We start from the raw sequence: 72,089 nt of genomic DNA, 5'->3' as shown, positions 1-72,089 counted from the left end.
AAACTGGTATCCACTCTGGAGTGACGAACTCGTTAATATCTAATATGGACCCATTCCCCATACTAACCTGTCCCCTCCGAGCTTGGACTTGACCTGACATCCAGCACTAATTCCCAGCCATAACCCAGATCTGCACCATATCAGTGACCATTTTCATCTAACCAGACCCAAACATCCTGAACCCAATACCCATTAACCATTTAGTCTAGCAACCCTACCTCCAATCCATTTCATTTACCAGATCTACTTGAAACCCCCATTCAGATCCTATAGAGATCTGGTGGACCTGTTTAATCTATTACAAACCCATCACTATTTGGATCCCTTACTCCTACTCATGCTCAAATCCAACCTTGTGAGTCCACTATCTTTCCCACCCCTCACCAATCCCCATTTTCTGCCTCAAGACATAACCACTTCTTTACCCTCAATCCGGCACGACCCACCTACTTGATCCAAACCATAACACATGTCCCAGGCTTAATGTCCCTGACCCGTTTGGTCCTATCATTGGACCAGAACCCACCGTTCTCATAATCAGGTCCGTTCATTGGGTTTGAAGCTATGTAGTGCCCCCTGGAGATCCTGGCTTGGCAGATTTGATCCAAAAGGGGCTGCTAACAGGCACTATGACCACATAATTGTCTAGCTTATCTCAGTTTTCATAAATGGAAATCTCGGAAAGAAATGGATTACTTGGAACACATCCTAGCATGTTTCACTCAAAAAGCAACAGATCATAAGTGGTTCTCATATCAACAAAATCTGATTCTGCACAACTTGATACAAAAGGATTGCTTTTAATTTTAAACTTCCCCTAGAGAATATTTGACGTAAACTTATGTTAGCTGTCATACTAATTAGGAAACAGATTGTGTAGTATATTCCTATTTGTCCTATCAGCACTTCTTTTGGCACTAGTTTAAATAGCATACTGTGTGTTGGACGTATCATAAGATTTCTTATTAAACATTTTTGTTAATATTATGTCAACTTTGAGAATAGGGCTAAGGATGACACCTAGACTTGAAATGCTTGCTGCAAGAAGTAACCATTTACTATTTATGCACAATCATCATGACATTGGAGCAAGTGAATAAAGGTGCATCTGTTCGTAAATCTACAGAGAGAATACCTGTAAGGAAGGGTTTATAAAAATTAAACTTGATAAATGTACAAGTACACAAGCAAAAGCACACATACACACTTGCACACACAAAGGTGTTGACCAGTACCACGAGCAAACTTCACCGGTTGGTGCCCAGAGATCTTTGTTGACCTTTTGCCTCCTAGATGGCATTCCCAGCAAAAAAGATGAAGCAAGGAGTGTTTTGTAATTTCTGAGGTGTAACAGTAGCCATTTGCACATTCTTTTCTACTGATGTCAAACATAGTGTTTTCAATGTTAGATTAACACTACAAAGAAATTGAAGAAGGCAAGGCAAGTTTGCTCCTATGCAAAGAAAGCAGTAGTAGCATACACATGATTTTTTTTTCTGCCAACATACATATCATCTCTTTTGTTTTTTTTTTAAAATGACCTACCTGTCATAAATAGGCATATTACTTGAGTTTTGTCCATGGAACATAAGAATTATATTGTCTCTGTAGCTCTTTATTTGACAGTTTGTTGTTACATGTTATGCTTTGTATGGTCTCATGCTTACATTTTGCTACCAAGATTTAGTAGAATGATGTTGTAGATCTATGTTGTATTATGAACCTAAACAAGAGTTCTTTCTGTTTATCTTAGTTACATCTTGATGAATGGTGGAGTTATTGTTCAGACAGTAACAATCACAACCTCAGTTTATTTATACTAGTTGCTTTAAATTTTGAAATACTGCATGTTGATCCCCTTTTTCTCTATATTTATTAGGTTCTCTTGCACTTTAGTGAATTCAAGTGTTTCTGTGAGAGCCTTCATGACATCTCATCAATGTACTATAAACCAGTGCTTATTTATTTTATTTCAAGGTTAGTCTCAAAGGGAGCTGTACGCAAGACATCATGGTGCAGCAGATGGCCGCATTAGAGTCTGGTTTGGGATAAGACAAATCATGAATGCAACTGATCGATTATTACTTGAAACAAGAGATGTAGCAAAAGAACTGAAAACTGGAATTAACATGGTATGAACTTCATCCTTGCTCTTTTTCTCCAAGCTTCATCTGCAGCATTCTCTAGCATAATTTTGCTAATTTAACTGGAAAGAATAATCATAGATTACCACAGGTCCTTGCTAATGTATCATCATTTCAAAGTTTGGTAACTCACTCTGCCCTGTTATCAGCTGTACCCATTAAATTTCATGATGCACAGAGCACATGATTTGAGATTGAAGTTGCAGGTTCATCTGCTGGAAAAGGTTGGTTCATAGCATACAGCCCTTTATCCTATGGAAGGTTAACTCTGTACATGTCATAGAAAAAGTTTGATTCTAGGTGATGGAACCATGCGAGTGTTAGCTCTGAAGTGCACAAACTACAAGATGTAAGCAAAATTGATCAAGAAAACAAGCACAATATGCATCAACTTTTTTCTTTTCCCTTTCCCCTTCTCTTTGTTTTCATATATTTTAATCATGTATATATGTTGTTGCTTTGAGTCTTATCTCTTTGTGGAGATCATAGCCTTGCACTTCATCTCAGATCATTCTACAACGTTGTTTACTTTTTGTCCAGGCTAGTGCAGTCCTCAGCAGTGAATGGATGTCTTATCATTTACTTGAAGCATTTATTCTTTCTGTAATATGATGAAATTTGTTGTTTGAAAAGATACCACTTAAATAGTTACTTTTGTTTATAATGTCTTTGTGCCTTTTGTAGCATGTAGCAGAGATACCACATGAGAATCAACATGTGGCTAGTACAAGAGGACTTAGAGGAGTTAATAGTGGAACAGTTGCATACTTGGAGAAAATCGGGATCTTACAAAACAACTTGTTGGCAGCTCACTCTGTTTGGGTCAATGAAGATGAGGTTGCTGAAATTTCTGATATCTGACTCTTCTTTCTTTATCTTTAGTAGCGGGGTTTTTTTCTATATCTTTCCTTGGTTTGTTATGTTATTGGAAATTGGAAATAATTTTTCTTATGAAGCATAAGGCTTTTGTTATATCTCTGTTTGACTTGTTATGTCGTTGGGCTCAAATTTATCTGGAGCTTTCCATTGTTACAACCAAATTCTTGCTGCAACTCATGACCACTAGACTTGTGCTGCTGAATCTTTGATAAGTCTCCTCTTATATGAAACGGTATCTGTTGTCCCTTGGCTCCCTTTTTCTGACTTCCTTTATCTGAAAGAATATGGTAATAAATTTTACTGATCAAGACAGTGTCTCAGGACATTCACAATATTTCTATGAAAAATATCCAGATCCCTTGAAGAATTAGTTTTAGCAATACCAGATATCTGGTTTGATGAGTGGAGCTGTTAACATTCAACTTCCAGTGTCCACCCGTTCCCTGGAAGCTCGTTGAGTTGTTAGGCACGTATCCTTCCTCTATAATTCCCTGCAAGTCCACCACCAATTTGTGACTGATATAGCAGTGGGACAACCTCACATGGGTAATCTCTTTCAATCTTGTTTGTCATACTCTTGTCTGGTATTCTGTTCCAAGTTCCAACCATAAAAATCCATCCTCACTAAACTCATTTCCTTTGTGAAATTCCATCAGCTCGACTTAAATTATCTTTCCTACTTTCCCATCTTATTTGCTTGGGAACTGGCGGCCTCTCAGTGTCCTTGTACAGTGGCAGCGTCGTTGCTTTTCCATCCTGATCTCCTATCTTGCACTCCCCAAAGGTTTGATACAGATTGAGCAGCTTCTGCCAACTGGTGTACTCTATTATGTGAAACACATAAAATAGTAAATGTGCAGCTTTTTCAAGAACAGAAATAATTTCTACTTTTAAGCAGTAAATAAAATATTGTGGACAACAGCAGGTATTTGAAATTTCTGATTTTGTTAAATTTAGTTTTATTAAATGTTGCTCCTTGTAAAATATATGTTTGGAATCGCTCTTTCTGTCTCAGTTCTTTTCCGGTCTCATCAACAAGGCCCTTTCTAAAAATGAAATTCCAGTTAATTGCCATAAGATTGAAATTAGGTGTTTGGAGAAAAAAGGTTGAGTAGATTTGAAGGGCAATTATGGTAATAATGATATTTCCATGCAGTTACAGTTCAATAGGTCCGACAGTTTTCTCCTGCCATACATAAAGGTGGCCCGTACATAGTTTAGCAACATGCTTATCTTTTTGAATTATCTCTAAAAAACCCTGGCATTGCACATGGCGGTTTCATAGCCATCAGTTTTAGATTTTATTTGCTGTCATCACATATCTAAAATTTTGTATCTATTTTTCCAGCAACATGCTTATCTTTTTGAATTATCTCTAAAAAACCCTGGCATTGCACATGGCGGTTTCATAGCCATCAGTTTTAGATTTTATTTGCTGTCATCACATATCTAAAATTTTGTATCTATTTTTCCAGTGGTAACTGGATTGGGTTGTTTTACTTTTGAGCACATGGTTCTATTATCTTACAATTAGTCTACAAATCAAGGCTTGAGGAATGTTTTTTCCTTTTTTCTTGCCCTCTATAAAATATATTATTGTAAAACACACACACACACACACACACATGTTAGCCAGTGCACCTACATCCATGTAGCTGGAAATCATGGGCATACCCTGAATCTGCTCAATGGGACCCCATAGATATATCCAGCATACTTTATTTACTACGGATCACACTTTGGATCATGTCTTTTTGAAAGAAAAACTTGATTTTTGAGCCATGAAAATTTGACACATTCTGAGCTGTTGATCTTTGAAGCTCTTGAGAAGCCTTCTTGCACATTACATTCCCATGATCTGAAACTTGTTTCTGTTAAACAATGTATATAGATCATATCTGTAAGCCTTAATCAACAAAAGAACTCCAAAAACATGAAACATTGTGGTTTTTATTAGATGGTTGTAGGTGCACCACACACACACACAAAAAAAAAAAAACATGAAACATTATGGGGTTTATATCAGTGTTTTAAAACTCGCCGAGTCAACTCGTTGACTCGGCTCGGCTCGCCCCTCCAGCGAGTCAACCTGGCAAGGCAAACTCGGTTTGCCAAAACTCGGGCTTGACTCGGCCTGACTCGGCTTGACTCGGCCTGACTCGGGCGAGTTTTGGGATGTTTGAAATTTGTTTTTTGAGTTTCAAATTACAGTTTCGAAATATATAAGTACATATATTTTAACAAGGGTTACCCCCAGATTTTGTATAAAAAAGAAAATAAAAATCATTTAAAGATAAAAAAGCATTTAAATCCATAGAATAAAATCACCATGTTGTTCGAACTACTGTTCACCCTGTGTTATCAACTTATTCTAGCAAAATATTTTAAAGAAATGATTCTCACTATATATGGCGGGTCAACTGTGCCTATGGGAAGTCACATTTAGGTTTCATCATCCATTTGTTATGTGAACAAGCATTGTACATATTCAAATATTAGTAGTCTTTTTATAGTTATGCCATTAATATATTTCCTGCATAGTTTTATACATGAGAAAATTGCTTATTTATGTTGATATTGGGCATTATGTAAACTTTCAATATGCACATATATCCCTGTTTTACATTTATGGATTTGTTAGAGAGGGAATTAAAACTTTTAAAACAAGCTAGCATATATGATTGGCCATTTTAGGAACCTTAGGTAGTAGCAGACTGAACTCATGGTGACCAAATCCTCTAATTCAAGTCATGAATTAGTCAAAGTGCTTGTATAAATATCAAATTCAATTATTCAAGCAAACCTCTATAGCTCTTTGCAGTTGTTTTTATATTCTTACAGACATTTGGAGACTATGTTTACTCAAAAACATGGTTTCAGACAAATTATATATTGTTTTTCTTTTAAAATCAAAAGTTAACAAAACCCGGTCCGAGTCACGAGTCAATAAAGAACGAGTCGAGTTCCGAGTCACGGGTTTTAAAACCTTGGTTTATATTTAATACAGTTGATTGTAGGTACAATCTAGTTGGAATCTCACAATGCAAGTTGTTTCCACTCAATCTAACCTTGTAGATGTGTTCAGCATGTATAATTTAGTGGGAAACTACCCTTGGATCATGTTTTTTTTATGAAAAATGTGTTTTTTTAGTCAAGAAAAATTGGTCATTTACAACCAGTGATTTTTGTATCGCCAGAAAAACCTATACACATGTCGGATTCTGTCATTCAAAAGCTGGTTCCCTCTAAAAACATGTAGATCACATCCATTTGGTCACTTAGACAAAAAAAAATGGAAGTTGCTTAGTCATTTGTACATACAAATGATTGTAGCAACTTTTTAACCCATATGTATAGCTTTTGTCTTCCTAAATCTTACAACTGTTTTATATGACTGACAGATAGGGCTGCTGTCAAAGGCAGGGGTGAAGGTTTCACATTGCCCAGCATCTGCCATGCGAATGCTAGGATTTGCCCCTATAAAGGAGATGCTTAATGCCCGCATTTGCGTTTCCTTGGGAACAGATGGTGCTCCATCAAATAATAGAATGAGCATTGGTTTGTTTTTCTCTTTTTCCATATCAGCTGATTGCCCTTTTGGATACAACTGTCTGACTGTTCTTCTAAACATCCGTTTTTAACCCCATTTAGTTGTGGCATGTCCCCATAACATATTTGCAGATGCCATACATTTTTTCATTTGTCTATAGGGGCATCTTGTTAAGTAAATCTGATGGTAGTTGCAGATTATATAGTACAATTTGACTGTTATGTTTAGGGGCAATGCATTTTATCCTTTCCTCATATTGTATGATTGTGTCACGTGAAAGAAACCATCATGTGTTACTAAGCAACTGAAATTTATTTAATAGGTAAGCTTCTTAAATGCCCAAAATATAAACAACTTTTAGAGTATCTTTTGTTTGGAAGAAAATCTATCATTTATGTTTCATTACATTTAAAGTATTATTGAGGCCAATCAATAATTTTTGCTTTTCAATTATCTATATCTGTACAAATGTTTTGGATTAAAAGACATTATTTTGTGTTCATATCCATGTGGGCCAGTATATTCACTTTTGAGGTTTTAAGTAGTACATGTATCTTTCATCTTTGTTGGCTTCATCAGGATAGGATTAACCTTAGGGCTTTACTGGAAAAATGCAACTGCAGATTATATGGCCACATGCATATGAAATGCGCGTAGTTTGGATGATCGAAGCATGAGGTGGATTACCGCTGCACACAAGACCTATGTTGACGACTTGTGCAGGTCATGATAACTTTTATATGTGTATAGATACACACAAACACATGTTTGTATATATGTATGTGGTCTGCCTTCAGACTTCTAAAACATTTTTAGTGACTCGATATTAGGTTGAAACAGCTCTCCTACACTCTGGACCACCTTATTTTCTGTTTCATGCCCATTATTCTCCTTAGGAAACTACCCTTCAGCCCAAGATCTAGGTATATTTTTCATATGATTTGCCTTCTGCATATGTTCGTGGCATGTGTTTGCAAGGCCTGCCTTTTGCAACTGTGATGCACAAAGAACATTGAGTAATGCAAATTGTGATGCAAATAGTTGAAAATTACACAATTCATATTACAAACAGAAAAGTTCTATGTTAAGGCTAACAGGGGATTAATAGGGCATCAACTATGTACAAGTAGAAATGTGAGATGATTACTACAATTGAACAGCATCATGTTGATTATTTTTTTGTATTCCTGTGAGGTTATTATCAAATTCTACTTTTCTTCAGCTGCTGCAGTTAAGTTTCTGGTTTGGCATTCTTGATTGTCATAGCAATCATAACTTTTAAGATATCATCATAAAATTCTTCGTTAGACTAACTGTTCTAGATGAGTCACACTGATAACATTTCCAGGCAAAAATATAATAAAATGAATGGTTCGAAGCTTGAATAGTGAGACTTGCTCTGCTGAGCAGTTTCAAGAGATGAAATATCTTGTTTTACTTCTTTATGTTAATACTAAAGTTTATTCTGTATCATCATTACCTTACAGGGCTATTAACATGGCTAGGAGTTGATGCACTTATCTAACAACTTGATGTGGAAACCTTCCTGGTGCAGTTGATGAGATGTATTTGGCATCGTTAATTAACAAAGGACGGGAAGCTCAAACAAAGGGAACAACAGATCCTACAGCTATACCTGCAGAAGTAGTTCTTAAAATGGTGACCATTAATGGAGCAAAATCAGTTCTATGGGATGATGAGATAGGGTCCTTGGATGTTGGTAAGAAGGTAAGTGCTTCTACTTAATAAGTTTTCCTTGAAACCTTATGGTCGTGAATGCAAAAAAGAAGAGTTTTGGTGACACCTTTTTGGAAGACATCGGAGAAGTACAAATATATCTTTCATCAGTTTCTGTGCTTGATTAAAAACTGGCATGCTAATGGAGTGCACCTTCATTTTAATTAGGGATGGCAGTGGACCGGGGGACAACGGGGCTCCGCCCCGCCTCGCCCCGTTTGGACCGGGGATGAAGGGCATGAAACGGGGATGGAGGCGGGGATGGACTTACGCTTTCCCCCGCCCCGCCCCGTCCCGTCCCCGTCTCAATCCCCGCCTTGCCCCCGTCCCGCCCCGTCCCCAATCCTTCAAAGGATGACTATAGACCAAGGGAAAAAGGGCCCCCGCCCCACCTCGCCCCCGTTTGGATCGGGGATGGAGGACATGAAACGGGGATGGAGGTTTGGATTTGGAAACGGGGCGGGGGTGGAGACCTTGTCCCCCGCACCTGCCCCGGTCCACTGCCATCCCTAATTTTAATATAATATCATACTCCAGTTATAAATTGTGTTCTTTTGGTAGGCTGACATGGTGGTGGTCAAACCTTTTATATGGTCTATGGCTCCTGTACATGATTGGTAAGCTTTCTTTTCTTTATGAATGTAATTCCATCTTGAAAAGTATGTGTCAATTACCTTATAAATTATTCAATAAATGCTCAATATTTTCTTTGATTTTTTTGTTTTTTGAGTAGGTGCCTTTCTTAACCTTCTGGCTAATTGATTCTACTATATGCTTTTATCATTGTTTTTGTGGTTCCAATTAAAAAAGATCTTGTTAGGCTACATTATGTTTGTATGGAAATGGTTGTTTACTTTTTGTACTTAAAAAATGTCGTAGATTAATATTTGTGTCTTGTTGTTTATGGAGATTGTAATTTGGTAATTTTACAACCAGATCTCCACTAATCAAGCATTGTTGTTCTAGCATGTGGCATACTTGCCACTAAACTCTATCTTGTATGTTGATAACGGTTATTTTGCCAGGTACATGTAAGGGTAAAGCACTCAAAAATAAAACATTGGTTAGAGGAATACAAAAGAAGCAAAAGAATGATATGCTACATTTGTATTGCAGATAAAATAAAAGAAAAATATTTTGCAAACTATGTCACAGGGATTCGGCTAGCAGGGTGCCGCACCCGCGTCGACGCGACTCGATGCGGGTGCGGTCAACCCGACCCTGGGTGCGTTGACCGCACCCACGGTCATTTTTGTCCTTTTTTTGGATATTTAAAAAAAAAAAAATTTGCCCTATGAAATGGGCTGCAGAATTTAAAACAATGAATCAGGCTACTCACCTCGGAATGGCATTTGGAATACACCTCGGATCTCTACCAACCAAACCAATCGACACCAGAGCTACAATAAAAAAACCACGAGAGAGAGAGAGAGAGTTGGTTACCAGATGGCTGGCAAGGATGACCTTGGCACCACGATCGACGAGGTACTTGATGGTGGGGACGGAGGCCCTGACCCTGGTGTCGTCGGTGATCTTCTGGTTCTCATCGAGGGGGACGTTGAGATCGACCCTCACAAACACCCTCTTCCCCCTTAGCTCCTCCTCCCTCAGATCGCTCACGCTCCTCTTCGCCATCCCTCAGATCGATCGATCGACTCTTCTCTCTCTCTCTAAAAAGACTAGCTCTCTCTCTCTCTCTCTCTCTTCCCTTCGCCTTTTAAAGGCACAAGGAGCCAACAGACACCGCCTTCCAGAACCCCTTTCGCCCTCGGGATGTAAACCCCAGCAGAAACAGTGGGACGCAGACCATTGGATTGTAGAAACCGACGGTGACGATGGTCTATGCCCCCGACACTCACCTTGGGACTCAAAAAATGTTGACACCTGTGCTCCCAAAAAGGACACAGTGGGCCCCACTTCCTGCATTTCACGTCGTCAAGCTCACGAGTCACGCCCCACTAGCGTTATTCCCGTTTTTGGATGACTCCCCCGAACCCAGCCACGTGGTTCAGCACCTATTACGTGGTGGAGTGTCACCATTTTTTTTTTGAACTCCATGAGACTGGATCTGGATTCAGGATATGCTTATCACTTGGATAGATCCAACACTCGCATGGAAATGCTTTTCTACTCTCTCTTCTTGCATTTGAGAGAGCGTGCGTGTGATATGCAAAAGCTTTGATTAAATGATATCTTTATTGAAATATCATATGCAGGAACTTTTAAATGGATGGGGTTACCGGTTCAAGTTATAGACTATACCATGATATATATATATATATATATATATATATATATATATATATATATATATATATATATATATATATTACATTTTTGCCCCTGCCGCACCCCCGCACCCGGGTTTTTTGGAAGTGCCGAATCCCCGCACCCGCACCCGCACCCGCACCCATGTGACATAGTTTGCAAAGTATTTTGTGAATTGTAAGTTAAAATATTTTGCAAAGCATCTTGTGAATTGTGTGATTGAGTGTGTGTGAGATCTCTATGCTGCAGTTTCTGCATACTTAGTAACCCATGTCTAGTAATTTTGCAATTCATGATATTGATGACCGTTGTTGGGTGTAACCAGAGCCGTACCTGTGTTTTATGGGGCCTGAGGCGGAGGGAAAAAATGGGCCCCCTATTAATAGTAGGAGTTCGGGGCCTCCGATTTTTTTTTTAAAGAATCAAAATAACAATAAAATTTGCATTCACATTAAACAAATATAATATTCCAAATATTTATATTATATTAAATAAAAATATGGGAGCTCGGGCCTTAAAAATGGGCCCCTAAAATTTTTTTGGGCCCAGGGGCCCAAGCCTCATTGGCCTCTTTACAGGTCCGGCTCTGGGTGTAACCACGTTCCCATCCCTCCACCCTTTCCATTAGTGATGATGTACTCAAAATATACATTATTCATCAATGTTTGGCGTTCACATAGGTGCAGTGATGGCTTTTATTGTTGTCTTGTGCAGCATCTCCAGCCTAGTGTATTGTATGCGGACAGAAAACATTGATTCTGTTATGTGTAATGGTAAATGGATTATGTGGGGCCAGAAGATCCTAACTGTGGAAGAGGTAAGACATTGTTACTTGCATTAGACAGCCAAAGCATATACTCATTGCTTTGTAAGAATTTGAGAACCTTACTGATTTAAACTCTTCTCCAGTACCATGAAACCAGCTCCCATCTCCTTAAAACCTCTCTTCTCACTAACCCAACCCCCAAACCCCCTCTGCCCATCTTCCTTTTTCCTTAAGGCAACTGTTATAAAATGAATTTAAAGTCTTTTCTGGCACATTAAGATATTTCCTGGTGGTAGAGACAGCATTTTTGCAGTAAACTAGGATGATTGGGAGCTTCCAGGGTATCTGTTGCCCAAATAGAATATAAATCTGGTAGGGGCTATCATGAACCCCACCAAGTTGAACGGATGTCACAAGTTTGAAGCCCATGGGTGTGCATCCTTTGCCATGAGGATTAACCTGGGTGTACTCCCTGGGGGCGAGGGTGACCTGGGGTTTTATGCCGGTGAGCTCAGTGAGCGAGGCTGTTTTTCCCCAGCTATCTAAAAGAAGAAAAAAAATGAAACAGGATGTTTCAATTTAGTAAAGTTTTTTGTCAACTATAATTGGCATTTTGTATGTGTTCCACAGACAACTGATAAATCTTGTCATTGAGCAGGACCAGATTGTAGCTCAGGCACAACATGCTTCAACTGAACTTCTGAAAAGAGCTGGAATTAGGATTCCGAAGAAAATGAATTTCCTGTAAGACATTTATTGGTGTATTCTGCAATGAATTTACGTCTGTGGCATGTGGTTTCCACTGCAAAATAGATCGTTCAACTGACAAGTGGTTTTGTTGATGTGATATTGTAACCTGAGTAGTTATAGGCAGTCCTATTATCTGAATCAACATGTCAAATTTGGTTATGAATATGCTGCTCAAGTATTGTAAATTATTTGTATTTTTCTGACTGGTGAGTAGATTCTTGTTATGTTACACAAAACAAGGTTAGCAGGTGTTGTGTGTGTGTTTCTGTTGCTTTTGTTTTTGTGAGTCATGTTCTGCTGTTTCATGTATCCTGAGCGCATGATTGTTTTAGACCCACACGTATGCCTGCTAAAAAGGCTGTCAGTGAAACAACTCCTTACAATCTGTACGAGTGTGGGCGTGGGTGTGTGATTGATCATGTGCATGTTCTGAACTTGCTTGTACAACAAGCTGAGAGTTCAGAAAATACAGTGCATAATCATGTGTGTGTTTCGTGGCACTGTAGATGGTCTTGCTGTTGGTGTTCTTGGGTTTCCTCTATCTCGTCTATGTCCTTTTGTGGCCTCCATGCTCATGATTGGTCCATCCCCATCTGTTGAGTCCGCTGCCCTCAGCACCTCTGTCCATCGTGAATAGATTGAATCCACTGCCTCCTGCAACACAATGACCGATCTGATTGCAGCCTTCCTGATATCCCTCATCACCAAGTCGACCCTGCAGATCGAGTCGAGTTGGAGCAGCAGCAACATCAGTGACTTGCTCACCCTCAGCTGCTCTTTGGGGATAGGGACAAGCTTCTCTCCTTCCTCTCCTGAGATCTTTTTCTGCAGCTGGTTTGCCTCTGCCTTTAGACACCCTAATTTTGATTATAATTGTTTATGGTGGGAATCTCTTTTGAAAACCAGGTGTTTCTAATCTTTATAAGGCAGATATTAGATCAAATGCATTTTTTGCCTCCAAAATGATATCCTCAACACTTTTGAGAGTTGAAACTAAAGAGTCTTACTTTTAAACATGACTAAAACCAACATATCCAGGCTACCATGATCTATCTGATCTTCACAAGGAACACTTTGGTACTCCCGAAATACCCTACCATTATATATATATATATATATATATATATATATATATATATATATTGCAAACCTTTGAATATGGTTAATCGAAAAGTTTACATAGGAATGGTAGAAGGTTCGCAATATATTTGTTCAAACACCACGAGGTTCACCATATATTTGTGCCAATGTTAAGAGGTTCACATGGGAACGTGAGGTTTGCCAAATTATATATATATATATATATATATATATATATATATATATATATATATATATATATATATATATATATATGTGTGTGTACGTCAAGAGGAGGTTTACAAAGGATAAAAATGTCTTAAAAATATCATAAATCCTAATTTTGGACAACACGGAGATTTTGGCAAATTGTAAGTACTTTTAAAAAAATGCACCATTTTACATGGACAACAGTACGGTCATTTTTTGTACACTTTCGAATGTCAATTATTAGTAGATGAGAAGGATAGATCAATGGGCCAGGGACCACCCTTAAGTATTGATTGGCTTCGTTGCGTGAGCAAGAAGCCTCTTGCTTTGCAACAACCTGAGAACTTAGAAAATCAGGAAATACTGAGTTTTATTAAGAAGATGGGAAAATTGAGAATTTGTGAATGATTGCATTTGGTTTGAATTAGACAGAGTTCTGCTTATGCTCATATATACAAAGAGAGACAGCTCTGAATCCGATTCGGCTGGGTGATGGGGTTCGGAAGGGCACGTGTCGAAGCGAGAAAGATATAGGAAAAATGATGCAAAATGAAAAAATCCATATTTTCTGACCCTTCCAAATGGGGGAGACTTTTTCATTAAGAGAGCTTTTCTAAAAAGTACACTTTTTGATAAGAAACATTCTTCTATGAGAGAGTGAGGGAATGTTTTTTACTAAGAGAAAATTTATTTTTACACTCTCCACCACCGGTCATCTCACCATCACCACCACCTCTCCTCCTCCTCTCTCTTTCATTTTTTTCACATTTTCCCTTTGTCTCATGCTAAACAAACAAGCGGAAAACTTTCATAGGCAAAACTTTCTTTTGAAAAACTTCTCGTATCAAAAACTCTCATAGGCAAAACTTTATTTTCCTATGAGAGTCTTTTTCTCTTCCAAACATGCCCGAATCATTCTCGAACTAGCGAGTTTTGATGGAACCTTCCAGATCGTCTGTTTCTAATTGCTCATATCTTTCAAAAAAGAAAAGTTTTTAGCTGCCCTTGCTTTTGATGTAAATTACTCAAGTACCACTCTTTGGAAGGTCTCATCATCATTTACTGATGGTGATATTGCATCATCATCGTCCATCACTCCCTAGGTCACTATCTCATCAATTAGAAGGCCAAGGGTGATGACATCACGTCCACAAGTGCTTCGGTTATATGGCAGGAGTGATTTGTGAGCGTCATCAAGTGGAAGGGAGATCATCAGTTCGAAACTTATAAGGGTCGGTCGAAGCTTTCCAATGTGCAGTGGGTGATTGGAGGAATTTCATCCTTGCAATGTTGTCAAAATCATATCGGCTAATGAGTCATTTGGCCAACGATTCAGGTGAGTCGGTCTCAAGTGAATTGGACTAAAAAATATTCCATACCAATCAGAACGTGACACGCCTTAAAACTATTAAAATAATATTATTTTTAAAAAGTATTTTTTATATTTATTAAAAAATAACTGATTCAGGTTAGTATCATATCGATTTTCTGCCAATATGATATGGATCGGCCCCTATTCTCAAGCTCCTTAGCCCCACTCATTGCTGCAACGGACGATGGAATTAGAGTGATACACTTTTATTACCAGAATAAGGTGATAAGGCTTATCACGTGATACGCTCTCACTGGTTATATCGTTAAAGGCACTCTTAGACCCGATCCGTTCTCCATATCTGCAGTTCTGCACCACTGCCTCTCGTGAATGCTTTCCTTTTCGAAGATGCTACTGTGAAATGCCAAGAAAGTGGTCTGCTTTTTGGTGTGCAGAAAGCAACTCTGCCCTCTGAACAAATTACCAAATGCACTGCATTTTGCAAATAAAGGTAGCCACTAATTGGATCGGGCAACCAATCCTCAAGAATTTTGATTACTACCCTTTTATGTTAGGTATGGTTAAGGATCAAGGACCATTAGACATCAGAAGGCAGTGTTTCAGATCCAGATCTAGATCCAAATATGAATTTGAATTTACCTACTTGTTGGTATCCAAATCCATTCCCAACAAAATGGATTGGCTTGTTGGAACAGTCATAAATGTCACCAGTTCTCGTGGTTTTATCATGAGAAATTCATATGCCATCTCCCATCCCCGCCCTGCCCCATCCTCGATCTTTCTTTAGAGATGATAGTGGAGCAAGGGGAAACGGGTCCCCACCCCGTTTGGATTTGAATGCACATTCTGGTCTAAATCCAATCCAAATCCAAAAATAATCTTATTGAACAGATCCAAATCCGATTTGAATGCACATTCTGAATTTACTTAAAAAGATCTAAATCCAAGAATAACATGTCGAACTGACCATATCCGATCCGTTTGCAGCCATACTATAAGACAAAGAATCCAAGTTGAAATAAAAAATGGTTAAAAAGCCGTTTTTCAAAAATTTTGCAGAACATGTTGCGGATTCTGCGAATGGAATAATTTTCACATAATGTAATTGTGGGAACAAAGAATTATGTGAAAATTATGACAAATATTTTCAATTTGGGACGGTAGACAAACATAGTGGTAACTAGTAAAATTGTGGTAAACTCAAAATATCAGTTTATGTTTCTAACGTTGTTTTTACTTTTATTCATTTTATATGTTTTATCTTTTTTAATTTCAAAAATGTTGGTTTTTTCCTATATTTTCCAAATAACAACTTTTTATTAATTTATCACGAGTTTTTCTCATGCCAAGAAAATTTTCACATTGTGATTTGTGACCATGGTTATGCATGGTATTTGGTAATTTTAAAAGTAAAAGATTTGGTCCTAACTGCGACCAAAAGCGCCGGTGCGGCTCGCCGGCTCCAACTGCTTTAACCGAACAGAAAAGACCTCTTCATGATATGACAAAGAGTGTTTTCTTGCTGTACTTACCCTTTAAAAAAAATTCAAGTAATAGTTAGCTACTTCTTTTCAAAAGGGTATTGATTTGGACGTTCCAACGCAGCTAGAGTTGGTGTAAAGGTGGATTATCTAAGGATGGCAGTGGACCGGGGCGGGGTACAAGGTCTCCACCCTCGTCCCATCTCAAAATCCAAAACTCCATCCCCGCACGGGGATGGATTTTAACCTCCACCCCCCGTCTCCATCCCCGGTCCAAGTGGAGGCAGGACGGGGCGGAGCGGGCAAGGTGGGGATTGTAATGGGGATGGGGCGGGGGGAAGCGTAAGTCCATCCCCTCACGGGGATAGATTTTAACCTTCATCCCCCTTTCATTCCAAACGGGGCGAGGCGGGCCCCGTTGTTCCCCGGTCCACTGCCATTTAAGACACTGACTGCTATGTTGCTCGGCTGTAGTACAATTCTCTTTAAGTCCCAAAATATATATATATATATATATATATATATATATAGGTAGGTAGGTAGAATTTAAGAATTAAAATAAAAAAGCCCGAAAAACTCATTTAACATACATAGCTCGTAGTTTTTTCCTATTCTAATATGTAAAATAGGTTTGGCTAGCCAAACAAGAACAATAGCTCGTAAAGTAGTAATAAATATATCCTGAATGTGTTAAGTAATTTGATATAAATTAAATAGTGAAGGTGTTTGGCTTGAACACAGTAGGTGTAGAGTTTCAAACCTTTGTGCAGCCAATTTTAAAACATTGTATTATCCTGAAAACAAGTTAGCTTTAGCTTGGCTCAATAGCTCAAGAGTTCAAATCCAATTTATTCCAACTTTGAAACAAGTTAGCTTTAGCTTGGCTTAATCGCTCAAGAGTTCAAATCCAATTGATTCCAACTTTGAAACAAGTTAGCCTTAGCTTGGCAAATTAGGGTTAGGGTTTGGAGTTCATTGGAGTTTTATTTATTTATTTTCTTTCTTTTTGAAAAAAGAGTTTATTTGGTATGGTTGTGGTTAGGGGTGTCAATGGGTCGGGTTTGGTTCAGACCCAGGTGAAGCCAGATTTGGACCATCAATGGGTCGGGTTTGGTTCAGACCCAAGTGGAACCAGATTTGGACCAGATTTTCAGGTATGATATCGGGTCCGAATCTGGGTCTAATCGGGTTTAGTATAAGAGAAATCATTCCCGAATCCGATAAGAACTACACGAACTATACCCAGTGAAATAATTTTTTTTTTACCAATTTTACATTGAAAAATTGTGGGTCTTAATCAAAACTTGGGTTGGGCCTGAGTCTGGTATAAAATTTCACAAACAATACATGTGTCCATGTATTAATCCGACCTTCGGGTCTGGACCGGAGTCTTAATCGGGTATTCTTATTTATCACCATACTCGGACCCTATAGGGTTTGGTTTGGGTCAGGCCCAGGTAAACCTAACCCATTGACACCCCTACCATAGTGACATGTTTTTTTTGACAAAATCTTGTCTGTCAAAAACTCGTGAGAAATTGAAATTTTTTCATAAATCTTGCATTTTTTTGGAAAAGTCTCAGAAATAAAAAATAAATACAAAAATACAAAAATACAAAAATAATTTTATAAAAAATATTAATAAAAATTATTTAAAAATCAAAATACATGTTTTTTCACGATAAATAGCCATTTAAAACATAAATATCGCGTTTAAAATGCAGTATTTATGTTTTTTTAATAAATCTCACGATATTTTGAAAATCTCGCGATATCTGTTACAACGACCCCCTTACTCATAAGGCTGAGTGATGTGTCCTCAACCCAGGATTTTACCTAGCATGGAGGCGAGCCCATTAAGTGGCCTAGTTTTTGGTGAGGGTTTTTCTTCCTCATAAAAAAAAAAAAACTAGGAAGGTTGCTTTTGATTTGGATTTGACAAAAGCTTTTCTTGTTTTTTTGTTATAAAAGTTGGTGCATTATGGATTAGTAGTTGGGCCAGGTCTGCAAATTGCCCGGGTTCATATTTGGCCGGGTACTTGATGTCCATCCCTAAGTTCCTTAAAACCCAAAACCGACATGGGCCGGTTCTGGGTTAACCCAAAAGTGGATCCAATTTTTCATGATTGGCACTAGTTTCGGATCTGGATCTGGATCTGACTTAAAATACATAGCAGAATTCCATCTTCAGATACGGACTGACACAGGATCCACAGAAAACGAGTCAAGTATATTAGTTTCTTATATAATTAATACAAGTTAGCCCCAGACCTAGGTTTGTCAAAGGGTCGGCTTGTGTCCAGTACCTGACCCGACCAAAACCCAAATTCCCTGGTATGGGCATAAAAAGTTCTGACCTGAATAATATTTGAGTAGACCCAAACCTAACCTGAACAATATGAGGGCCGGGTTTGAGTTATGATTTTTGCTGGGTACACGACCCTACCCAAGTGTTTTATATATATTTTAAGTAAAAATAAACTTCTGAAATTACACGGATCTGGGTTTGAGATTTCATTTTCGTGACAAAATCCAAACCCAACACATTGTTATTTACCTGGGTTCAGGTACACCCTGATGGGTGGGCTACCCGACCCATTGACATCCCTACCCAAAACCATCTGTTTACTACCAATCTCACCCATATCCGATTGGACCTGACAATATTTGTTTTGAATCCAACCCATTTACAAAACCGACATTATATTATGGGCCTTTTCCGCCCGAATTACCTTATGTCGGGTCGGTATCGGATAATGACCCGACCCACTTGATGCAAACTGTGAAATTACCATCTTTTCCAGGGGTAGGGTGGGGGGCAAATGAAAAAGATGAAAAAATTCCTAGGGCCACAGGAGATAAACCTCTATGACAGGGACCCTCCTATAAATAATCCTTACACTACTGCACCCAAGGCAAAACACCAAAAGAAAACAAAATAAAAAAAAGTTAATAAAGAAATAAAGATAGAAAAAAAGGTTTACAAATTTACTTGAACCCTCCCACGCCCTCGCGTCATTTCGATATCACAGAAATCCTCCCTTATTTCCTGCTCGGTCCTTCCCCCGTCCGTACCCTCGCTCGCTTCCCCATCTCTTCCTCTATCGCAAGAAGAAACCCTTCCCAGTTCCCCTTCGCTCGCGACCCCTTCTCTTCCTTCCCCAATTGTCTCTCTGTCGCCTCTCCATCGAGCCCTAAAGCCATCCTTTTCGTCCTTCTTCCTCATCACCATCAACCCCTCCCCTTTCTCGCCCTAATTCCGTCCGTTTCCCCGGTTTCTCCGCCAATTCCGGCCGTCCGTCGCCGGATTCTTCCCCCGTGTGCCATTGCTCTCGGTCGCCCTGCCGCCGATCGCTTTGGTTCCTCTCGATTTCTTCCATCTGCGTAAGGTTTGAGGATGGCCGCCGGAAAGGTCGATCTGCCGGACGATCTCCTTGCTGTGAAAGCCCCTGACGACGCGTGGATTGCGAAAGGTGATTCAGGGTTTCCCGGAACCGGTTTTTCGAGCGTGCTTCGATTTTTTGTTTTTTGGATTCGTTTCAGATGCTTCGCCTAGGGTGAGATTGGGCATGGAAGATTAAAGAATTTCTCTTCTTTTTTGTTTTGTTTTGTTTTCCTTTGGAACCGTTTGATGCGGCTTTGTTGACAGCGTATTTGATCTTTAATGCGGGGGGGGGGGATTCGTGTTTGCATCTGATTTTTAGGGTTTCAGTTGTCCTTCTGCGATCGTTTTTGTTTAGATGTCGACGCTAGATGAACCTTTTTTGTTCCTTTCTTTTTTGTCTGTTTTTTTTCCTTTTGGTTTAGGTTATGGTTCTTTTGCCTATGTTGCTTTCGGGGATTTTGCAGTGTTTAAGGTTCTGATTATTTTTTGTTTTTGTTTTTCTATTTGCCGAAGTTTGTGGAAAATGCCGATCTTCTTGGATGCATTTGTGATGATATCTTGTTCTTTTATTTTGAACTGGGCTCGGATTTTGAGTATTTTACCCCGATAATTACTAAATGATAACTCTTGTGGTGCCTCGTTCAAATGGATCTACTGTTTCACAAACTTTTGCGTGCGAGATGATCATAAAGGTGCAGTGGTGCAAATTGTGTACTAGACTGCGATTGTGTTGTGGGTGTTTGTTCTTTGTCTAATTCCCTTGTGGTAGCTTTCCTTTTGTAGCATTGTCTTTTATAGCTATTTGCATGATTTAAATAATGTACTGCCCCTAATGTGACGGACAAAGATCATTAGGATTAGCATCTCTAGAAATAACTAGGTTCGGCAAGCAGCCGAAAGCTGAGGCGCTCATTTGTATTCAGTTGTATATAGTCCTTACTTACTGTTGATGGTACTGCCTTTCTCTCCATCTAGTGGCACTCCTTTGGTATTCATTTATGTGGTTTTCTGGTGATATAGATCCTGTGCATAGAATGGGTGGAACTCAAGATTTCTCTTTCCTTGTTCATCCTGGTTCAAAGTTATGCATTTCTTCTAGATCTTTTTTCTTTCAAAGTTGATTACAGAGGCTTTCTAACATTAAGTTGCATCTGACCAGAAGGTGGAAGAGTTTTTGATGGTTTTCATCTTAGCTTTAAAGTAGGCGCAGATTGTGGTAGACAAAAATTAGCTTCACAGGAGAGAAGGAAAAATTGCACACACGTATCTATGTATCTTTGTGGTTTTGCAGGTGAAGGGTCAAACGGTCAAACCTGATGGTGCTTTCCTGTTGCCCATATAATGCAGTTTACCTACGTAAAGAATGTTTCATCTGACCATGGCAATGGATTGTGGGATGGTTGACTGAAGCTGTACCGAATATATATGTTCTTTATTTTTTATCTCCTTTTCATTTTATCCATACAGTCCTTGTATTTCTTTAATCTAGTGGAGTACATCCTTTTTCTTTTCTGCACTTACAGTTTTGATTGCCCGTTTTGATCTTTTTATTTTGTTCCAGAATCATCTTTCACGTCATCTTAGAGGTGTAACTTGCAATCTAAAAGTCATCATGATTTCCATATGTCCTCTTTGTGTCATTTTATATTTGTTTAAGCGGTCTATGCTTATTCTATCTATGCAGTCTCTTTCCTAATTGTTATGATTCTCATTTTGATTGGAACTTCAAGACACTGATGTGTTGGCCATTTTTTATTATGATTAATTTGTTCAGAACTTCAGATCATTCTTTTGATGTTGTTTTCTTGGCTTATTAGATGAAGCCTCTGGAGGGCATGAGGAAGACAGGACTTTGCTAGGATTTTTTGATGAATCAAAAGGTAATCCTCTTATTGTGCTGTTCCCTTTTGTATGTTTTCAACTGTTTTATTCAAATATAAAGGCTGCAGATAAAATCTTGTGTATACTGATTTTCTCTGTGTAATTTTACCTATTTAAGGTTATTTTTCTTCCCTTCCCTGTTCGTCATATACTAAAGTTATTATCTTTTATAGATTCACTCTTCTGTCTTTTCCTTGTATGCATTAGCAATTGCAACTTTCAACTTATTTATTCACTTTTGTGGTTGGTGAGTTAATTTGTGTGGAATTGATTCAGATCAACCAGCATCTGAGGGTATACCGCTGTCACCACAGTGGCTCTACTCAAGGCACAGTGAAAGCAAGGCTTTCCTTTCAGCATCATCTGGGGTATGTAAATCACTGTCTTTGCAGCTTCCTTGGTTGAAGTTGCTGATATTTCTCAAACTGCAATCATCTCTCTCCTTTCAGCCGACTGATGTGCACTAAATAGTTGCTAATGTTGGCATTTTCAAGCATCTTTGGAGTTGAAATTTTATTTTTTGTGGTCTTTTCATGTTCATATGAAGTATATATTGATCTAACAAAAGGCTTCATGCTGCGTTTTCCTCTTCAGGGGATATTATTGGTTCAAAATCTGTTTGATGCTGTATTTTCTTTTTTTATCATACAGTTTCTAGTCTCATTGCCTTGGCAAAACTTTGGCCACAGGAGTAGGTGATGCTAAAAGTCATGCAGCAGGTATAGCGATGCAATAAGTTGGATTTGGGGCAGATGCCGATGGACTTGGTCTGTGAATCTGATCCAAGATCCAACTTGAGCTGTTCAAATTTGATCAGATGGATTGGGGCACCACTCTGGGTTAGGTAGTCATTTTTGGTTGGAAGGAGGGTTGATAGGTGTATCAACGGCTGATCATGCTAAAACCACAGCTGATATCACACAAAAACTTAATGATAAATTATTCAAGCTGTTTTGCATTAAATCAATTTGATCTAAACATGTTTTTTAGTAAAAAGCAATGATAAACACATCTACCTGTTCAAATCAAGCACAAACACCTGTACTGTGATTGTGGACCTGATGGAAAGGGGTCCTTACCAACACATTTCTCTCTCTCTCTCACACATATAAACAAGCACAAAACCTTTTTAAAGCATCAAATGATTTAAGAAAAGGAAGCTTTTCCACCCCGTAACCATCCTTTTGAAGGAAAAGCCAATAGTTGCTATTGCAAACATTGGTTTTGTGTAAGGTTTCATAGAAATCATATATTATTATATACGTCCGTGTATTCTTTTTCAACATATTAAACTAAGCTTAATGAGATTTTCGTGAGCATACATGAGCTCACAATTGAGCTCGAGCTTGAATTTTTATCAATTCAACATTCTTGGGCTGTGTTTCTTGTGAGATTAGGGATGTAAATGGTTTGGATTCGGATCGGATGTAGCCAATACCATATCAGACTAATCGGATGTTAGCTAAACATATTCAAATTTCGGTGGTGAAAAGTTCATACCGTATCCATTTTTTTTACATGTAAACAGATTTGGATATCGGTCAAATTCGAATATTTGTTGGATTCAGTAACAAAAAATCAAAACCATATCTGCATCTGATTATCATCGGATATGGGTTTGGCTTACCAAATGCAACTAATCGGAATTGAAGTTGGTCGTATATCGAATAAAATCTGATTCAATGACATCCCTATGTGAGATGAGTGTGGTTTTTGTTAGCAGCTCAGCTTGTTATGTAGTTCCGGGCTATTTGAAGCACCAAATGGGAGTGGAAGTGTAATTTCTGGGAAGGATACCAGAAATGTGAATCTCTCTCTCTTGCTCTCAATTTCTGAGAAGTTACTTGAAATGTAAATCTCGCTTCTGGGAATAACAATTCCCATTACTTCCCATGTGCTTTGTAATTGAGGAATTTCTGTATACCTTTTTATAAATAGTTGAAAAGATCAATCTATTAAACTACTGTAATGGGTCAACAGGTCCATTCCTTTACATTTTAGTTCGGACAGTAAATTACTGTAGGAGCTTAGTAGTTGGGTAAGTGATAAACGAGAGAAAGGGGTAGTTGATATTTCATCAGTCTTGTTTTTTTATTCTTTTGTAATGAAAAGCATGATACGGTATTTGGATTTGGAAAATTGTTTATTATTCATTATAATTTGCAGAACTATAATATATAACTACATAATTAGCTGATGATATAAAACCATACATCTAATACTATTAGCTTGTGGTTGTGCAGAGGGTAGGGGTATCAATCTCTATATGAAACGAGATTTGTAACCCTGATATATCCATAAGATCTTTTAATAACTAGATATTTCTGGGACAAACTCTGATTTCGAATTTGCTTGTGCATGTTTTATTCAAATTCCATTATGAAATTGCTGCATTGAATTGATCGACTGATGATTTGTATTCCTGTGTTATGGGAATCATGATGTATTTTCTGCCTTTTTCACTATTTTGTGGAAAGATAAGGAGATGTAGCTCCCAGATTTTCCTTGCCTTGTTTCGGATACCTTTTCCGGTGCCTTGTTGGTTTTATTATTTCTTTGTTACAATGTTTCTGGGATCAGGGCTTTTAAGAGTCACGTTCCTTGGCCATTGGAGTGCTTATTTCTGTTATGATAAATTTTGATCAACTACTTTCTCTTTTCTGTTGCGTAGGATGTCCGAGCTCCAGAACCTCAGAAAGAGGCTTGGCGTTTGGATAGCTCCCAAGATAAGAAAGATTGGAGAAGAAACACATCTGAGATTGAAAGCGGTCGTCGTTGGCGTGAAGAAGAGAGGGAAACCAGTGTACTTGTCCGGAGAGATCGCCGGAAAGAAGGAGAGAGAGAAAATGAATACCGCAAAAGTGATCGCCGTATAGATAATGCTTTAACAAGAGAAGTTAGTGAGGGAAAGCCCCTTCCTTCATCAGATAGATGGCAGGATGCTAATGCCCGCAATGCTGGACATGAAACACGACGTGACAGCAAATGGTCCTCTAGGTGGGGTCCTGAAGAGAGGGAGGACTCTCGGAGTGAGAAAAGGATAGAGATTGAGATAAAAGAACCTTCTAATGAAAAACAGTCTTTCCCTAGCAGTAACCGTGAACGTGAAACTGACTTCCGTGACAAGTGGAGGCCACGTCATCGTTTGGAAATTCATTCCACAGGTTCAATGGTGCATCGAGCTGCTCCAGGGTTTGGTTTGGAGAAAGCACGGTCTGATGGTACCAATGTTGGATTTGCTTTAGGCCGTGGGAGGTCTCAGTTCAGTGGAAGCCAACAACTTACTGGTCTGTCTTTTTCAACTCCTATTGGTGCCCCACCAATAGGGGCAAATGAATCTAGACACCTGAAGTCTGGTCCGTCTGCTAAGAGTTTTTGCTACCCAAGAGGCAAACTCCTTGACATTTACAGAAAACATAATGTCTTTGCTTCTGCTGATATTGTATCAAATGGATTTCGTGAAGAAGTTCCTCAAATCACAGAGGTTAATCCTATAGAACCTTTAGCATTTGTGTCCCCTGATGCAGATGAGGGGGTAAGTTGTTTGATACTTAATATTGATGCGTTAGTTGAACAAAATCATAAAAATGGTCTATGTTCTTTGTGTGATTTATCTTATTCCTATATTTTCTTTATTGGGATAAAGACTTGGCTCAGCCTTTTGAAATGTATTCCAATCTTGTTGTTTAGTTGATATCTCTTTTGTTTAATTGATGCTTTATTGTTGAACTTTTTTTTAAGTTGTGGAATAAATTTCATTGGAATGAAAATTTGGTATGTGTTGCCTTCAGGATAAATCTGAACTATAGTGCATGATGTCAAGGTTGTGGGTCCCTTAGCAATCGGAGATCTGAATATTCTGAGGGAGGATCATATGTCAATATACACTAGCAAAGCTGGAGGAAAGTTATCAGAATTTTCAAAATGGAAATTGTTACAGAATTCTGGAGTTCAAATTTTCAATTAACTTAAAGTCTAGGAAAAATGAAGACTTTTACTATTTTGCATTTGCTAAACCTAGGAAATTTGGGGTCAAATGAGATAGCTGGGTGGTTAGGTCTATCATAACTGAGGGATCTTGGGTTTGAATCCTACAGGGCTATCCCCAGTTTGCCTATAAAAAAAGGAGGATACATATTAGCTTTTGCTCAAACCTCTGTGACAGATATCGGTGATATTTCAAAATATCTCAATATTATTGCCTTATTTTCAGCAAACAATATTATAGGTAAAATATCATGATATTTTAAATGTGTTTTTCTTCTTTATTTTGCATTTACTTATTTATTTTATTATCTAAATGTGATGTTTTCTTATTTTTATTTTTATTATATATCCATCTATATATATTTAAAATTTTTAAGCCCTGAGATTTATCATCAAACCTGTAATATCATGAGAAATAGCTTCACTGAGATATAGGCAATAGCCGCAATACTGATATTTGTGACTGGGTCAAACGTGATCTATCATTGTATGTTTTTTTTTTCGCCTAGAAAAACCTTCTTTCCTAATCTACAGCACAAAAGAGATTGGACAAACTTGTGAAAAAGGGAGAGAGTACTAGGGTAGAAAGAGTTGGATCATTTTCTTTTCTCATTTGTGTGATATCTTAAATAGTACCTATAAACACCATATTTTGAAGGGAAAAGAATGACACTATAAATCAAAAGGGTTCGTTGTGATTTTTTAAATTTCTCACAGGCAAATGAAGCTTGCACCAAACTACCATGCTGCACTATGGGTTCTTGGTTTCAGGTTGCATCCTAAAGTAGAGAGCCTTGTGCTCGTGATTTGGAGTTATATCCAGTCTATTTCATCTAAAGTATCTATTTATATATCTGTTATCCTGTCCTGCATCTATGTTCCTTTGATTGTCACCTCATATATCTGCATGGCTATAACCTATATTAAATAGGTTTTGGGAATACGGAAACATATGATTCCTTCTATTTTTCAGCGTTGCTGCTCTAAAATCAATCATTATAAACCACGCTTCTCATTTTTAGGTGTCTATGCACCAATAGCCATCTTATTGTGGTTCTGTTTTTTTTCTTCTGTATAAGTCTACCTTTTAAAAGTTTTGAGGAGAAATTACTTGTCGAACATGAAAATTTTAAACAAACGACAGTGCTTTCTCCAGTCACCAAAGAACTCTTTTTCTTGTTGTTTCTTTTCTTGGTTTACAATTACATTGTTTATCTGGTTTTTTCTTGGTTTACGTTGTTATTCTGTGTTCAGGCTGTCTTAGAAGATATATGGAAGGGAAAAGTTACTAGCAGTGGTGTGCCACGTGTTCCGAATAGAGATAAAGTGGGGAAGTACGAACCTGAAGCAGGTAGACATAATTATCTACTTGGTGCCTAATAAGGGTTTTCCTCTTTTGTGTTATTATTTTTTGTTTCTTTCTTTTTTGGTGAGGGTGTTTACAAATAGTTATACTTTAGGAATTCAAGATCCTAGCAACACTGATGGAAATGCCTTGCAAGGGAGCCTGCTTGTTGGTAAATAATTTATTGTTTTTCTGTCAGTCAGTCTGATATTATCATGTCTTCTTTTTCTTATCTGACTACATCTTGGGGTTTCAGAACAACGTTACTCTCTTAACTTGAGTGAAGAGAAAGTTGCCACCTCCAAGGATGGGGCCAGCTCTGGCGACTTGAGTTTGACAGCTTCTAATTTTAATAGCAATTCCAATACAGATGAAAGTTTCGCTAAATACAGTGGTTTAGGTGGTACAATTGGTGATAAAGGTTCTCTGAGCAATGGCGCACAAGTTGCTGATCCTGTTTCTCTGAAACCCTTAAAATATAGTGCTTCTGGTCCCCCTCTGTCATCGGATATTCATTCCAAACTGCCAAGTGATGCAAATTTCATTTTTGATCTACCGGGTTTCCAGGAAGCTTCCATTCATGTACAACAGCAGATAGCAAACAATAGTGATACAAAGTTTTCAGATGGGAGCTATAATCCTGAAGATCTGAGCCTAGTTTACAGGGATCCCCAGGGGGATATACAAGGGCCTTTCCTTGGTGTTGACATCATTTCTTGGTTTGAACAGGGTTTTTTTGGCACTGACTTGCCTGTATGCCTTTCAGATGCCCCGGAAGGGACACCTTTTCAGGAGCTTGGTGACGTCATGCCTCATTTAAAATTTAAAAGGTTGTCTGGTATAGACACTGGAAATAAAGCAGACATAACAGATGCTGTAGTAGAAAAAGATGTACAGAGCCAAGGTCTTGGGTTCCCTTTGTCTCTTCCTGAAGACATCCAGACAAGGTCACTTTCTGAACTGGAAGGTCATCATCTGCAGCCAGAATTGTCCAAGCATGAAGCGTCAGTGGGATCTCTTTATGGTAGACTTCATGATGTTCATTCAGAAGCAGCACAAAACGTTCTCAATACTGACAAACAAGGCAGTCACAATGTTGCTCAAAGCATTGATGGTTTGTGTTTCAATCTCTCTCTATGTTTTTAGAAAATCTGAATTTTCCATGATTGTTTGCTTTTTACTCCATTTGTGCTGCTTTGGATGCAGAAGCATTGTTCCCAAAGTGGCCAGTGAGTGGTAGCGGACATCTGAGAAAACCAACTGGAAGCCTTGTTGATCCTTTAGAAGATCTTTCAACAAAACATTTTCCTTCAAATGAATTGGGGGAAACTAGTGGCCTGAATCCAATGGTTTCTGCTTCTAAAGGCAATGTATTGCATCCACTTGGTTTTCCATGGTCTGAGTTTGAAGGGACAAATCCACAGCTTTTTGAGTCATCAAACATGTCATCTGCTGCTGGAAATCCTGGGTACCTTGCAAATCAGGAGATGGGAAGAGATGTAGTCCATTTTTTACACAGGCAGAATCCTGTTGGGAGGGTAACTGATTCTGCTATTGGAGAAACATGGTCTGATGTTGCCAAAAGAGATCCGGGTGCAGGTCTTAATGCTGTTCATGAAAACATGGATGGTCGCCGGTTGTTACAGCTAGATGCAAGTACAGGTCTTAGTTCTGTTGATGAGAACATGGATGCTCGTCGCTTGTTACAGCTTGAACAAGAGGCACATCAGTTGGACCTAATGGATCACTTGTTTTCACAACAATTACAGAAGCAGCATCTCCAGCAACAGAACAGCTTGTCTCATCTAGATATGCCTTTTGGAGTGCCAAATATAGAGTTGCCAGGTTCTGTTGGTCACATAATTAATCCTTCTCGAAGATCTCATGCTCACTTTTTGTCTGATATTGAACATCAACTAGTTAAACTTCAGCTTCAACAGCAGCAACAATTGGAGCTCCAACAACAACAGCAACAATTGGAGCTCCAACAACAGCAGCACCACTTGAAGCAGCAACAGCTTCAACACCAAATGCAGTTACGGCAGCAGAACTTTCATCAGCAGCAGCAGTCCCACCTACTTGAGCAGTTGCTTCAGCAACGTATGCATGACCCTAGATTTGGGCAGCATCAGATGGATCCACTGAGAACCAACAATGCATTTGATCAGTTGCTGTCTCGGCAACATGGTAATCTTCTTTCTGGTGTTCAACCTACTTTGGAAACTTCTATGCGACTCAACGACCGGGCAGAGCTTCTTCAAGCAAAATTTAGTCAGGGTCCCCATCGGGGACAACACAACAATATACTTCAACTATTGTCACAGGCAAAGCATGAGCCAAGGCTTTCTCCTGAAGAGCAATTTCTTTTGGGAATGCATCATGAGCAACTGCATGCCCAGCAGTTTCCTCCGCAATCCCGGCACCGTCAGCAGGCTATAGAAGAAGAGAGGCATATTGGAGGTGCTTGGTCAGTTGATGAATCAGGTCATTTCATCAGGACAATGCCAAATCATCATCAGTCCCTGTCAGCAGGGTTAAGTCCCTTGGATCTTTATCAGCAGCAGCAAAGATCTATGCAGCCACCACAATTTGTGGGGTCTGGTTCTTTTGAGCAACCAAACCAGCTTGAGCGGAGCCTCCTACTACAGGAGCATCTGCAGCATGGACTGTATGATCATAATTCACTGCCATTTGAGAGACTGGCCTCTGTACCACATGCAGCTTCAGGAGGGAATGCTGATTTGGTGAACACTCTTGCTCATCTTCAAAATCTAGATTTACAGGAACGGCATTCTCAGGCACACCTTGCAGGTCAACTGGGTTTATTCAACCAAGAAATTCACCCACCAATCTCTCGGTCCAATCCCAGTTCATTTCATGGTGTGAAGAGGGATGCATTGGATGGTCGTTGGCCAGAACAGCACTTGCCATTCAACAATCTTCTACATCCTGGACAGCAGTCAGATAACTGGATGGAAGCACATCTCCACCAGTTGCATCTTGAAAGAGAACTGCAACAAAGAAATAGTGAAGTTAATCATGTTGCTGAGGAACCGAGATCAAGTCATTTGCTAATGGACTTGCTGCATCAAAAGCAGCATCTTCATCCTGACCATTCTTTGGATATTGGTGATGGTGTGTTTTCTTCTTCCTTGGAAAGAAGAGAGCCTTCCTGGCTTTTCCATGAGGCCTCTTCAGCCCATCCAGCGAAGCTTCTTCAAGACCAGGAGGGACTGGGAAATTCTTTTGCAGAAGGCGGCCCATCTGATCGTGGGCTGGCAATGCAAGATAATTTGGTTAATGGAGATATTGAAGAGCAATCAGATGGTGTTAAATTTGGTGAAAGAACAGGATTCAGCTCCCATCCTTTGGTAGAAGAAAAGGTCTTGTCTGCTGTTGAAGATGCATCACAGAATTTTAACACCGATCAAGATCTGATCATTGAGCCGCTGACAGATAGCGTTGAACTTTTAGAGGCAAAGGAGGGGAAGAAGGGAAAGAAACGTGGATCTAAAGTCAAGCCTGCCAACAAGTTGGAGAACCAACAAAATGCTCTTGATCAGGGACCAGCAGTGATGGATCATGGGGAATTGATAATTCATACTCCTGTTCGGCCTGCTTCTCTGGGCAGATCGGGTGAGTAAGATCTTCATGTTTTAGCTGTATATTTCTTGGTAGGCTGACATGCCCAATGGCCTTCTAGGTTTTCTCTTGATCCAATGTTTATGGGCTTTTGGCAATACTGCAGGTGTGCAACGCCAGGAGCTGGGTGTAGATGAAGGCTTCAATGATGGAAGGTATGTCATTAAAAAAGTGAACTGATTCAGAGCACAGATTAGACTTGAGTGATGTCTTAAGTCGTAACCATCTTGTTGTATCGCTGGACTACAGCTCATCCTTCGATTAGCCAAGTCCTTGCAAATATGGAACCGGCTATCACTGGATCTATGTAACCTTTTGAAAATATAGGTTACATTCCCCAATCCGCACAGTCCACCCCATGATGATGGTGGTGGTGATGCGCAACATATTCCTATCTTAAAAATTTTACACCTTGTCTAGATTTAATGATTGTCCTAAAAAAATTACCAATGGGGTATCTGCTTGTCTGGCAGGAGCGGTTAGTGCACGTCACCTTGTGTTGGGACATTGCAAATTCGAAACCCAATGGTATGGTTGTATAGCTGGTAGGGGTCTGCCTAACCCCTGCTTTCTGTAAAAAAAAATGATTATAAATCTCCCATACCACATGTTTGGTGTTCGATTGGTGCCACAAACTTTGACAGTTTTTAAATCTGATGACATGGTAGAACATGAAGAAATTAATAAGTGCAACCCAATGTTGTGTGATTCATATTTTTTTGCGCATCTAAATAATAGAGCCTTTTCATTGGTTCAGGTTGTCGACCTCTTTTTTAAGAGGTCTTCGCGATCCCATGCTCAAACTTCAACCTGCCTCACAATCTTTGCCATCAAACGAGGTGTTGCCTGACTTATCTTCCTTGGCTACATCTAAAGGGAAAATTTCCTGTGTCAACCCTTCATCCTCGGCTGGTAAGTTGCTCCTTAGTTGAGTTTTAAGCTGCATTCATGTTTATATCAAATTTCTCTGAGGCCTTCTTATTACTTCCAGATGGAAGGGAGGCTGCTGGAAGCCCACCAAAGGCACAGCCATCCGAAATTCCAGCAGTGAACAAGAAAGACATGCATACTGGTTTCAGGCGGGCCTCCAGTGATCCAGATGGTTCTCATGCATCCTTCATTGACATGCTGAAGAAACCAGTGGCAGAAGCTGACACCACTGAGGCTCCTGAAACGGCCTCTCAGGTGACCCGGAGCAACAAGAAGAAAGGGAAGAAAGGGAGGCAGATTGACCCAGCATTGCTTGGCTTCAAGGTATCAAGCAACCGGATCATGATGGGCGAGATTCATCGCCTAGAGGATTAGAGTTTGTTTGCGCCTCTCTCTCTCTGTTTTCCCTATTGTGCAAATTGTACAGGCATTCAGTATCTTCCACCACTGCAGCACACACCCGCACACATGTAAAGCTTTTTTGTAGGCATTAGAAATGATCAAAAGCGAATTCAAATTTGTATGAAATGCGAGCCAGTGAATATGAAATGATTAGCCTCTACTGTATAATTTGTAATCTTGTGTAGATTTTTTATTAAAAGAAATTTATCAATTGAATGTCTGAAGAAATTGATCATGTCTTAGTCTTTTGGGGGCGTCCATCTTGTGATATCTATACTGGGCTCACAAATTTTGATAATTCAACAAGAGTGGACTTTCTGCATCTGCTGCTGAAACATGGAAAGCTATGGAGGATGAAGGTATCATCCCAAGTTGGAGTTTCCTGATTGAATGGTGATGCACTACACAGGTTCGTTGCCTACTCAAAGACGCGGTGGGTGGGTGGGTGGGGGGGGGGGGGTTGGGTGGGTGGAGGAAAGCCACATATATCTGACCATGCGAATTGTCTCATGGAATGTACGTGGCCTGCGTATGCCAGAGCACAGGAATTTTGTGGCCAATTGGTTACAACAAAAGGACCTGGATGTGCTTGGTCTTGTAGAGACCAAGCTCGAAGCTTTAGATTTGGACGTCATCATTGCCAGGGGTCTTCAATTCATAGGCAAGCCCTCAGTTGAATATTCTCGAGGTATCATCATTGTTTGTTAAAGGAAATGGACGGGTCACTGCTTTTATCGTGAGGAATTCTCTCTTTCCCTTTGGCTTGATAGGGGTTTTGAATAGCACCCTTTCATCATCAGTCTTGTATATGGGCCGACTACCTCAACCCAACAATGCAGTTTTTGGGAGGAGCTCTAACATGTGAAGCATCGTCAAAGAAACATGGGTTATCGGAGGAGACTTCAACACAATCCCTCGAATGGAAGATACTATAAACCTGTTCGGAGGATCATCTGCATGCGTCTTTTCAAAGAATTTGTTGATCATTCGGAGATGTATGTGTTGGGTCTGGACGGTATTCATTTCTTGTGGTCGAACAACCAAGAACAACAAACCCTTAGAAAACTGGATAGATTCTACGCATAACTGCAACTCCCTGCTTTGTTGGACAGAGCCCCGCACCCTGTCAGACCATGGGCCTATCATGTTGGAATGGGATATGAATCCGATTTGAAAAATGGTGGATGCACACTCCTTCATTCTGCCCCCTTGTTAACCACTGGTGGAAGCAACCAGTGCAGCTTACAGATTATGGAGAAAGCTAACCAATCTACGTTCGAGGGAGGAAGGTCGAACAAGATTTAAGGAAATCCAAAATTGGGAGAATAATCTTGCTGACTTGCAGGCCAATGCAGGTGACGTCCAAGAATGCTGAAATATCACCAATAACATTAATTAGAGATGAACTATATTGGAGGCAACGCTCTCGAGTACAATAAATGCGTGAAGGGGATTCCAACACGAGAATTTTTCATGCTCGAGCATCTACGAGACATAACATGGACATCAAGTTGCACAAAGTGGAAGACCAGTTTTATGAAGGTGATGAGATCATGAGAGCCGCTACAACATTCTTTTCAAATCTCTATGGGGCTCAGAGAACAGAAACTTGCCTATGCTTAAGCACCTTCAACAGCATTTCAGATGATCAGGCAAAGAGACTCGAGCTCCCATTCTCTATGGAAGAAATTAGACAAGCAGTATGGGAATCAACTCGAGACAAGGCACCAGGTCCGGATGGGTTCACATTAGACTTTTATAGATATTTTTGGGAAGGCTGCAAAAAAAATCTATTTAAGTTCTTTCAGGAGGTTTCAGCTCTCGTTGGATGTTGTGGATGAGAGAAATCGCATCATCTGCTTGAATTTCATTGCGCATCAACGGTCAAGAGGGGTGGCTTTCAAAACCTCTAGAGGGCTTCTCAAGGCTGTTCATTATCTCCCATGCTATTTAACTTGGCATGTGAGGTGTTAGCAGCTCCTTTTGGTAAGGCACAACAAGAGGAATTCATTGATGGTGTCAAACTACCAAACTCCCGACCAATCCTGATGCAACAATTTGCAGATGAAGTACTCATTATTGGCTTTGCAACCGCTGGTCAAATTGCAAAAACGTGGTTGTTGCTCCAAACCCTTTCAACCCTATCGGGACTGCAAATCAATGATCAAAAGAGCTCACTGTTTATGTTGAACTGTGATAGCCAAGTCACAACTATAGCAGAGACAGTGTTTGGTTGTCAATACAACTCATTGCCGACACCTTACTTGGGCATGTACCTAACTGGGGGCTGTGTTGCAAACTATGTATGGAAGACTATTGAGGATTCCAGACTACTATCATTTTCAGGTAAGGTAGTTCTTATCTGTGCTTTCTTCAATTCCTCTTTACTTGCTTTCTGTTTTTAAACTCTAAAAAAAAAAATGGGCCAAGAAAATCATGAAAATCTAAAGGGACTTTCTATAGTCGGGCAAAAAGATTCACAATGTGAGTTGGGAGCTCATTACCCGACCTAAAGACCTTGGTGGCTTGGGTGTGCGTGATCTGATATTAACCAATAGGGGTCTGCTTACCAAATGGTGGTGGAGTTTGTTGCATGAAGACTCACCATGATGTCACCTTCTGTGGAGTAAATATGACATGCATCCTAACCTCGAGCGATGTGAGTCATGCAATAAGTTGAAACAAGGATCAATGATATGGCGTGGATGGATGTGGGTGCTTCATGAATTCAAGGAGTTGCTTACATTCAAACTAGGCCAAGGGGATAAAACCCTATTTTGGTTGGACAACTTGATAAAGAATTGTTGGTCTGAAAACGTGAGATGAGATACAGTTTAGTCATCCATTGCGACAACATGAGATAAATCAATTGCAGGCATTGCTTCAAATCTGGTGTTTACACGTTGGCCTTCTTCATCTCAGCCATTGGAGTAGAGGGTCCCAATCCTTTCCCAAAGATGGTAATTTGGGGTCTAGGGTCATCACCGAGGGCCAAAAAGTTTCTGTGACTACTATCAATCAATCAAGTAACCACACAAAGCCACCTGAAAAATAGATGTTTTCAGCTCGCTAGCATGTGTCCTGTGCAATGCTGCAGAAGAATCATCCGAACATCTATTTGGTCATTGTTTGGCATTTGGTAGCCTCCTACAAATGACCTGGCCACATCTACAATGGATGCCCCCAAAGGATAATTGTATAAGAAGCCTCATCTTCGGACCTCCTTGTATCCATTGAAAGCGACGGTGGACGGTATGAAGATGGTGGATCACCTCTGTGTGGTGGTACCTTTGGAAGGAACGCAACTCAAGGATCTTTAGAGATACGTCATCTACATTGTTGGCATTTCATTTCAAAGCCATGAATGACATTCGGGCCTTTGCTTCTATCAAGTGTCCTAACAACGACCTTGCTTGGATCAACAATGCCATCTCTAGGTCAACAAGATTAACCAGGTCGAACGAATGAATCTATGCTTCTCTTTGATACATTTTGATGTATGGTTGACGTCTCATCAACCTCATTCCACTCAATGTGGTAAGCGGTGGAGAAACAGGAAGGGGATGTCGACCTCAACTAGCAGATGATGGTGGTTCCTGGCGAACAAAAGGAAACGGCTGGTCCCGGCGTGGGTGTCGTCGTGACAAAGAAGCAACAAGAGAGAGTGGGGAAAACAGGCGGAAGTGGGTGGACCGACGATAGCTGGGGGTGGCCGGTCTCCGGCGGAACGTGGCCAGCGTCGGCAGGGAGTGGCAAGAAGAAACAGAAGGGAAGGAGAGGGTTCTGTTGGAGAAAAAGGGGAAAAGAAGAATGATAAGAGAGATGGGGCGTGAAGGTGAGCGTGTTTCGGCTGAGTGAAATTAGGGGAAAGGAGATGGGTTAAAGGGGTTTTCTCTCCCTTGCACGAGCAAACCAAACCGGGTCTCGAATCGGGTCTGGTTTGGTCCCAATCCAAACGACATATAAAAAAAATAAAATTAAAAACCTAAACCTAGTTAACTAATGAAAAATTATTTTTAAAATAACCTTTGTTTTAAAACAATCCATGATAAAAAATACAATATAATATTTATTTTATTGCATAAAATTCTTAAAATTTTATATTCGGATCGATCTATTTGGGTTCAACCCGTATAAAATTGGAGTTCATAATAAAATCTCTATTTTTTTTCAAAATAGTGTCTTATATTTTATTGGTATTAATTAATCATACTAATTTTAAATAGTCCATGGTTTTGGTACTTTCTAAAATCATAATTTATTGAGTAGGATATTTACCGAAGTTTGTTTTATGAGTGTTAAGCTGAAGGCCCAGGATTGAATCCCTCTCCTACATGGGGTGGCTGTTGTTCTGGTAAGGATCTGCCTAACCCCAGCTTGCTTATAAAAAAAATAAAAAAAGTTGGTTCGTTCTGAGGAAGATAGCTTTTGAACCCACAAGGGAGATTAAGATAAAGATGGTTTGGTGGTTAGGTTGTGAGGCTGCAAACAGATCATATATGGTAGGGTATCCGATCCGAGTCAGATGTTTTTTCAGATATGGATCCTTCAACTAAAATCTGAATGTGAATTCAGATAGGTTCAATCGGATCACTTTCAGATTTGGGTCGGATTCCGGTAAGCATTTTAAGTCAAATATGGAGATGATTCGAATCAAATTTGACCCGAATGCATTTTTACATGTAAATAGCTTATTTTGTTCTATTTTTTCTGGATCAAGATTACCACCTGTATTTCAAATTTGGATTCAATCTAACCTCCTCGGATCTGATTTGGATTCAGATCTACTGTTTGAATATTAGATTCGGATTCGGATCTGAAAGGATCCATCCTGAATCCAACCTGTTTGTACCCTTAGTTGTGCTATCATAGTCTTGTTTTAGAAACATGATTACCCAATTTCTTTAGTCACATTATCCAATTTGTTTAAAATGCTGTCATTTACTGATTTGTTTAATGAAAAATAGCAAAAGGTCGGCATAAAACGTGTTGTTTATAAAAAAAAAGAAAGTGTCATTTTACACCTCAAGTGGGTATTTGAAATAAAGTAGGCAGTTAAATGTAATAACCCAAAATTTTCACGCCTTTTAAGTAATAACTTAAGGGGCTTTTCTGTTAATCACATTTTTATCACAAAAAAACCACCTCATTCACTCGTGAGCTCATTAGTGTAAAAACCCTAGGTCTCCCTTGGCCAGTAGGGAGTACACCCAGCTTTGGCCTCGCCAGGTGTCAACGGGTGAGGTTTGGTTAAGACCCAGGTGAAACCAGGACCAGATTTTTGAGTATGGTATTGGGTCCAGACCCGGGTCTACTACAAGAGAAACCATACCTGGACCCGATAAGAATTACATGAACCATACCTGGTAAAATAATATTTTTTATCATTTTTACATTAAAAATTTATGGGTCTTAATCAGAACTCAGGTCGGGCCCGGGTTTGGTATAAAATTTCACAAATTTTACCTGGGTCCATGTATTAATCGGACCTTCGGGTCCGGACCTGAGTCTTAATCGGGTCTTCTTATTTGTCACCATACCTGGACCCTATAGTGTTTGGTCCAGGTTGGGTCCGATAAACCCGACCGGTTGACACCCCTACTCGCGGTAAGAGACGTGTATATGTTGGTTCTAACTTCTGATGTCCCTTCAGCTTAGTGATATTCACAGGACCGAGATACCAGATGAGGTTGTGGGCTCTATTGTGTTTGTCTATACTGGTGTAGCACTTCTTGGGATTTAGAACGAAGGCCTCTCAACTAATATGGAGGAACACAGACCATATAAAATGATGCAGTATCAGCAAATGAATCATGCTGCCAGTCGGATACATTTGACCATCAAAAGCCAACTTTTATCTACCATATTTAAGAGTGATGATTGATGGAAAGGGTCAGTGGGTTTTGCATCAGTATAGCATGAATAACATAGGGAATCCTTTTCTCAAGCTCAGATATTATGAATAAAGTTTCTGCCAACGTCACAAATCTCATTATTTGAGAATACAGGTGATGAAAATCTCATGATATTTTGAAAATTTTGGTCCTTATGGGTCAAATTCTTAAAAAATATTAGCATACATATAAATATACAATTCTGTGTATAAACAAAAATGACCCTACTGTCATTGCAAAATGGTGCACTTCCTGAAATGCTTATTAATTTGAGGAAATTGCCTGCATGTCAAAAATTCTGATTCTCAAAATTGTTAGACATTTTGCTCTTTAGCAAATATAGTATGACCTTTGCAAATCATATTTGTGAATGTCCCCAAAATGTGCAAACCTCCTTTACTAAAAAAAAAAATTAATGTTTAAGGACATTAACAAATCACGTTTGCCAATGTCCCTAAAATGTGTGACCCTCCTTTACTAAAAAAAATCATGTTTGATGACGTTCGCAAATGTGTGAGGACATTCACATGCATGATTTGCGAACATCCTCAAGTTTCACACATTTTGAGGACATTCACAAATATGATTTGCAAAGGTCGTACGTGAGTATTTAGTTAAGTAAATACAGTACGACCTTTGCAAATTTCTTGGTAAATCTGACTATTCCTGTGTGTATCATCATGCTGGATGCCTATGTCAGTTGCCATCTGTTTCCTATGTGCAATAAAAATGTAATGTTCTCAAAATAGGAAATATTGGGAAAATATCATGCTCTTTTCAGTATTACCTCGGCCTTTGAAAAACACTACTGTTGTGGCAAAACTTTATTATCAGCAACATTGGTAACAGAAGAACATAAACTGTTTCATCAAGGAGCGGCATCTAACAGATGATATGTATATCTATCCCACTCCTTCAATGATGCTCTCCAACTTGGTGATATGGTGGTTTAACCATCAAAATGGAAACATAACATTATTGAGGCGTAATAAAGAGGAAAACAACAGTACATTGAATGAAAAAAGATAGTTCATCATGATTTGGAATAGCATCATCAATCATAGGAAAAGGAAACAAATGAAAAAGATGCAACACTCTGCCCTGTTCATGATGGCTTATGAATAAAGTCTTCAGAGTGTATATATATAAGCAACATACAGAGTTGAAGAAAGGCACTGGACAAAAAGCATAAACCTCTTCAAAGCACAAGCATTACAGACCACTGCTCAACATGATAAAGATTTGCTAAGATCCATCCCTTTCTGGTTATCAACCTTGCCAAGCATTCTTAAAGAGAGTCAGTGCCGTTTTCCCCATTATCCATTCCAAATCTGTTGATGTTAAGGATAAAAGTTTTGAAATGTGCAGCGCTGATCCTTTTGCTTCCTTGTAACCACACTCAGGAATGACGTAAGGGAAATCACTGCAGTAACACAATTAATGGAAGATCACCATTCTATCGGAATGCCACATACTACATTAATCTACACCAGTCCAGGTGAAGTCAAAGAGTTCCAGAGCCAAAAGCCACTTACGTGCCCCACATTATGCGGTTGATGCCATAGCTGGAGATGACTTGGGAGAGAAGAGGACTTGTATCCTCATAAGGAAAAGGCTTCCTTGATATGCGAAACAATGCACTGAACTTCACATAAACCTGTCCACATCAATGTTAAAGTTCAAAAACATTGACGAAGCATTCAGCTGTTTTAGAAAAATGTGGTAATTTACTTTCTAGAGCAGGGCTTTGACCTGTAGAATGCAGGAATTAATGATACCCAGAATGAACAAGCAAGGAATACTAATAAAAGAACAGAATTCCAGTGATTTTGATCATAAATTCTGCCCCGTTTTTTCTCTTTAAATGAGAAATAATTCCTATGGTATTATCTTAGGCAATTCATGTTGAATATTGGGAAATCTATAATTGAACAAATCAAGCAGTACCTGGGGAAATCGAGATAGGTTCAGAAGGCCAGCAAAAGTGTCTCTTTCAACATCATTTCTGTTCAGCTGATAACCATCAGGACTGCAAGGATTGACTTCTTCAGGTATAAAAGGAATTATCATGATACACTTAAAAGCTTACGTTGGTGGCTTGCAGAATGCCAGATGATCAAGTATAACTGATGTGTAAGGGAATTCAGAGCACAGTTCCTCAATTTCTGAAAGATGAAGATGGAGTCCCTGAAAGAGTTTTGATCTTCTGAGAAATGCCCAAATGCCAGATCAAAGAAATTTTAAATTTTAAATACTGGTAAGATTACCATTTCAATTTGTTTTGGTGAAAAAAATAAATATGCATTGGTATAAAGAAAGAAAGCTTCAAACCAAAATATGAAACAAATCAGTACAATGCACGAATCTTGGCCATTTTCATAATAGCACAATATACTGATCATTTAAAGGTTGGATGGTGGCAACAAAGGCACAGCTGGCAATTTCTTCACAAGCACAGATGTGCACATACACTTATGAATTCTATTATATTTATATACAGAATATTTTGTAGCCATCATGGATGCAATCATCATTATTACCATCAAGCCTTTCCCCATCTACATTGGGTTGACTTCATGGGCTCTGCTACTGCTATCTAGAATTACAGTTGAGAATTCAAAAGTAATAATAGCCACACCTCCCTTAGTACTGCTGCTCTTTCTTTTCCAGTTCCTTAGCCTAAGTCAGATCACCCTTACTGTAAGTGTTCTTTCAATTCTTACCAAAAGCAATTACATGTTTAAAAAATATACCCATTAAAAATTATTTATGCCATATACATAAAGGTACTTTCTTGTTTCTCCTACACCATAACAGTTTCAGCAACTACAACAAAAAGATAAAAATAGCAACATTCAACTCAGACTTGTACTTTCTCTAATTATAACCCGTTGTTCATATATTCGACATTTCAGCATCTTTATGAACAAATCTCTCTCTCTCTCTCTCTCTCTTTACTTATTTTTCTGCTATTCTTGGGCATTCCTTTGTGTTCTACAGCTTGTCTTCTCCATGCAAACCATGATTATGCATTCACCACATGCTCCCTTCTTGATAGCCTTATTCATCAGTATCATACATTAATGACTAAAGAAAACTATTCATCTCCATCTCATACTTTTCAAAGGATCAAAAGATTTATCAAGAATTGATTTCAATCAGCATACCAAATATAAATTTGTTGTTCAATAGTAAAAGAATTGAGAAGTTTTAAATTTGATTGCCAAGGTTAAGAGAAAAGTCATAAAAAGATTAAATAGAAGAGTCACAGGCTCTACCTTGAAGCACATAATACCCACAGGCACACCAAGTTCACCAGCTTTACGGAACAGTGACCTTCCGATTTTGTTTGTCATCTGCCAAGCCAGAAATACTTTCGTCACAAACTATTGGCCACTCAGCCACTAAATTCTACTATGAATTTCAAGCATTTAGGATTATCAGCTGAAAACATTTCAGGCTTTAGATTGTCTTATTTCTGTTTGTTAATCAATGGCCACGGTGTAAGTGTGTAACTAACTATTATAATTAGATAATTATCACATTGCAAGTGTAATATCTAAAACAAAACATTGGCGAAATCCAAAAGGAACAGTTGATACCTTTTGACCAGAAGGCCATAAATATGGGTTGAAGCGAACAGCTCGATAACCCTCCTAAGGAGGAAAAGGAAGAGTTCCCTAGTTATTCTTGAAAGTCTTTGCCACTTCAAATCACATAATAAAGTATACACTAAAGTGCATATCACACAAACACAAACACAAACACAAACACAAACACAAACACAAACACAAACACATCACACATGCACACACATATATGTCAAGTGTTACCTCCACAACAAGATGCTCAAGTTGCTGAAGTCCAATTCCATCATCAGCAGGGTTTGCAAGGCAGCAACCGATGAATTTGGCAGGATATTTCCTCAATGCACTGTTTAAGGTTAGCACATAACTGTAGCAGTTGATTTAAGAAAAGACTTGCATGTTTGCATTACTCCATGAGAATGCCTTGGAGAGGAACACAAAAGTATGGACTCATAAAGTCAGACCATGTAGATACGATAAGGATTGACCATGAGGATGCTATTCTTATGAACATATGTGCAAATCTTCAACTGCATATACACCAAGTGAACTAGGTCACATACCAAGGGGGCAACTGATTGGTAAATATTCTTTATACTTCTATATTAATCCGTTGACATAATTTAGGTAGAAACAAATGCAAGATATATTACTCATAAAGACAAACAATCAAGATGGGACAACACCTGCTAATAACGCCATTACTCTTATTGAACCAGATGGAAAATCTTCAGATTCAGATATTAAATGAATTACATCAAGGAAATGAATCAACTAACTTCAATTTGATGATATCATGAATCATGCACTACTAATGAGTTGCGGATACGAAATCTTTAAGAAACAACAATCGCTTACATTGAGCGCTAGGCAAGAGTCTCTTGTGCCACTCCAAAAAATGTGTTTTCATACTTGAAATAACTAATATGTCAAGTTTAATCATAATCAGATATCTTTAAAGACCAGAGATGGAACTGAAAAGTGCGAGGATCTTTTATCACAAACCTTGTCACCAGAGAATGATCAAACATGTGATTTATAGGTTGTACGATAAGAGCCCCGTCAACACCAGCATCTTCCATACACTGCATAAAGGAAGAAGAGGGCCATGTCAATACTAAAATTGCAAATCCACTTCTAGAGGGTTCACTTCTGCATAAAGGAAGAAGAGGGTCCAGTTTGAATAGTTGATGCAGATTGAAGAACACCTAGAAGAAGAATGAGAGAGAGATTTGATAGCTTGCTCTATGATATAATCAACTACACTACAACTCATAATCCTTGGGCATTTATCATTTACACATCCTGGTGTTGCCATCATGCCCCACTACCCAATAACCACCTCTAATAACTGCACATTTCAGGGCCTACTCACATTGTTCTGGACTACCATATTTTCACCTTTTCGTTCCTGATTATATACCTCTTTGGTACTCTTCAGTGTTCGTATATGGCCTTTTGACTTAAGTACCTCGTGTATTGGGGCCCACTCTCCCCCTCTTTATGTACTTAAATTACAAGTTGCTATAAAGAAGTTTTATGCATCCTTGCAAGTTGCTCTCTCTGTGCTTGTGCATGCGCGTAATCTTGCTTTCGCTCCTGTGCGTGTGTTATGAGTTCGCTTGTGAACTTAAAAGACCTGCTTTCGGTGTTTGTGATTACCCGAAGCTACGTAGCGGGGGATTTCGCTTCTAAGCCTATGACAAGTTGGTACCAAAGCCTTGTCGACGTTGGGATTGACAATGATGCCGAAGAAAAATATCATGACTCCTTCAAGTAGTATGATTCCTCCTGAAGAAAAGTTCATGACCGATGATCGTGTGTTAGCTATTGTGCGTAATGTCGTCGAGCTGACGAAGACAATGATCAATATAGAGAAGTTGGTTAATGAGACTTGTACTGCTTTTACGGGTCTTAACCTGGAAATCAATACTGCAGTAGAGGGGGTGGGAGACTCTGTGGAAAGTCTTGCCACTATATTTGAGGATTCGGTGGATGACCTTGCTACCAAGTTTGATGATCTGCTAGGATGGTTCAACACCATGGCTCAGAAATGGATGTTGTCCGACGAAAGAATGATTAGTTGGAGCGATAGTTGAGGACTGCCCCAGTTGGTGGAGTTGCGGTGCATGTGGATAGGCCGCGTATCAAGCTACCTGAGCCTACAAAGTACATGGGCAATCAGAACTCGAGAGACCTCGAGAACTTTATTTACCAGTTGGAGCAGTATCTTGATGCTGCTAGGGTGGAGGAAGACAAAGATAGGTTGCGCATTGCAACGATACACTTTGCAGATGAAGTGACTCTTTGGTGGAGATGCCGTTTAGGCGATGTTGGGCATGGCCTTGTTGTGATATACTCATGGGAGGACCTTAAGAGAGAGCTACGCGACTTCTTTTTGCCCAAAAATGAAGAAAGATTGGTCTGCAATAGGTTGCTGGCATTGAAACAGACAGGGTCCGTCCATGATTATGTCAAGGCGTCCACCTCGGTGATGTTGGACATCGAGGACATGGGCCATGCATCTCGGTTGTTCTACTGCAGTCATGGATTGGAGGGGTGGGCAATCACAGAACTCATTCGGCATGATCCTCCAACTCTCGCTACGACGCTTGCTGTTACGGAAAAGCTGCTGAGCTCGATAGGCAAAACACAACATTTCAAGGTAGACAACATGGAAATGACCGTAACAATAATAATCGAAAGAATGATAATGGGTAGAATGCTGGCCATACGAACCAGTATAATTAGAGCCGACATAATGGCCAGAATAATAATAACAATAATCAGAACATGAATAACTTTCAGGAGGCAACTATCGTCGTCGTGATTGTCGTATCTACCATGGTGATCACTAGGTTGATACATGTCCCAACAGGAATCAGGGTCAAGGAAATGGAATGCAGTTTAGGGTGAGGAAGTTCATCAAACTGCAGAAGCGCCAACTCTTGGGGCAATGCAGATGATGAATGCAGTGAAGGTGATAGCTACCGCAAAATCACCTGTATGCAAAAAACTGATGTACTTGAAACTTCTGTTCAACAAAAGACTCACCAAGGCATTGGTAGACACAGGTGCTACGCACAACTTCATCTCTCATAAAGAAGCAGAACATTTGGGGTTACAGTAGGAAAAGAAAGAGAGCCGCATGAAAGCGGTTAACTCCGAAGCAAGAGTCATTTATGGTGTTATCCGTAATGCACTTGTGCAAATTCATAACTGGTCAAGAAGGACCATACTTTCAGTCGCACCGATAGATGATTTCAAAGTCATCATTGAGATGTAATTTTTGAGAACAAGGCAGTGCCTGTCACGGGTTGGGAAGCGAAGGCCCCCGTGACGTAGCTGCGGGCAATCACACACACCGAAAGCAGGCCTTTTAAGCGCACAAGCAACGCACAACACACGCGCACGAGCGGAAGCAAGAGTACGCGTATGCACAAGCACAAAGAGAGAGAGGGATGCAAAAAGCTTCTTTATAGATACTTGAAAGCAAAGTACATCAAGAGGGGAAGAGAGGGTCCGAATACACGGGGTTCTTAGGCCGTAAGGCCTTGTGGGGCACTCTAGAGTGCCAAAGAGGTGTATACATTAGAGCAAAAGGTGAAAAACATGGCGGTCCGAAACACGCTCCCCCGCCTAAGTTGGCGCCGTCCTCGACGCCAATTGTTCATGGTAGCCTTCTACAAGCTGTCGATGCTGAAACATGTTGCTGGCTTTCTCCCAGGTGGCTTCACATTCTGGCAATCCTTTCCACTGCACTAAGTACTTTTTAACTTCCCCTAGATAGTTGTTGGAATGGTTGAGGATGATATCTGGATCTCTGCCTGGTACACTAACTGTTGAAGGGGCTCGCTGCGGGATCGGAGCACGTTGAGGCATGCTCCGTTGAGGATCTCCTTCATCTTCGTGGAATGGCTTCAGGTTGCATATATGGAATACCGGGTGCACTTGAAAGTTTGCTGGCAAGTCCAGCCGGTACGCCAAGTTTCCCACACGTTTGATGATGGTGAAGGGACCATCATACTTGCGAATAAGGCCTCGGTGGTGGCCTCGAAAGATAGTTGTGCGGTCAGGAAAGAGCTTTGCCAACACTTTGTCTCTAACTCAAAATTCTGTTGGGCGACGCTTCTCATCTGCCCATTTCTTCATGCGCTTGGTTGCCTTGTTTAGATATGCCTTCGCCAACTCTGTCTGATCTTGCCAGTTCCTGACAAACTAGTATGCATAAGGTGCTTTACCACGTCCTCGCGCAGCAAGGGAGTGCGGAGTATGCGGCTGTTGTCCAGTTGCGACTTCAAATGGACTATGGCCGAAAGACTCACTCTTTTGAAGGTTGTAGCAGAATTGAGCCGCATCAAGTAAATCAACCCAATCCCTTTGGTTGGCACTGACAAAGTGCCGCAGGTATTCCTCCAGCATGCCATTTATTCTCTCTGTCTGTCCGTCGGTTTGGGGGTGGAAACTTGTGCTGAAATGCAAGTTCGTCCCCATTAAGCGAAACACTTCTCGCCAAAACTTGCCAGTGAAGCGTGCATCACGATCACTGACGATGCTCTCTGGAATTCCCCAATGCTTAATTACGTTCCGCACGAATAACTTTGCAGTATCCGCGGCTGAGCAGGTGACAGGGGCAGGCACGAAGATAGCATACTTCGAGAACCTATCCACAACCACATAAATCGAACTGCAACCTTGTGCTTTCGGCAAGCTTACAATGAAGTCCATGGTTATGCACTCCCACGGGCGACTAGGCACAGGAAGGGGCTCCAGTAGTCCACCGGGTCTCTGATTGATGGGCTTGTCTTGTTGGCAAATCAAGCAAGTTCGCACATAGGCATCTACGTCATCGCGCATCTGCGGCCAGTAGAATGCACATTCCAACAATGCCAAGGTCATCTGTTGTCCTGGGTGACCCGCCCAAGTAGTATCATGGCACTTGTGCATCAAGCGTCTCCTCAAGGTATCCTGTCGCGGAATATATAGACGATCGCCCGCGGTGCGGAACAAACCATCCTCTAGCCAGAATCTCCGCGTCTTTCCTTCCTTCACCAATGTGATCAATTGTTGAGCTATTGGGTCACTTTTCGAAGCTTCACGCACTTGTTCAAGAAGATCGCTCGTTGGTTGGCTCACACTGTCATCCCAGGTGAGCAAAGCTGCAAGTTCCGCCTTTCGACTCAAGGCGTCAGCCACAACATTGGTCCTGCCTAGTTTATACTCAAGGACCATATCGAATTCTGCCAAGAAATCCTGCCAACGTGCTTGTCTTGGACTCAGCTTCCTCTGAGTTTGGAAGTAGCTTGTCACAACATTGTCAGTGCGCCCAAGAGATAGTGTCTCCATGTGCGGAGACAATGCACGATCGCCAACATCTCGCGCTCGTGCACCGTGTATCGACGTTCAGCGTCGTTCAACTTCCTGCTTTCAAATGCGATGGGATGTCCTTGTTGGAGCAACACTCCACCAATAGCAAAGTCAGACGCATCGGTCTGCACTTCAAAGGGTTGCCGACAGTCAGGCAACTTCAGCACTGGCTCCTCTATCAAGGCATGTTTTAACCCATCAAAAGCCTTCTGGCATGCATCAGACCATAGCCATGGTCTGTCTTTCTTCAACAGATCTGTGAGCGCAGCCGCAATCTGCGAGTATCCCTTGATGAAGCGTCGGTAATAATTTGCAAGCCCCAAGAAAGAGCGCAACTCGGGAACCTTAGAGGGCGACTCCCATGCTTTAATAACTTCAATCTTCTTGTGGTCCATTTTGAGAGTGCCGCCTCCCACAATATGCCCCAGAAAATGGACTTCCTTCTGGCCGAATAGGCACTTCTCTCGCTTGACATACAATTCGTGGTCCTTTAAAGTCTTAAACATAATCTGAAGGTGCTGAACATGCTGCTCCATTGAGTCGCTATACACCACTATGTCATCCAAATAGACGACGACAAACTTGTCGAGGTGCGGGTAGAAGATCTTATTCATTAAGGTCGAAAAGGTAGCGGGCGCGTTCGTCAAGCCAAAGGGCATGACAAGGAATTTGAACGCCCCATATCGCGTTACACAAGTAGTCTTTGCCTCATCCCCTTCTGCAACTCTCACTTGCCAGTAGCCCGATCTCAGATCCAACTTAGAGAAGACCTTCGCCTTTCCAAGTTGATCAAACAAGTCTGCGATCAAAGGAAGCAGGTACTTGTTCTTCACCGTCATTTTGTTCAGTGCCCTATAGTCGACGCACAACCGCTTCGACCCATCGTGCTTTGCTTGAAAGAGCACGAGCGCTCCAAAAGGAGCTTTGGATGGTTGGATGATTCCTGCTTCGAGCATATCATCCAATTGTCTGTGTAATTCCTGCAGCTCAGGAATTGTCATGCGATAAGGAGCCATTGCGGGTGGCCGTGCACCCGGTATTAATTCAATCTGATGATCTACCTCGCGCCTCGGAGGTAGCTTCTTTGGCATTTCGGCGGGCATAACATCACCGAACTCCTTTAATACTGGCGCTAAGGCCTTTGGGACATCCGTGACTTTTTCTACCTCATCTGTAGCACGGATTGTGACAAGAAAAGTCTCGTCACCACTTTTCATGCCTCTCTTCAACTGGAGCGCAGACACCAAATGCTCACAAGGCTTTTCTGTCATCGCAGTAACCATGCAGGGCTGACTCTCACTCTTAAAGCTGACAACGTTGAGGTGGGGCATCCGCACTGCCTTGTTGCTTCTCAAGAATTCCATCCCGATGATGACTTTAAAATCATCCATGGGTGCAACTGATAGCGCGATCCTTCCTGACCAGTTGTGGATCCACACTGGTACATCCCGAGCAACGCCATAGATGGCTTTAGCCTCTGAATTAACTGCTTTCATGCGGCTCTCTTTTTGTTCCCACTATAATCCCAACCGTTCTGCTTCTTCACGCGAGATGAAATTGTGCGTGGCACCCGTGTCTACCAATGCCTTGGTAAGTCTTCCGTTGAGCAAAAGTTCCAAATACATCAATTCTTTGCATACCATCGGTTCCACACTGGTTGCGACCTTTACTGCATCCATCATCCGCATTGCGCCAACTGTTGGCGCTTCTGCAAGTTGATCCTCTTCCTCACCCTGAACAGCATTCGCAACTCGGGGTGCGCGGTTATCTCCATTCCCTTGAGCGCAGTTTCTATTGGGACATGTATCCTGCCAATGATCCCCATGGCAGATGCGGCAGTCACGGCGACGATAATTACCCCCTTGAACGTTATTCCAATTCTGATTATTATTTTGGCCATCTTGACGGCCGTGATTCTTCTGGTTTCCCCGACCAACATTTTGTCCTTGGTCGTTTCTTCGATTGTCCCTTCGGTTGTTGCGATCATTTCCCTACTGTCTGCCTTGAAATGCAGGGTCATTCCTATCCAGCTCGGCAAGTTTCTCTGCAACCGCAAGCGCCTCAGCTAGTGTTGCGGGGTCATGCCGGATAAGTTCTTGGTTTGCCCATCCTTGCAACCCGTTGCTAAAGTAAAACAATCGATCCTCATCGTCCATTCTCTCCACTTCCAACATTATCGAAGATAATGCCTTGACATAGTCATGTACTGACCCTGTCTGTTTCAATGTCAATAACCTTTTGCGGGCCATTTTCTCTTGATTTTTAGGTAGAAAGTAGTCTCGCATTTCCTTCTGAAGGTCTTCCCATGAGGCTATAGCAACCAATCCCCGTCGAACATCACCTAAGCGACGTCTCCACCAAAGGGTCGCTTCATCCGCAAAGTATATTGTTGCGGTGCGCAGTCTATCTGCGTCATCTTCTATCCTCGTAGCTTCTAGAAATTGGTCCATCTCGTAGATAAAATTCTTGAGATCCTTTGAGTCCCGCGTGCCTTTATACTTTGCGGGCTCAGGTAGCCTGTACCGTGGTCTCTCCACATATGTCGCAACACCGCCAACCGGGGCAGTTCTCAACTGCCGCTCTAACTGTTCATTCTTTCGTCGAACAACATCCAATTTAGCAGCCATGATGTTGAACCGACCCAACAAATCATCAAATCTGGTGGAAAAGTCCTCCACCGAGTAGTTAAGTTTAGTGGCAAGACTTTCCACCGAGTCTTTCACTCCCTCTACTGCTGTCTTGATCTCTGCATTGAGATCTCTGAAAGCAACACAAGTTTCATTAACCAACTTCTCCATTTTGGTCACTGACCCAGTCAACTCCGCCACATCGCGCGAGATGGCTGACACCCGATCATCGGCTATGAAGTCCTCTTCAGCATGAACCACACTGCTTGAAGGAGTCATGGCAATCTTCTTCGGCGCCATTGTCACTCCCAATGTCGACAAGGCTCTGGTACCAACTTGTCACGGGTTGGGAAGCGAAGGCCCCCGTGACGTAGCTTCGGGCAATCACACACACCAAAAGCAGGTCTTTTAAGCGCACAAGCAACGCACAACACACGCGCACGAGCGGAAGCAAGAGTACGCGTATGCACAAGCACAAAGAGAGAGAGGGATGCAAAAAGCTTCTTTATAGATACTTGAAAGCAAAGTACATCAAGAGGGGAAGAGAGGGTCCGAATACACGGGGTTCTTAGGCCGTAAGGCCTTGTGGGGCACTCTAGAGTGCCAAAGAGGTGTATACATTAGAGCAAAAAGGTGAAAAACATGGCGGTCCGGAACAGTGCCGATGCCTCACCTTAATATTGTCAGCTTTAAGGGTCAGAATCAGTCTTGTATGATTACCAAGCTACCTGCAGAGAAGCCTCGTGAGCGCTTGATACCCGCGCTCCAATTGAAGAGAGGCATAAAAAGTGGGGATGAGACTTTTTTCATCAAATTTGAGCAACGGATGAAGCAGGAGAAGCCACTGATGTCCTAGGGGCCCTGGTGCCTGTATTGAAAGAGTTCGGCGATATTATGCTCGTCGAACTGCCGAAGAAGCTACCTCCAAGGCATGAGGTAGATCATCAGATTGAGTTAGTGCCGGGTGCACGGCCACCTGCCATGACTGCATATTGTATGGCAATTTCTGAGCTGCGGGAATTACGCAAGCAATTGGATGACATGCACAAAACATGGATCATCCAACCATCCAAAGCTCCTTTTGGAGCGTTCGTGCTATTTCATGCAAAACATGATGGGTCACAGCGTCTGTGCGTCGATTACAGGGCATTGAATAAATTGACGGTGAAGAACAAGTATCCGCTTTCTTTGATCGCAGACTTATTTGATCAGCTTAGAAAGACTAAGGTTTTCTCTAAGTTGGACCTGAGATCAGGTTATTGGCAAGTAAGAGTTGCTGAAGGGGATGAAACAAAGACTACTTGTGTAACACGTTATGGGGTGTTCGAATTTCTTGTCATGTCATTCAGCTTGAGGAATGCACCCACAACCTTCTTAACCTTGATGAATAAGAATTTTCACCCGCACCTTGATAAGTTTGTCGTTGTTTACTTGGACGACATAGTGGTGTACAACGATTCCATGGAGGAGCATATTCAACACCTTTAGATTGTGTTTCAAACTCTGAAAGATCGCGAGTTGTACGTTAAGCGAAAAAAGTGCCTATTTGGTCAGGAGGAAGTTCACTTCCTTGGCCATATTATGGGAAAAAGCAAATTGAAAATGAACCACAAGAAGGTTGAAGCTATTCAAGCGTGGGAGCCGCCTGCAAAGGTTCCTAAATTATGTTCTTTTTTGGGACTTGTCAATTACTATCGGCGATTCATCAAAGGGTATTCTCAGATAGCCGTCCTGCTCACTGATCTGTTAAAGAAAGACAAGCTATAGTTATGGTCTGATGCATGTTAGGAAGCTTTTGAGAAGTTAAAATGCGCTCTAACAGAAGAACCTGTGTTAAGGTTGTCAGATTGTCAACAATCATTTGAAGTGCAAAACGACGTGCCTGACTTCGCGATTGGAGGGGTGTTGCTTCAAGAAGGACATCCCATTGCATTTAAGAAACACAAGCTGAATGATGTCGAGCGTCGATATACTATGCACAAGCGTGAGATGTTAGCAGTCGTGCATTGTCTTCGCAGATGGAGACACTATGTTTTGGGGTCACAATTCGTTGTGCGCACTGACAACACTGTGATGAGCTACTTTCAGACTCAGAAGAAGTTGACTCCAAGACAAGCTCGCTGACAAGATTTTCTGGTGAAATTTGATATGGTTCTTGAGTACAAGCCTGGTAGGACCAATGTCGTTGCAGATGCCTTGAGTCGGAAGGCAAAACTTGCAACACTGCTTGCTTGAGATGGTAGCGTTAGCCAACCAACAAGCGATCTTTTCGAGCAGGTTCGGGAAGCTTTGAGGAATGATCCAACGACCCAACAACTAATCGCATTGGTAAAAGAAGGAAAGATGCAGAGATTTTGGTTGGAGGACGATTTGCTCCGCTACACAGAAGATCGTCTGTATATTCTATGGTAGGATACTCTACGAAGGTGCTCAATGCACGAGTGTCATGATACAATCTGGGCGGGTCACCCAGGGCAACAAAAGACTTTGGCATTGTTGGAACGTGTGTTCTATTGGTTGCAAATGCGCGATGATGTGGACGCTTATGTGTGGACTTGCTTGATCTGCCAACAAACCAAGCCTATAAACCAGAGACCTGGAGGATTATTGGACCCTCTACCAGTGCCAAGCCGTTTATGGGAGTGCATCACTATGGACATTATCATGAGCTTGCCAAAAGCTCAAGGTCGCAGTTCAATTTATGTGGATGTAGACAGGTTTTCGAAGTATGCTATCTGTCAGAAAAGGGCCTTCACGCAGTCTTCTGCAAAAGAGAGAAAAGAAGAGACGGGAGAAGAGTCTGGAGAAAGAAAAGACGTCAATGTATATGCGTCTCTCATTCAATAATATATATTTAGTGTATAATTCTAGGGTACGAAAATACCCTTTAATAAGCCTTTTAAAATACATTATACAAAGTTTGGATCTTGACCCGATCCGATACATGAATCGGGTCGGGTTTGGGTCCAAGACCCAACGATGGCTTCTTTTCAGCCTCCCTCAAGTTGTGCATGGTCCTGGACCATGAACAACTTGTCTTTCAGAAACCAAAATTTGTCCTTTGTCAACCCTTTGGTGAAAAAATCAGCAACTTGTTCTTCAGTTCGCACAAACATGGGCTCAATCTCCTTTTCTTCAACCTTTTTCCTAATAAAGTGTTGATCTATCTCAATATGCTTTGCTCGACTATGATGGATAGGATTGAAAGACATATTGATGGCACTTTGATTGTCACACAGTAATAGTGATCGAGCAATCGATTCTCCCATTTCTGTTAGAAGATGTCTTATCCATGTAGCCTCAGCAGTGGCAGCAGCCATCGATCTGTATTCAGCCTCAGTGCTTGATCTAGCAATCGCCTTTTGTTTTCTACTGCTCCAAGATATCAGGTTCGGTCCAATGAAGCTACAATAACCAGATACTGATCGTCGTTCATCTGGATCACCCGCCCAATCTGCATTAGCATAAATGATGATATCATGCCCCCCGCCTGGATCTAATTCTCTTTTTTTATATACCAGGCCATCACCAATTGTACCTTTCAGATAACGAAGTATCCTTTTGACTGCCTCCATATGCGACGTATGAGGTTCATGCATAAATTGAGACACCTGATTAACCGAATACACTATGCATAAAAGTCAGATATTGCAGCATGCCAACTATGCTACGATACTTAGTGGGATCTCCATATATATCCCCTTCTCTAGAACTCAGTTTCTGATGAATGACACTTGGAGTTGCTAATGGCTTACAATCTGTCATGCCTGCCCTGCTGAGAATGTCCAACGTGTATTTGTGTTGAGTAAGCGTAAGTGTATCACATCTTTTATCAACTTCCACCCCAAGGAAATACCGCAGCTCTCCCAAATCTTTCATTTTGAATCTCTGATTTAGTAACTTCTTCACCTTCTCAATGTGATCTTTGCAGTTTCCTGTGATGATAATGTCATCTACATATATTAATAAAAGAGTAGTGACGCTTTGTTCACTGTGAATGAATAACGAGTGATCGAGAAAAGATCGAGAGAAGCCATGCTTTTGTATCTCTAGGGAAAAACTGTCGAACCAGGAACGAGAAGCTTGTTTTAATCCATATAGTGCCCTCTTCAACTTGCATACATACTGCTTGGCGTCTCGTTCTGCATACCCAGTGGGTTGTTCTATGTAGACTTCCTCTTTTAAGTCCTCGTGTAAAAAGACATTTTTAACATCCAACAGGCTCAATGTCCATCCATGTTCATTGGCTAGACTCAACACAATGCGAATAGTTCCCATCTTAACTACAGGACTGAAGGTTTCATCAAAGTATTGTCCTTGTTCTTGTGTGAATCCCTTGGCTACTAATCTGGCTTTGTATCTTTCAATGCTCCCATCTGGTTTATATTTTATCTTGTATACCCATTTTGACCCAACGATATTTTTGTTTGGTGGTCTAGGCACAATCTCCCATGTCCCACATTCATGTAAGGCTTCCATTTCTTCATTCATTGCTTCAACCCATCTTTTAGAACTTGCAGCTTGATAGAACATGAGAGGCCCATCCTCTTTACTTATGGATGTAAAAAATAACTGAAAATCCAATGAAATTTTTTTATAACTTACCCACCTGTCGAGCGGATGTCGCATCCGTGAGGATCTTCTGATATCCATCATCTGAGAAGCAGGATCAGGGGGATCCGAACCTGTACGAGGGATGGATGAGAGCTCTTTCTCTCGCCGGGTATATACAACGCCCTTATACCTTGTTGGCTCCAAGTCTTGAGTAACAATCTCTTCCGTTTGAACTTCACTTGTTGATTCTTCATGTATCTCCTTCCGACTGCAGTTTACTGGGCAGTCTTCTTTATCACTGGAGAAGAGTTCTGAATTTAACCATGGATGATATACCTCAATATTAGGACTGGAATGAGCAACGTGGAGGTTTAAATTAGGCGGCTGATCATCAAAATTCATTTCATCAAAAACTACATTTCTCGATATTTTGACCCTCTTAGTCAATGGATCATAGCACCTATATCCTTTGTAGTCTTCAGCATATCCCACAAACCTGCACTTTAAGGCTTTATCTTGAAACTTATGTCTCAGTGAGCTGTCAATGTGAACATAGCAAATAGATCCAAATACACGTAATTCATGATAATCAGGTTGTATGCCAAATAGAGAGAGATATGATGACTTATTTTCTAAAATGGTCATTGGTAGTCGATTTATCACATGAATTGTGGAATGAAAAGCTTCAGTCCATAATGCTACAGGAAGATTGCTCCCGTGCATCATGCTCACTTGCACTCTCAACAATATGTCGATGCTTCCTCTCAGCAATCCCATTTTGTTGAGGTGTATGTGGGCAAGACACTATTATCTTTATCCCATTATGTTGAAGAAAATTAACAAAGTCACTCGAAGAGAATTCACCTCCTCCATCACACTGGAAATTGAGAATGTTGGTAGAGAAATGATTCTGAACAAATGAATGAAATTTCCTAAACAATCCAAAAACTTCTGATTTGTGTTTCATGAAAAATATCCAAGTATAGCGAGAATAACTGTCAATGAAAATAAAATAATATTTACTGCCAAAAAGAGAAATAATTGGGGCAGGACCCCAGACATCAGAACAGATGACCTCAAAGGGCCTTGAAGCTCTCTTATTAATAGAATTGAATGACAAAACATGACTCTTACATAAATGGCAACTAGAACACTTCATATCAATGACTTCCAAACTCAAACTGGACTTAGGAATGAGATTATTCGAGACAAGTTTTTCAATAAAATGACGACCACAATGGCCGAGACGACTATGCCAAAGTCTTGGCTTATTACATTCAGAAATGGCAAACACAGACTCAGAAGAAACAAGAAGTTGATGTTGGTGAAGCTTCAAGGATGAATAGTCAGACCGAACAGAGGAAGGATCTTCTTGAAAAATGTACATGTTGCCCCATCTTTTTCCTTCAGCGAATGTCCTCCTCGTGCGAAGATCCTTAACATAGACAGAAGAGGGAGTAAATTCAACTGAAGCATTAACATCATCAACAAGTTTTGAGACAGAAACAATGTTCTTCTGAATATTAGGAGCATGAATAACATTTGGAAGATTAAGAGGAGATTTTGACATGGATATAATGGCATTTCCAATATGTGAGATAGAATGATGAGAGCCATCTCCCGTGACTATGCTATTCTTACCAACATAAGGAGTAAGAGTCAAGAGTTCACCCGCATCACCCGTGACATGGGTAGCTGCTCTGGAGTCGACGTACCAAATGCCTTTATCATTTTGCTTCATATTCAAGTCTGCCAATGTTGCCAACAACAACTCTTTTACTTCTCCATCCTTTCTAGCTTCTGCTTGTAGACCTTTTCCTTTGTTTTGAGGGTTGAACCAGTAGTTTGCCTTAATATGCCCTTTCTTATTGCATAGAAAACAGGTGGGAATAGGCCTTTGTCCTTGTACATTGGGTGTTGGAAGTATACCACGTCCTCCAAAAGTATTTCTCGCTTGGCCTCCCTTTCCTCGAAAGGAAATTCCTCGACCTCTACCATAAGTCATTCCCGTGGCGAGCACATCTTGGGTTCCTGCATGTCCATGAAGATCTTCAGAAGATCCTTTCAGAGTCATTTCATATTGCAGCAATTTCGCGCGAAGATCTTCAAACTTCGGAAGTTCTGGTAAACATAATAAAGTCGTCGTCATGACATGATATTCTGGTCCCAGCCCACTCAAGGTTTGTTGCACCTTATCCTTTTCACTGACGAGACACCCCACAATAGCCAGTTGATCCGTGATACTTTTCATTTTGTTCAGATATTCCATAATAGACATGGAGTCTTTCTTCAGCATTTGAAATTCTCGCTTGAGAAACATGATTCTCGCCTCAGATATCTGCGAATATGTTTGAACTAGCTTATCCCACAGCTCTTTGGCCGAACAGTCATCAGGAATGGCTACAAGAACCTCCCTTGAGAGAGTTGAAGTGATATATGCCACTAAGGATTGATCCCTTTTCATCCAAGTGACATATTCGGGATTCTTCAGAAGAACAATAGATTGCACCCTTTTATCGTCCGTTCTTTCTTGCGAAGTGAATTCTGGAGGAGGTGTGACAGATCCATCCAGATGACCAGAGAGATCCTGACTCTTTATAAATGGTATAAGCTGTCGCTTCCAGGTTAAAAAATTGGTATTATTCAGTTTTTCAAAGACTAATTAGCCAAGGAAATTGGAAGAAAGTCCGGACTGTGGATGATGTGAATCCATTTGAATGCTTGGGAGTGGATTTGGGCAGAAATAGGAATGAAATCAAGAGATTAAAGTTATGACTTCAGGACTGTGTATAGGAGAGGGAAAGGAAGAAAAAAATATATATAACAGAACTCGGTTCAGCTTTAGCGTGAAAACACAAAATGTATAAACTAACAACAGTAATTTAATCAGAAACAAAACAAGAAATTAAAGATGACAAGACTGAGTTTCAGATTCATGTTAGAGTGTCTTGATAGAAATAAGAGACTGTGTCGACAAATGGCTAAGATGGGAGGAATTAGGGTAACTTGTAAGAGTCAAAAGGAGTAGAGGGACCTGTTAGAGTAGAGGGACCTGTCGCCGAAGATGAGTCCTGCAAACTTCACGCTGTCGACGAGGAGAGGAGTTCACGTCCACGCTGTCACAATGGCTGAGCACTTCACACAGATAAAGCAGCCTGTCGACGAGGGCTGGAAACGAGGAATAGAAGAGGGGTTCTGGAGCAGCCTGTCGACGAGGGCTGAAAACGAGGAATAGAAGAGGGGTTCTGGAGCAGCCTATCGACGTGGGCTGGAAACGAGGAATAGAATACGAGATTTCACACCCAGAAATCTACTGCTCTGATACCATGTCAGAAAAGGGCCTTCACGCAGTCTTCTGCAAAAGAGAGAAAAAAAGAGACGGGAGAAGAGTCTGGAGAAAGAAAAGACGTCAATGTATCTGCGTCTCTCATTCAATAATATATATATTTAGTGTACAATTCTAGGGTACGAAAATACCCTTTAATAAGCCTTTTAAAATACATTATACAAAGTTTGGATCTTGACCCGATCCGATACATGAATCGGGTCGGGTTTGGGTCCAAGACCCAACGATGGCTTCTTTTCACTATCGTCGTGCCTGCCCCTGCCACCTGCTAAGCTGCCGATACCGCAAAGTTGTTTGTGCGGAATGCGATTATCGTGATGCCCGCTTCACTGGCAAATTTTGGCGAAAAATATTTCGCTTAATGGGAACAAACTTGCATTTCAGTACAAGTTTTCACCCCCAAACTGATGGGCAAACAGAGAGGATCAATGGCATGCTTGAGGAATACCTGCGATATTTTGTTAGTGTCAATCAAAGATATTGAGTTGATTTACTTGATGTTGCTCAATTCTGCTACAATTTCCAAAAGAGTGAATCATCCGACCATATTCCATTTGAAGTTGCAACAGGACAACATTTGCATACTCTACACTCTCTTACCATGCGAGGACGTAGCAAAGCGCCTTATGTATACCAGTTCGTTAGGAACTGGCAGGATTAGATAGAGTTGGCAAAGGTGTATATGAAAAAAGCGACCAAAGCACATGAAGAAATGGGCAGATGAGAAGCGTCTACCAGCAGAATTTCGTGTTGGAGATAAGGTGTTGGCGAAGCTTTTCCTCGACGGCACAACTATCTTTTGAGGCCACCACCGAGGCCTCATTCGCAAGTATGACTGCCCCTTCACCATCACCAAGCACGTTGGAAACTTGGCGTACAGGTGCCATCGAATTTTCAAGTGCATCTGGTCTATGTGTGCAATATGAAGCTATTCCACAAAGATGAAGGAGATCCTTAACGGAGCATGCCTCAACGTGTTTCCATTCTGCAGCGTATGCCGTCAACAACCAGCATCCCAGGCAGAAAACCGAAAGTCGTTCTCAATGACTCCAATAACTACCTCGACGAAGTCAAGAAGGACCTTGTGCAATGGAAATGTCTACCAGAATGTGAAGCCACTTGGGAGAAAGCGACCCATATGTTTCAGTATCGTCAACTTGTTGAGGACTACCATGAACAATTGGCGTCGAGGACAACACCAACTTAGGCAGGGGAGTATGTTTCGGACGACCATGTTTTCACCTTTTTATTCCTGATGTATATACCTCTTTGGCACTCTTCGGTGTCAATATATAGCCTTTTGGCTTAAGTACCCCATCTATTGGGCCCCTCTCCCCTGCTTTATGTACTTTGCTTACAAGTTGCTATAAAAAAGTTTTATTCATCTTTGCCTTTTTACTCTATATGCTTGTGTATACTCGTACTTTTGCTTTAGCTCCTGTGTATTTTGTGAGTTTGCTTGTGCAATTAAAAGGCCTGTTTTTGGAGTTTGTGATTACCTGAAGCTACGCCTTCGCTTCTAAAGGCCGTGACACTCGTAGTGGTTCATTGGATTCTTGTGAGACCCAATTTCCATAGTTTGGATCCATTACTTGGATCCATTTTTGGGATCCAATACTTTGATCCAACATTGTGCTCCACAAGACAGTAAGGTGTTTCCTTAATTGGGATATTGCGTTGTGCCTCAAAATGCACCATCCCAATTCTTCTGGATAATTGAGCGTATCCAAAAAAAAAAAAAACACACTAAATCCAAATTTATATTCCACTCAAGAAAAGGGGAAAAGGAAAAAGCTCACGATTGGTAGCGAGAATCTGATATTTCAGAAGGTGAGCATCGACAAAAAGTCAGAAAACCGAGCAAGAGTGCATTATATCCTCAATTCCGTCACAAAACCCACAAGAAAAACCTCAAATTGTGGACACCACTGAGATCAATGCGCTTACCTCAAGCAAGAAATCCAAACTCCCCTTCAGAGTAGCCTCATGACCGGGGCTATACGGGAACCTATCTGCTGCCTAGCACCAAAAAAGAATCAGCAACAGAAGAGAGATGTGTGTGTTAAAGTGAGGATGAAAGTAACGATGAAGAAATTGTAGGAATTGGGGAATAGTCTTTTCATACTTTACCTCTTCGGGAAAAGCCCAGATGTGCAAATGGGAGTCGATGATCTTCGATGAGGAAAGGATGGTGGGAGCCGAAACCGAAGAGGAAGAAGTCGCCATGCTCCTACCAGAGAGAAATAGCCGTTGCCTCGGAGAGCTCAACTGGTGAAAACGTCGGTGCTGCTTCCAATTTGAAATTAGAGGCTTAAGCGCGGACGCCATTTGGAAAACTGAAGAGAGATCGCTTCCTTTTCATTCCTTCTCCGATCCATGAAACGTCAAAATACCAAAGGCTCCTTCCTATTTTTTTCTGTTAATATCCTTCATTTTGCAAATTTTTTTTTTTACGACCAAGGAAAACCATCACCGAGAACCCGGTGGGCCCGCACGACCACCAAGTAGGGATGGCAGTGGACCGGGGGAAAGCGGGGCCCGGCCCCGCCTCGCCCCCTTTGGACCGGGGATGAAGGGTATGAAACGGGGATGGAGGCGGGGACGAAGGTTAAAATCCATCCCCGTCCGGGGGTGGAGGCGGGGATGGACTGGGACTGGCACGTTCCCCCGCCCCGCCCCCGCCCCGGCCCATCCCCACCCCGGCCCCGGCCCATCCCCGTCCCAGCCCCGCCCCGCCCCATCCCCGTCTCGGCCCCGCCCCATCCCCACCCCCAACCCTTTATATTTTTACTGTTTACTAACCCTAACTCTCTTCCCTAATTTCCTAACCCTGGAGCCGCCGAGCCGGGCCGTCGCCTCTTCCCCTTCCCCATCCGCATTATCATTGTAGCCGGGCCATCACCGATCACCGTTGGTCGTCGCAGGGGGAGGCCTCCACCGTTGGCCGTCGCAGGGCCGTCGCCGATCTCTGACTCGTCCTCGGCGACGCTTGGGTGCAAATGCACACCAAGAAGCTTCGGCAGTACGTCGCTAACTACGAGAGCATGGCATGGAGCGAGGTCGTGGCAGCCATGGTGGAGATGCCGGTGGTGATCGATGCCGAAAGCGCGAGGCAGGCTTTCAGGCGATTCAACTCCGCCTTCGAGGAGGCATACCGAGCGCAGACTGCGTCGATCGTGGTGGAGGACATGAAACGAGGATAAAGGCGGAAACGGGGACGGGGACGGGGCAAGGGTGGAGGACATGAAACGGGGATGAAGGCGGGGGTGGAGGATAAAATCCATCCCCGCCGCGGAGGCGGGGCGGGGGTGGAGGATAAAATTTTGAGGCGGGGCGGGGGTGGAAACCTTGTCCCCCGCCCCGCCCCGCCCCACTGCCATCCCTACCACCAAGCCCCAACCGTGATAAAGCAACGACATCCCGGATTCGATCCTAGGCCTTGTGCTTGACATAGGAGTCTGCTGACCAGATGGGTAACCATCTCGGTAGTTTCATTTTGTAAACTTTAATTTTTTTCAAAGAAACCTAGGGTTAGGCAGGGATTACCAGTAGGGATGCACACCGAACTGAGCCGGCTTGGGCTAGGCTCGGTTAAAGCTTGGCTCAGACTCGTTCGCTTTGTAAATGAGCCGAGCTTGAACCAGTGTATGAAGCTTGGACGAGTTATCGAGCCAAGCTTAACAACCTGTCGAGTTCGATTAAGCTCGGTTCGTTGCGAACCCAATATATATAATGTCTTTGCAAATAAATTTAAAAGTGCATTGTTGCTGTAATAGGTCGGACGTTGATCTTTCTTCAGAAAATCTCATCCTGTGTTTATTTTTTTCCCTGAGAATTTGAAGTATGTATATAATTTGTTGAGTGATACTAGTCAAAAGATGTTCTTAGGCTTAATGGTGGGTCACTTGGTCAATGTTAAAAATGTTGGGGGATCAAAAACCTCCTTTACAAAATTCTTTTTACCATTATCTTGTTCAAGCTAGGCTTGAGCTCGGAACTAAGCCGAATTCAACAATGCCTTACAAGCTTGGCTCTAAAGCTCAAGCTGTGCTTGGACAAAGTTATTTTGAACCTAGTTGAGTTCTTAGGCTTGGCTCAAACTCAGCTCGTGTGCATCCCTACCTACCAGTTATACAACCACCCCCATTTGAGGTTCGAACTTGCAATGTCCAACACAAGGTGACATTTTTATTTTGTAAACTTGACAATAAGATATTGTTGGCTTCATTTTAAGATATAATTCATGTGGTCTTTTTTTTTTTTAATGATGAACCCTCACCGAGAACCGGGTTACTTAAATGAGCTCACCTCTTTGCGAGGTAAAACTCTGTCTTGAGGATTCGACCACCCAACCTTACCTGCCCCATCAGTGTTAAAACAACGACAGCCCTCATGTGCCAGTGGGATTCGCCCTATTACTGCTGATATATGCTACCAACCACCCCGGTAAGCAGCATGCCTCCTCTAGTAATGGCCAAAACTGCTTCCAAGCGCTTGTCCAGGAGGACGATCTAGGTGAATTCAAGGCAGACTCAACGCACCACAAGGATGAAGAAGAAACTCCTTATGAAGCTATGGAAGAGGAGGCTGTAAGCAAGACAAGTCCAGTAATGCAGAGAAGGGTGTTTGTAGTGATAAATCAGGCAATTCGGGTGGTGCCCTCCAAGTGTTTGATGAATTGTCTCTGCAAGGGAATGAGAAGTGGGGGGGGGGGGGGGGTCATCAAATGAATATCTGTTGGCTAAAGTGAGGTTAGAGAGCAAACGATGGGTGAGAAGTTGACTGATCATACTACTTTCTACATGGGGACAGAATCGAAGAGGACTTCATCAAAAGGAGGCAAAACTACTAGCATGGATTCGGTCAAGCGAATCGGCAGGAAAATATCCATGACTGCTTCCCCACCTACCCCTGGTGATGGAGGATAAGAGGTCTGTGGAGGATGAGCAGATATACATCTTGCAAGGAGGCTACTCGGAATCCTGCAATCAGTTTATCCCTCGCATTGAGCAAAGTTCTATCGCTCCCATGATTGCAAAACCTTCAAACAATCCTTTTGCAACCTAGGGAGTAGATAAACCGCCTAATGAAATGGTCGCGGAATTGGAAGCTCCTCCAAGGTTTTCGTTCTCCTCAGGAATTAACTCAGAGGAGATTGACAGACGACAGCTAACATATCCAATCAATCCACCTAGGCAGACTAAGGGTCATGTCTATGCTAGTGGAGGGGAGAAGGTTAGAGGTAGCCAGGGGAAGCACAGGGCTCAACTCAGCACGAGGGACCAACTTAAAGTCAGACGTGCTGCATTAAGGGAGCTCTCTAGGAATTCCTCTAACCCTGTGCGTGAAGGTACTTCCGAGAACCACCTCTGATCAAAACTGTTGATATTTTCTGCTTCTCTCTCTTCAGGCATTCTCTCCAGCTACAACCCTTTTCGTTTTTTCTCTGTGGTTCAACCATCCGGACTGCGAGACCATTATTGTCTCTGCTTGAAATATCATAACCCAAGGATGTACTATGATTAGAGTCTTACAGAAATGATACGAAGTTAGCCTCAACCTAAAGTTGTGGACCAAGAATCACTTTGGTAATGTGTCCGATCGGGGTCAGGATGCTGAGGGAGACCGTGTAAACTTTGAAGCTTTTAAAGAGGAACGAAACCTCAAGATTCTCTTAAGCCAAGCATTGGAGAATGTGGAAATGTTTTAGAATCAGAAGTCCCAGATTCGATGGTTCCAGCTAGGCATTGCTGACATGTTAATGGAAGGCAAAGTAAGAATACCATTATAATCATCAATTTCTATGGCATGAAATTAGACAAGTTTGAGGAAATCCTGGGGGCTTGTTAAGAGTTCTTCAGGCATCTTCTTTCTAAGGATTGATCGGACGGCAACATGTTTGACTCTAGAGTGAGCGACCCCTTCTTGATGAAGATTTTAATGAATCTCTCTTAAGCTTACAAATGGTGACTGTTTTCTATCGCCAAAGCTATTTCAAATACCTTCTCTTGTTTAAAATGTTGTTTGGCAAAAAAACTCTTATTTGCACAAAACCGCTTTTACGTAAATATCTAAGTTATGAGCGTAAACCTAACTAAGGCTTGAGTTTTTAATAAATCATAGAAGATGCAAAGTACGGGTACATATCTATCTTAGAACAAACATAACATTTTTTTGGTTAAACATGAAACATTCTGTCAAAATTTCTGACAAGATTTTTACCGAGCTTAAAAGCGCGTAGCATTTTTTTCGTCAAATAGAGGAGTTGTTAAAATTTATGACAAGATACCCTTCATAGCAAAACATAATGTCGTGCTTTCTCCGCCAAACAGAGGAGGTGTTATCAAAATTTCTGGTAAATTAACTACCTGAGATAGTATGAATGACACGATGATGCCCCCGTTGTCGAAACCCTTCTTAGATAACTCATTCCACTTTCGCCTTCAAGGCACTGTACTCGTAAGAACTGATACACCAAAGTAATCATTGCGCCTTGTTAGGTCAGTGCTTGATACGGCTAAACACGTTAAGCAATCGATAAAAAATGATTATTATTTATGCATGCTCATGTGAAACATTATACTACAACACTCATAAGGATCATTGTGTTGGAGTTAGTTGTCCACCCGCAAGGGGTGAAGCGAGGTCGTAGATGCCAAGAATGAGGTTCCGCATGCATGTGAACAAAATATGACAGTAATCCCTGATAACGTGGAAACCAACTCGTGTTTCGAAAAACTGAGTGGGGTCTGTGTACATATTCCTTTCGTGCATAATGCACTGGATTGATTATGTGACACTCAACGCCCTAATAAGAACGATTATGTTGTCGAACCCCTTTAGAACTTATGTTCATCATGGCATGACGATGATGATAACACCTCGAGTGACCTGTACGATGTTATGGACCAATAAGTTAAGATGACCTCCCGTCACTCGGAGGTTAGAAGGGCGGGTTATTCTTAAGATCTAGGGATTGAACCCGGCTAATGCAGTAGAAAGATGCATCCAAACCGGCTTGGTAGGGGTCTTTCGACATGAAAACTGTTGTTCCACTATGGACAGGGTCACTCAAGCATCTGGGGTATACGAAATACATAACATAATAAACCATAATATGACTTTGTTTGATGTCAAAGTTAAGTTCTCTCGCGTACCAGGGGTGAACGAGTAATTATCAAAATAATGCATTAGCTTTAGGTACAATGATGAATCAATGGATGAATGTATGCGTTAGTGTTACTCATGCATCACCTTATGCAATGTATTGATATCGGTACACTTTTGAACCGTTCGAACAAAAAACCCAAATTGTATCCGCATGACTAAGCTAAGCTCGATGAGCTCTTGCTTTGATTCGTGAGATACCGATGCGTTAAGTCATGGAGACTTAAGCTACGTAGTTTTCAATTGCTTCTCTAAAGAAGCATCTCATGTTTACACTTTAAGTCGTGAAGACTTTAGTTACGTTGTTTTCAACTGTGGTCCTAAAGAGGCTTCTCATATTTATACGCTAAGTTGTGGAGACTTGAGCTACGATGTTTCAACTATGGTTCTGAAGAGGCTTCTCATGTTTTCAAGTTTTATGCTTGTTAAATTTTGAATGATTTTATACCAAACCAATGATGGTTCTGACTTCATTTTATTGAGAATACATGTACTGAACCTGCTGTGTGATATGCGGAGCAAGGCGACATCGAGATCCAGGGTTTCTCTAGATTGTGTTGGATATTTCGTTTACGAACCCAAATTAATTTAGTATTATTTTACCAAGTAGTGTTGTTTGTAATAAACAACTTATTTTAGTTTGATTAAATAAAATACTTTAGTATTCATGAGTGTTTGGCTACATACTTATGACTTGCCCGACACCTTTTAAAATTGACGATTAACTATTATCTATTTTTTGTGCTAAAAACTTTTTTTAAATTTCACTGAAAAAAAAAATTCATGAATTTGTAATTGTTTTGAAAATTCGAAGTGTTACATTATATATAGGGTTAGATTTACTGAAAAAATAAAAGAGTAGAAAATAAAAAATGCTATGTTGACAAGAGAGAGAGTACCATGAATACAAAGGGGGCAGCCATTCTTGAAATTTAACTCTTAATAAGGTTGAAAAGTCATTAATCTCTCCCAATTTTGCACTTGTTATATATAGGCTAGGCCAAGATACATGTCCTCATCACCGACGTGAGCAGAGCTGATCGGGGACGAACAGGTTATAAGTATTTGGCCCCCAACCACTGGCTGCCGCGTGTGACCTGCCCCCCGCTTCTTTAAGAGGGCCATGCCTCCCCCTCCCCTATTCAAAAGGAACGAACACCTTATAGGTGAGGTGTTTGTCCCGATCATATAACCAACGGGTGCCAATGTATCGGGTTTGATCGAGACCCGACCAATACCAAACCTTATAGGGTCTGAAGGATCCGATTAGTATATGGAGCAGGGTATGGCTTGTGAAATTTCATACCAGACCTAAGTACGATCTAGTTCAGTTCTGATTAAGATGCATGTTTTTTCAATGTAAAATAGTTTAAAAAATATTATTTTACCGAGTCTACACAGATTCTAGTTTATGTAATCTTTATAGGACATGGGTATGGTTTTTATTGAACCTGGGTCAGGGATCTGGTACCAGAGCATCAAAGTCAGTCCCAGGTTTGGACTTACCTAGGTTCGAACCGGATCCAACCTGTTGACACCCATGCTTCATTACCTATTGTATATTCGCTGGTTTTAGGTTGGTAAAACCAATGTTGTCAGTATTGGTATCGGCCCTGTATCATTTGGACAATGATTCTAGTGAATCAGCCGATACTGACACTCAAGTAAATCATTTTGTATTGGCCAAAAAATAATAAAAAATATTACGGGTCAAGCAGAACATGGCACATATTAAATTTATTAAAATAATAATAAATAATAATTTTAAGTGTTTTTTTACATTTATTAAAAAATAACCAATTCAGGAGTGAATCATATTGATTTTCTGCCAATGATACTATAAGTATCAGCCAATATAGGTAGATACCCACCGACACTGACAACATTGGGTAAAACAATAATTAATTGCATTAATTTTATAAAAACTAAAAAGATAATCAGCTGAGTACATGAAAACCATGAGCAAGAAACAACCAAAAGAAAACAAAGAACAATAACGATCAAACAAAACACAAAAAGAACACAAATTTACGTGGAAAAAACTCTCCTCAAATCTGAGAGAGAGTAAAAAACCACGGCCGCCGAGAGAGAAATCTTATTACTCTTATCCAACAGTTACAAGATGGAAAAAAAAAAGCGAGAATATAGATAAGGCAAGGGCGGCAACCCTAACCTTAACCAAATCGGGTCTGATCCACTAGAAATCGGGTTTCAAACATAAGTCCAAAAAAAAATCTTGGGGGGGGGGGGGGGAGGGGAGGGGCGTCCCCCCTGGACCCCCGCCCGTTGACCGCGCAGTGGGACCCGCGCCGAGGGGAGCCCCCGGAGCCCCCCCCCCCCTTCCTGCAAGGGCAAAAATAATGAATCAGGCTCCACAACTCACCATTCCTCTGCCCACTAGGAAGTACATCTATCTTGAACTTTGCGACAAGAGACACTTCCCGTACAGTTCTGTTCCATTCATCCCCCGTATCATCTCTCATCTTCATATCCCTCTTAAATCTTATGATGCAATTCAAGGGTTGATTCATATTAAATCAACCATGCTGAATCTGACCTTATAGACAGATTCAGCATGGTTGATTTAATATGAATCAACCCTTGGATCAAAATTTTTAATGAAAAATATGATTTTTAAATTACAAAATTATGTGTTTTGTCAACTGTAGATTTTTTGAATTGCTCCAAAAATCCTGCACAAATGTCGGATTTTGGCAATTTAAATATTGATCTTGAATAAATGAATTATATATATCACATCCGTGGAGTCCGATTTGATCAAAACAACTTGCATCAATGAACTTAGGGGTACGAAGATAAGGATGATATAGGGGATGAGTGAAACCAACTTGCTTCTCATAGATTCCCAACTTGTGACGCCCCCATTGGCTTGATGAAAATGCAATATCTGCATGAAAGTTTAGAAAATGACGATTAAATCACCATACGGATATATAAATATTAAAAACACTATGTTTTAATATTTAAGATCAATATGACATGAAAATGATATATTTTGGTTTTTATTGGCAATTTCATGAGAAAAGTAATGTCATGGGAACGAGGACATGGTACTCAATTTTTTTTTGAGGGAAGAGGACATGGTACTCAATTGATAGGCTAACGAGTTTGAAGAGCAGCCCATGACCCGGCCATGGATTCATATGAAGTGGGCCGGACCCAACCTGGCCAAAACCTAACTAATTAGGTAAATAATAAATAATTAACAAGTTTTCATGTACTCAGCTGATTATCTTTTTAGTTTTTATAAAATTAATGCAATTAATTAGGTAAATAATAATAGTTACCAAGTTACTATGCAATTAATTATTGTTTTAACTTTTATATTATTAAAAAATAATAAATAGCTCTGGCCCGTCGAGTCGGCTTGGTAGCCAGTGGGCCAACCCGGACCCGGTCCACATATATAACGGGCCAGGTTTCGGCTAGGTAATCTTTATGGAGGTTTATGGTGTGTTTAAACTAAATGACAACATCAAGTTTTGCTGTAAAAAACCCAAGGGGGGTTGGCTTTGTGGGGTGAGGCCTTGGCTGCTAGACAGCCCGTGAGGGTTCGATTCTCATGGGCATCGCTCCTCTGCACAAGCCAATGTGTAGCATAGGCTCCGAGGCCAAGAGTCTTAGCCTCGAAGTTTTATGTTGCTGGCCAGTGCCGTACCTGTATTTTATGGGGCCTGAGGCGGAGAGAAAAAATGGGCTCCTTATTAATAGTAGGAGTTCGGGGGCAGGGCTTCGAAATTTTTTGAGCCCCTATTAAAAATGGGCTCCCTAAAAATAGGCCCCCTATTAATAGTAGGAGTTCGGGGGCAGCGCCTCGGAATTTTTTGAGCCCCCTATTAATAGTAGGAGTTCGAGGGCAGCGCCTCCAATTTTTTTGGGGTCCCTATTGAAAATGAAATCCCTATTAAAAATGGGCCCCTAAATTTTTTTTTTGGCCCAGGGGCCCTGAGGCCCAAGTCTTATTGGCCTCTTGACAGGTCCGGCTCTGCTGCTGGCAGGATGACCGTAGGTATGGCAGGTTGAGCCAGTGCGACCATCAGGTCTTCGGATTATAAATTAAAAAAGTATTGCTGCAAAAGAAATTTTCATACCCAAGGGCTCGTTTATTTCAAAGGCAATGTCGTTTCTATAAATTAAGTTAGAGCAGAATTACAAAAAATGGATTTCTTTGATTGCATCAAGGGGACTTTTTTTGTGTTGAGATCAGATGCAACAACATTGCACAATTCCAATATAGCTCTGCACTTGATCACCATCCATCTGCTGTTGGGCCCCACTTAAAAATGCTGGAAGATGGAGGGCGATCAGGTGCTGCGCACATTGCATTTGTGGAATGTGATTGCACCTGATCCTGCGTGTTGGCTCTCTTTTTTAAGAAACATTAAGGGGGATTGCATTGGTGCAAACCTGATCCTGCATGATGCCTCTTTTTTTTAAGAAACATCAAGGGGGCATGAAGACTATGTTGGCTTGATATTTAGGTGCAAACATAGGAACAAATATCGGTGATATTTTGAAAATATCTCAAAAAATGTGATATATTATCCTACCGTTTTAAACTTTAAAATCTTGAGATATTTTTAACAATACCTAAATATCACATTTTTATCACGATATTAACATTTTTAGCGCAAGATTTAAAATAAAAAAGAGACCCTTGATTGCTTTAAATTAATTTAAAATGCATTGAACAACATTATTTTTAAGTGAATAAATTCTCATTAAACTATTTTTTAATTCATCTCTCTCTCTCTCTCTTATTTAATAGTAATAAAACTTCCTCTCATCCACCAAAAACATAAAACTAGTTTCTTAACGTCGGCAGTTTTATTTGCATAGTGTTGATAATAGAAAACGTTTTTTTAAAATCTATATTGGAAATTAAAGGCTTTAAATGAGTTGAAAATAGGAAAGGTCTCCTAAAGTCCAATAGGTTGGCCTGGTCAAGCTCAGCTCATCAAAAGGCTGGGCTGGGCTAAGCCTGGCCTAGGTTGGGCCAAGACTCAAAAGATGGCACAGTCCAAACACCAGGCTGTTGTAGCACATGGACCCATTGAAACACGTTACAAACTTTTTCTTTTCAACCGCATGGCCAATAGGGTTATTGAGAGGGTGCTGAGATGAAGGCACTGGATCAAACCCCACTGGCATATTGGTGTGTCCGTACATAGCTTTCAGGCAGTAGCGTAGCTAGGATTCATGTGAGAGGGGGGGGGGGGGGCAAACAAGGGGTGTAGCAAAAAAAAAAAAAATTGTGTGATAGTTTGGGGGGTTCGCCGAAATTTTTTTTTTGAGATAAAATAAAAAATGGCTATATTTATTAATAAAAATCTATTTCATATGGACGAATCAAACTATTTGCTGCAGTCAGGGCTGGGCTAGGACTGGGCTGGGCTACAAAAATGGATAAAAATCTATTTCATATGGAATCAGGGCTGGGCTTTAAAAAAAAAATTTAACTGTTTCGGGAGGCAGGACTGGGCTACAGCTCAGTCCTGCCCCTCCCTAGCTACGCCTTTGCTTTCAGGAGTGGGCCATGTAAGGTGGAGTGGTCGTGGGGCTCCGCCTGGGGTTTTCCTCGCTTCAGCGATGGTTCCTCGTTATAAAAAAAAAAGAAAGATCGGCGCACGAGATTTTGAATTTTATATTCAAGGCCTTGTAGATATGATAGTGCAACCTAACCATCCAGCTACCTCATTATTGGTAATATATCAAATTCTTTAGGTCCTTTAGCTCAACCCAATGAACTCAGTCTTTTGGTAACAAAAAGTAAAAACATCAGGGCCCCACTTCTGTGGTAGGAGCAGCTAGTGCATGTTACTTGTGTTGGGACGTTGCAGGTTCAAAACCCAATGGTATAGTTGTATTACTAGTAAGGGTCTGCCTAACCCCAGCTTGGCCTTAAAAAAAAGTTACTTAAGAATCTAATATTAATGATCCAATCAAAATGACATGGGCACATTGTATTTTGTAAACCATGCCACAATGCAGCATGGAACCCGATTTGAAAGACCCATTTCTAGCTATTCTGCTCGCTTTCAGGAAGTAGACCTTCCCTTCTGCTAGGCCTACAGCGGGTTCCGTTAGTTTAGCTAGTAAGGTAGGCGGGCGTGTCCGGAGAGGTAGATAGATAGGACTACTAGTTGCCCGATCAAGACAATGCTTTATTGCGAGCCAAAATCATTTTCTCAAGCAAGAGACCTGGTTCAGCGAGGACAGAAGATACTAATTAATCACCAGCTCCCTCAATCTTATTGATATAACCGTCCAACAATTCCAGACTAACACTAAGATCTATAAAAAAGCTTATGCCTCAGCAAGATCATATGAGAAAACAGCAGTATGGGGAAAGATGGAGTCTAAGAGCACTGGATGTTAGAGGAAGAATATGAGAAGGGGCCATTGGAGTCGGCTGCATAGACAAAGGTGACTGTCTCCTGGGCATAGATGGGTTGGCCGTCCTTGACGAGGCAGTGATCGCTGTCGGTCTTCCTGAAGACGGCGGGGTCGATATGTTCAGCGGTGGAGAAGCCAGGGCAGTTCAACACGACGTCCGTTTGGGTGCAGGCGCAGGTGTTGGCCACAGTCACCTGCCACTCTGTTTTGCCCCTGACCGCGCGCCCGGTCTTGGACACAGCGATTCCAATGCTCCTTTCCTGGCATTGAGCCAGACCTGCATGCACCAATAAAGTCACATATTCAGATTCCCAGCAAACAGACCATGCCCAAAACATCTTGAGGTTGGATTTATGGTGCAAGTTTTACTTCATCAATTTGACCCATGCCCATGTTGCATGATCCATTTACTAGGAAATGCACTTTTGGTTGAGTAGTCTAGACGTAAAAACATGATTTTCCACCAACGGGGGCTCTGCTTGTCTGGTAGGAGCAGCTAGTGCACGTCACATTGTTTTGTGATGTCGCAAGTTCGAAACCCAATGGTAGATTTGCATAACTGGTAGGGGTCTGCCTAACCCAGCATGCCTATAAAAAAACATGATTTCCTGGATTATTAGATTTTTACAGGTGCACGGATGAATTTTAAGGACTTTAAAACATCTATTATAAAATGCCGATGACCTAAAACATGTTTTTGATTAAACAAACCATATAGATGTTTCTGTGGAGCTTGATCTACAAAAAAAAATATCAAGAAAATATGAATGGAATGAACGGGCTGTTTGGATAGTTTTATTTTATTTTATTTGGGTGGCCTGCTGTTGGTAAAATCCTTCAGGTCCCCCTGCCCACTAGAGAGTGCACCCAACTTCAACCTTGCGGCAAGGGATGATACTCGTGGGTTTTGAACATCCTGTCAACTTGGTGACATTTTCAAGGCGCTCTTCACCAATGAGTGGAACCCTTGTGGGGTTTCTACTAGAGGGTATTGCACTTGAGGCGGTAGCCAATACTTTTCATATATATATATATATATATATATATATATATATATATATATATATATATATATATATATATATATATAGAGAGAGAGAGAGAGAGAGACGAATCAAAGATATCAACATTACGACAGGTTCAACGGTCGTTGAAACCGACAAACAAGACAAAGAACACATAAGCCAAAAAATAGACACAAAATACAGATAAAATCCGAGGCGATCAGTCCGGATATATATATATATATATATATATATATATATATATATATATATATATATATATATATATATATAGAGAGAGAGAGAGAGAGAGAGAGAGAGAGAGAGAGAGAGAGAGAGAGAGAGAGAGACTAACC

At 40.9% G+C, this 72,089-nt stretch overlaps 3 protein-coding genes across 5 annotated transcripts in view; 2 read left to right on the top strand and 1 right to left on the bottom strand.

The window, feature by feature from the left end:
• LOC149851460 (uncharacterized) overlaps nt 1–12,330 on the top strand; it is a 20,822-nt gene extending 8,492 nt beyond the window's left edge. The window contains exons 4-10 of the mRNA XM_090015201.1: nt 1,983–2,132; nt 2,829–2,981; nt 6,425–6,581; nt 8,129–8,301; nt 8,872–8,927; nt 11,293–11,395; nt 12,003–12,330. Of these exons, the coding sequence (XP_089871327.1) occupies nt 1,983–2,132; nt 2,829–2,981; nt 6,425–6,581; nt 8,129–8,301; nt 8,872–8,927; nt 11,293–11,395; nt 12,003–12,092 (882 nt within the window). The 3' untranslated portion in view covers nt 12,093–12,330. The remainder of the gene's footprint in view (nt 1–1,982; nt 2,133–2,828; nt 2,982–6,424; nt 6,582–8,128; nt 8,302–8,871; nt 8,928–11,292; nt 11,396–12,002) is intronic.
• A 6,903-nt stretch (nt 12,331–19,233) lies between these two features.
• On the top strand, nt 19,234–31,986 carry LOC149851459 (uncharacterized). Of its 3 annotated transcripts, none has more exons than XM_090000796.1 (11): nt 19,234–19,671; nt 21,401–21,463; nt 21,741–21,832; nt 24,136–24,948; nt 26,706–26,802; nt 26,912–26,968; nt 27,053–27,910; nt 28,003–30,432; nt 30,545–30,593; nt 31,196–31,350; nt 31,430–31,986. In XM_090000796.1, exons 1-11 carry the CDS (start codon nt 19,596–19,598, stop codon nt 31,741–31,743), a joined length of 5,004 nt encoding a protein of 1,667 aa, XP_089856922.1. In that variant the 5' UTR covers nt 19,234–19,595; the 3' UTR covers nt 31,744–31,986. The 3 variants fall into 3 exon arrangements, with proteins under 3 accessions (XP_089856922.1, XP_089856917.1, XP_089856913.1); XM_090000791.1 differs by having other exon boundaries at nt 24,136–24,999; nt 26,921–26,968; XM_090000787.1 differs by having other exon boundaries at nt 24,136–24,999.
• Nucleotides 31,987–38,703: 6,717 nt separating this feature from the next.
• On the bottom strand, nt 38,704–59,537 carry LOC149851458 (uncharacterized). Its single transcript, XM_090000776.1, has 10 exons — nt 59,276–59,537; nt 59,093–59,164; nt 42,257–42,336; nt 41,498–41,597; nt 41,267–41,320; nt 40,943–41,020; nt 39,754–39,851; nt 39,612–39,669; nt 39,200–39,321; nt 38,704–39,087 (listed from the first exon to the last, which is right to left on the bottom strand). The coding sequence occupies exons 1-10, from the start codon at nt 59,471–59,473 to the stop codon at nt 38,934–38,936; spliced, it is 1,014 nt and encodes a 337-aa protein (XP_089856902.1). The 5' UTR covers nt 59,474–59,537; the 3' UTR covers nt 38,704–38,933.
• Nucleotides 59,538–72,089: the final 12,552 nt, after the last annotated feature.

The sequence above is a fragment of the Nuphar pumila genome, chromosome 1, assembly GCF_984573655.1.
Source record: "Nuphar pumila chromosome 1, dmNupPumi1.hap1.1, whole genome shotgun sequence".
NCBI classification, from domain to species: Eukaryota; Viridiplantae; Streptophyta; class Magnoliopsida; order Nymphaeales; family Nymphaeaceae; genus Nuphar; species Nuphar pumila.
The sequence above is the reverse complement of the archived record's forward strand: the minus strand, read 5'-3'. Positions and strand labels throughout refer to the sequence as shown.

What these genes read in the sequence shown, in the direction of transcription:
- LOC149851459 (XM_090000787.1), top strand. Translation starts at nt 19,596, where the DNA reads ATGGCCGCCGGAAAGGTCGATCTGCCGGACGATCTCCTTGCTGTGAAA. An exon ending in ATTTTTTGATGAATCAAAAG is followed by an intron (nt 21,464 to 21,740) that starts GTAATCCTCTTA and finishes GAATTGATTCAG; the next exon opens with ATCAACCAGCATCTGAGGGT. An exon ending in TGTTGCTCAAAGCATTGATG is followed by an intron (nt 27,911 to 28,002) that starts GTTTGTGTTTCA and finishes CTTTGGATGCAG; the next exon opens with AAGCATTGTTCCCAAAGTGG.
- LOC149851458 (XM_090000776.1), bottom strand. Translation starts at nt 59,473, where the DNA reads ATGGCGTCCGCGCTTAAGCCTCTAATTTCAAATTGGAAGCAGCACCGA. An exon ending in TCTGGGCTTTTCCCGAAGAG is followed by an intron (nt 59,165 to 59,275) that starts GTAAAGTATGAA and finishes TTTTGGTGCTAG; the next exon opens with GCAGCAGATAGGTTCCCGTA. An exon ending in TATGGCCTTCTGGTCAAAAG is followed by an intron (nt 41,021 to 41,266) that starts GTATCAACTGTT and finishes CTGGCTTGGCAG; the next exon opens with ATGACAAACAAAATCGGAAG.